Source organism: Acanthochromis polyacanthus, chromosome 1, assembly GCF_021347895.1.
Source record: "Acanthochromis polyacanthus isolate Apoly-LR-REF ecotype Palm Island chromosome 1, KAUST_Apoly_ChrSc, whole genome shotgun sequence".
Lineage (NCBI taxonomy): Eukaryota > Metazoa > Chordata > Actinopteri > Pomacentridae > Acanthochromis > Acanthochromis polyacanthus.
The window spans coordinates 2,711,711-2,783,799 of NC_067113.1; the positions used below are offsets into that span (position 1 = coordinate 2,711,711).

General features: G+C 40.2%; 1 protein-coding gene across 18 annotated transcripts; it reads right to left on the bottom strand.

Annotated features, from left to right (window-relative positions):
- Nucleotides 1-22,476: 22,476 nt before the first annotated feature.
- On the bottom strand, nt 22,477-37,726 carry LOC127533582 (uncharacterized). 18 transcript variants are annotated; one of them, XM_051946919.1, is made up of 13 exons: nt 37,605-37,726; nt 36,335-36,481; nt 36,040-36,199; nt 35,052-35,244; nt 33,654-33,764; nt 32,469-32,579; nt 31,179-31,289; nt 29,992-30,102; nt 28,132-28,218; nt 27,811-27,969; nt 24,812-27,410; nt 24,442-24,597; nt 22,477-23,801 (listed from the first exon to the last, which is right to left on the bottom strand). In XM_051946919.1, exons 2-13 carry the CDS (start codon nt 36,471-36,473, stop codon nt 23,581-23,583), a joined length of 4,158 nt encoding a protein of 1,385 aa, XP_051802879.1. In that variant the 5' UTR covers nt 36,474-36,481; nt 37,605-37,726; the 3' UTR covers nt 22,477-23,580. The 18 variants fall into 18 exon arrangements, with proteins under 18 accessions (XP_051802879.1, XP_051802891.1, XP_051802882.1 ...); XM_051946931.1 differs by lacking the exon at nt 33,654-33,764; XM_051946922.1 differs by lacking the exon at nt 32,469-32,579.
- Between the last annotated feature and the right edge of the window lie 34,363 nt (nt 37,727-72,089).

Consider the following 72,089-nt stretch of genomic DNA (forward strand, 5'->3'; position numbering starts at 1 on the left):
AAATGTAATTGTTTTAAAAAAAAAAAAAAAAAACACAATTTGGTTAGGCTCTTGTTCATCAGCATAAATATACTCGTAGGCTATAAAAAAAACACAATATAGTCATTTATAGCAAAGAGCACAGCAATAATGTAAAGTTAACGTAAGCTGACCTTCATCATAAGTTTAAAACCTCAGTTCTCAACAACGGAGTATGGCCGTAGATCTGCTGCTATGAAAACACCAATGGACTGTGTCATTGCTTTAGCCCGTTCTGAATTGCTAGGCAGGGTTTGATGAAATGATGCTGGGAGCATCGTTTGTACAGTTCACAGTTTTTTTCCTAGCAGGGGGATAGTTACGCTTGGATGGCGCTTTTTCAAACGTGTGCCTAAGTTTGACGTGTTGCTGGATGCATAGTTGAGGACCGCTTCAAAATCATCCCAAATGGGTGATTTTAATGACGCCGGAGCATCTTCCAGCTCTAGCTTCTTCTCGTTGTTGCTAGCATTAGCCATGAAGCATCGGCAGGAGAATAACGGTCCGTCACATCCTGTGGTTCACTGGTGTCATAACCCGGGAACCACCTGGTCAATGCAGTCATCCATCCTAGGCAATGGAAAACAATCAGCTTTGGTGACTGCATTAACCTTTCTGAGGTCAGTACAAAACCTGGGTGTTCTATCAGCTTTGGGCACTAGAATGCATGGAGATGCCCAACTTGAGTTTGAAGGCTCAGCGATGCCATTTTCAACCATGTACTCAATTTCAGAATCGAGATGTTTAAGTTTATCCGGTGACATACGATAAAACCTCTGATTGGCGGCGCATCACCAACATCAATGTCATGTTCGATCCAGATCACATCACCAAACAAACAGGGATACTTCTCGATCAGCTGTGACAACTCCAGATGCTTGGACTCAGACAGATGTGACAAAAGTTTATCCAAGTTTTGAAGCGATTCTGAATTTTTTAGACGACCATAGAGCAAACTGTCATCAGGCTCAGGAACAGCATTTCCCTCTGAATCCTCCACCACCAGCCCGATCTCACAAGGATTCGTGAAACTGTCACGTAAATTTTTGTTTCGGCTTCGTGCGCACCAACACGATTTCGTCATGTTTTTCGTGCCGCTCACCACGAAATGCACACCAATGTATTTTAAACGGCGGACTTTTCGTGCCACTCAGAACGTATTTCAAAAGAATGTGTATATTATATTTTTAATGTAAAACCGTGGCGAATCCAACGCTATATTTTGCATGACATCGTCCCTAAACATAACCCTAACCATAACCCTAACCATAACCTAACCATAAGCTAAGCATAAGCCGGTGGTACACTTACCAATTTGCATAGGAATTTCAAGAATGTCCGGCGGCCGGTGGCCGGCGGCCGCAAACGCAATCACACAAGCAGTATACACCGATGGACAGCTTGGATCGTCATGAATCCGCCGGTATAAACCACTTTCAGATGTGATTACCACAGTGAAAAACATTTCGTGGTGAGCGGCATGAAAAACATGACGAAATCGTGCAGGTGCGCACGAAACCGAAACTAAAACTTACGTGACAGTTTCACGAATCCCCGTGAGACCGGGTTGCCACCACAGAGCTCACAGCCAGCACAGGACGTATGGGCTCAGAAGCATCACCCACCACAGGAACAAACTTACGCTTATAATAAGGTTTAAGCAAATTAATGTGACATAGTTTCTTTGATTGCTTACGACCCGGTGTTGAAATCACATAATTAAGATCGGACATTTTTTTATAACACTGTAAGGGCCTGTAAACTTAGCCTCAAAAGGTGACCCCACAATAGGCATAAGAGCCAAAACTTGGTCTCCTGGACTGAACTCTCGGTGTACAGAGCGTCGATCATATAGTTCTTTCATTTTAGTCTGAGCTATCTCCAACCTTTCTCTCGCTAAAGCGCCAGCGACAAACAAACGATGACGGAAACCATTAACATAGTCAATCAAATTTTTGGGAGGTTCTGTTTCAACCAAGTCATCTTTTAAAACAGACAACGAACCATGCACAGTGTGTCCGAAAACCAATTCATTTGGGCTAAACCCTGTACTCTACTGAACTGCCTCTCTTGCAGTCAACATCAACCAGGGGAGACCCTCTTCCCAGTCCTTGTCCAACGAAGTGCAGTATGTTCGGAGCAGAGATTTCAAGGTCTGATGAAACCTCTCAAGTGCACCCTGACTTTGTGCGTGATAAGCTGAAGATTTATTATGTTTTATTTTTAATGTCTTCAGCACTTGTCCAAACATGTGTGACGTGAAACTGGAACCTCTGCCAGTCTGCACAATTTTGGGGATGCCAAACACTGAAATAAACTAAGTGCCTTTACCACAGATTTAGCTGTAATGGACCTCAGCGGATACGCAGCAGGATAACGCCTGCTTTTGCGAGGGGTCCTGGGTTCAACTCCCGGACGAGCCCCCATTTTGTCATAACCTGGCTCCAAGGCCATGACAAAAGGACCAGAGGAGTGCTTTTTCCAAAATAATCAAGTAATTTATTATAAAGTAAAGTAAAATAAACAGAGGATAAATGCAAGCATGAGGTGTGTCTCGTCTGTACTATCAGTAGTGTGTAAGTGGCTGTGTGGAAATGATGTGGTGCCAGGTGTTGTAAAGTGCACTAACAAAAGAAGCTAACATGAACGGTGTGTGTGGCGTTGGCGGCTGGAACCAGGAGCAGAAAGAGCCTAGCCCCCAGCAGATCACAGGAAGCAAGTATATATAGTAGAAGTGGAGCAGTGGGCCCAGGTGCTCCACATCCCCATGATTACTCCTGGCCAATCCCAGCACCTTAAAGAGAACAGCTGTCATTAATTCCCCTAATAGGCGGACACACAAGGGCCGTCACACTGGAAACTCTTCCTTGTTTTTAGTTCCGCAATACTGCGCGACTGCCAGAGAAGGTCCACTGCAACTGTGGGCACTACGAAGTTTTAGGATTCGCAATGAAAACAATTCTGTAGATTCCTAAGAGTCCTAAAATTTTCGTTCTGCAGTACACCTCTGTACCGTGCTGAACGGAACGGGCCTGTACCGAACAGTTCGGTATGAATACGTGTACTGTTACACCCCTACTAATCAGATATTATTAAGAAAGCACTAAATATGCAAAGTGTCATGCCTGGAAAATACTCTCAAATCTGTCTGTCTGCTTGGAAGCTTGTTTTACTTGTTTTCTGCTGCACTGCTGTCAGCACATAACATGGGTGTGCATTGTTGGTAATGAAATAATAACCCAGAGCAGGGGCTTTCAAGAAAAGATGTCCATGATGGAACAACATTGTTAAAGCAGCTGCCTTTTTGACCATTTTGCTCTAATTTTACACATCAAAGTTACAGATCTTGAAATGGACAACTACATACAGAAAAATAGGCTGCATAAAGCCTTTTGCGGCTCCACAGGGAGCTGCAGGCATCTAATGAAGTGCTTCAAGGGATGTCATTTGAGTCACTTTTGATAGAAGCTGAAAAGTACAACAAACCCCAGCCAGACAAGTCGAGTTCAGCCATCAGCCTTATTTTGAACACAAATTCACCTTTCTGTCTTTCAGTACTTTCTTCACCATAAGAGCTTGTCCCCATTCCAGCTAGGGGCTGACAAGTTTAGACACATCCTTTTCTGGACAGCAACAGTGTGGAACCATTTTCTTTTATCTTCATGTGAATTTTCGGACTTTTCGGCAGCGTCTTCGTCATGTCAAGAAACCTCTTCTTAGAGAAACATTTCCTGTGCCGCTGGAATGGTTACAAAATAAAAGCCAGTAGCATTAAAAATATGCCTTCAAAATAAAACCCTATAGGGAACTGTTATTTTAACACTAGCAAAACAAAGGCTGGCCAAAACTGATGAACTGATCAACACACCTTTTAAAGAGTAATTTACATGCAATTCGGTATAAATACATAACATGCACATGCATAACACATGCCAGTGCTCAGCACAAGGTCATTTTTATTGAAGATTTCAACTGTCGGAAATGATACATCAACTGAGCGGCCTTGCCGGAGCACTGAGGTCTCTGAGTGCTTTTCTTGTTTAAGTAATTGAGCCACCTTTGATGCACATGCAGAGTTAAGTTGTAGCTCGTATCTGAGGGTATGTAACTACTGTTACTGCAGTGGAGAGTTAACATCCGTTAGTCTCATACAACTGACCACATGGTCAAATGTAAGACTGACTTAATGAATTGTTCATAAAATCACCACGTTGTTATTCATTTATATACAAAAAGAACAGTTTAATATTTGCATGTAAATGATTTTTTTTCATATTGTCTCCGTTCCCTGTTATCAATCAAATAACTGGTATATAGTTGACTGTGAGTGAACAGCCTAAAGAAGGATTTTTGTTTTCAAAATAAAAATATGACTTTAGACTCCAACACTATGGGCTTTAGCATTCCTCGGGATGAATGACATACACAGGCATGAATAAAGGCCTCAACTGGGTTTGAAGTTGCTTCCATTGCCAGTGTGCGCCAATGACGTCGGACCATCGGTCAAATCCGATTTGTGTACCAAAAGTCCGGTAAAACTTACTACATTACCGGTCTCATGTCCGGTGTCATTTTTTTCCTGTAACCCCGAAGTTCCACATAATGCGATCGCGCCGCGCATCGGAACGAAGCGCCGCTGTCTTGCTCCGAAAGTCAAAGCACACAGCAAGTGCAGCACAGCGGCGCGCCGTCCGGATGGGGAGGGCTGCTCCTCAGAGAGGCTCTCGTGTGAACAGCGATATCACGCGATAAAAACGCATGATATAAACAGAAAATAAATAAACCACACCTCATTTCGCTTCTACAAGGTCGCTCTGCTTGACCCAGCCACATTGCTCTGTGATTTATACTTCTAGCATGGTTGAGCACATGATTTATGTTTTGATCTCAAATGAGTGCTTTTCTTTATCCAATAGTTAATTTTGTATGGTTTATTCTATATAAAAACGGTAATTTCTCTTCACCCATGGTTTCATACATACCCGCAAACATAATTAATAAATTAGTAAATTTGTATAACAATTATTAAAATTAAATTATACATCAACTTTTGGTACATTTGTGCATAAAATATTCGGTCCAGTAAAAACTATTTTGGTCCAGTAAAAAATTACTGTTTACTGGTCCACAGTCCAGTAATAAATTGTGCCCATTCGCGCAGACTGCATTGCAATATCATTATTAGTGTTTTTAGCTGCTCTAAAACAAGAAAGCATGTTTTTGTACTTTTTGATCAAATAATTTTAATTGACTACATGACTCAAAAGCAGGTTTTAAGACAGAATGTTATGAATCAATCAAAACAAGTTAAAAGTTTACAGTCTACAGACTGTGTATAGAAGATACAGTCTGTGTGCTTGACATATGCAATTGTGAAAAATGGATTGCTTTAAAGAAAAACCTTGCTGCACTGTACCTATGCTAACATACCAGAATCCCCACCTGAACTATTATAGTTACATGTCCATTCTCAGTCAGTGGATTACTCTTTTTAAAGACATGTCATGAACTGCTGGACTGGAGAGAGACTGTAACTAAATGCTTTAATATGTCAAAGCTCATATTTACTGTGTCATACTCTCTATTATGTACATGCACTCCAAGCACAGAATTGTGGTGATATGCTCCAAATTTCAAATAACTGTAAAGGTCAGTATTCACATCTACAAATTTGCATCATCAAAGGCAGCCATGCACCGAGACAATGTTTTATTGCATCGTAAAGGCATTTAACATAGTTATAAGACTTCTAAGCATGGGTAAAGTGGGTCTCAGGAAGGAATCTGTTGTGTACTTGTCCTGAAGTCTCCTTACTATTTCTGTGAGGCTTGTAAAAGTGTCACAAATCAGAGGCAAAAAATTGTATTAACTGTACAAACCTGTGAGACATTTCAGCCTGAAGAGCACCACCTCCTTTATAGGAGATTCATGACATTTGATAATCATCATCAATGTCAGTCAATGACAGAAGTAAAAAGGGAATTATTCAGGTTACATGGAGAAAGAAACTCAGAAAATGTATTTCTAAAACAAGTGATACATTTTCCACATCTGCAAGTACACAAGGGTAGATGTGACATAAATCATCTGCTACAGTCACTGACATGCAGCCCTGCATTTGTAGAGCTGACTAAGGTACAAGGGCAGTTATTGTGGAATGTATAGATACTGTATTTCACGCAATTCTCTAAGTATAATTCCAAGCAGAATAGTGAATATTATGAAAAAAAATAACTGTTTATCCTTGATATCTGCAGCTGTCCATGCGAACATTCAAAAGAGAGTATGATCAAGGTTTAAAAGAAAGCTGTCAGTGACAAATATGTCAGGCATCAAGGGGACAATTACAACGGTATCAGACAGGAGATTACTACAGTGTAAAGTCAGTGATGATATGCATGAGAGGATGATATTTGACAGATACCTGCAGAAAGGCATTGTGTCTCTTACCTCCCTACTCAATTAATCAATCCCTGGAATGTAGGAGTTGCTGTGAACAATATGCCAATAAATAATAATGGATTAGATTTATATAGCGCTTTTCTGGGCACTCAAAGCGCTTCACAATGGAGCCATTATTCATTCACTCACACATTCTCACTCTGGTGGTGGTAAGCTACTACTTGTAGCCACAGCTGCCCTGGGGCAGACTGACGGAATCGTGGCTGCCAATCCACGCCTACGGCCCCTCTGACCACCACCAACCTTCACACGCATCCATACACCAGTGTGAGAGCAGCACTGGAGACAAGGCGGGTAAAGTGTCTTGCCCAAGGACATAACAGCACATGACTAGGCGAGAGCGGGAATCGACCTGCCGACCCTTCAATCATTGGACGACCCGCTCTACCACCTGAGCCACAGCCGTCCCAACTGATGGAGGGGAACTGGATCTCCCCCACCGACAAGCTTAGAGATCCAATCCACCTGCCTTCTTATTTCCGTTATTCAGTCTTACCCTGCACTTTAACTTTATACTCCTTTAGTTGGTTTAGGACTTCCTTGCTTTTAAATTGGCTGTAAAAAGCATTATTATGCATTCTGCTAATAACACCGCAGAGAATGTCATAGAGTGTTGTCAGTTCCTTCATTTTGATGCAGGAAGTGGTATCATAAACAGTTTTTTCATCAAATATCCTTTTATTTTTGCTAAATGAAGTTGTCACTGGGTCGCAGTGTCATGTCTTTCCCGTTAAGTCATTTGATTTGAATGGTAAAGTGATACAAAATAGTGCAAAGAAAAGAAACCCACAAATGTCATCCTTCCGTATAGCTGCAGGAGACTTGGCTCGTGCAGTGATCCACGATGTTAAAGAAATCCCCTTCGTGTAATTCTTGATTAGGGGCCACATCGTCTGCTTGAACGTGGATATAAAATGTATGTATGTATGAATGTATGTGTGTATAAGAATACACAGTGATAATAAAATTATTCTTATCCGAACTGTTTTTAATTTGCATTCTGACAATTTTTAATCCACCTATATTGTGATTTTGGAGTTTTTCCCTTTTTTCAGTGTGTTATATAAGCTGATTTGATCAAATCTTAAATTCCACACAAAATGGGGGTTATTCTGTTCCACAGAAAGAAAGAAAAAAGGTCTTTACCTTGTTTGAAGGCTTTTCGACTGTTACATCTGTATATCACCATGTAACAGATTTGCATAATGCCTAGTTCCACACACCATCAGGAAAAAAAAGGATGAGCAGTTGCCTCACAGTCTGCTCGGACTACGTCTTTCTGCTTATTCTCTGAGATGTGAGGTTACAGTATGCAACTAATATTTAAGTGGGGAAGCTGACTAATCAGAGCAGACTGGACTTTTCAGGAAGGAGAACTTACAGAGAAAGGCGCTACCAGGGAGCAAATCAGACAGAGATTGAGAAAAGACAATGCACAGTCTAAAAAAAACAATTATGTAAATCAGGATTCTCTAAATTAATTTCTCTTAAAATTAACTTCATATTTAAACTCTGAATTCCCTCAGATTGAGGCTATAATTGTTAAGTCATACAAGTGTGTTTTACCCTGTAGAAACAGAACTTGAACAACATCTGTGGCCTTCTATGGTAGACAACTAAAATATTAAGTACAAGAAAATTGTACTTAAAGTGCTCATATTTGCCTAAATCTGTTCCAGTGACTACAGTCTACAGGGGGCCCATTGTGTTTCATGAGTAAACATGTAAATGTTTATAGCCACTTCACAGGATATCTTTTAGGTGAAAAACTAATTAAGTCAATGGATTATTATTATTATTATTATTATTATTATTATTATTATGCAAACAGTATGAAATGTTTGAAAATAGTTAAATATGACACAAAGCAGTTCTGGTGGTTATAATGTGTGAATGGCCAAGAGACCTGAGTGTTTATCTGTCTAATGGTGTAACAGATGGACAATAGCTGGAATAGTTTCTATGTGAGCTGCATACCATGTCAGAGGAAGCCACAGTGAAGCTACAGCACTGCTGCAGGGTGAGTTACTGTATATTGCTCAGGCAACTCCACCATAACAGAACCCTGCAGGGCAGAATCAGGAGAGAGGTCCAACAAAGAAGTGCAGTGATACTAAAACCCTGACTGGTCATGCTGTGTGATGAAAGCTGAATCTTTTATGTAGTAAGTGGCTGGAGGGACACCAAACTTGTATTCTCGTAGCTTAAAACAGTCTCACTTTGGTACCTACAGATGTTATCATTGTTTAAAGCAGAGTACATCCAGGAGTTGCATTTGAATGATGTGAGTGGACACTGCTGGAGACTAGTGTCTCTTGAAGCATCCAGCTTTACGGTAACCTGGTGGTTTTGGAAGGAACATTTTTAAAGGAGCATCACCGCACTGATCTCCTGTGGACTGTAGTCACAAAATTAAACAGGCATCTCAAGGGTGTTTACTGTATTTTTATGTCTCTGTCTCTTTTTTTGTATTTCTATATCTCTAGGTGGGATAATGGCTCTTCTTCAAACAAGCCTATAAAATGGCCAAGCACCAGGGACAATAGCATAGGTCTTAATGCTATCGTAACAAAATCACTTTGCTATTACACCCGCATTTTTTGTCCTCTCTATAAAATGAAATGTGTGCATAATAAACAGTTTGCCTTTGAAATTTCCCAAGAAAACTAGTAATATTGTTAAAGACAGTTGATCAGTAAGGATCAAAAGGCGAGTTATGAGTAAGGACTAGCTTCAACCCATTATAAGTTAGCATAGTCCAAAATTATGTGTTACTTTTTTTTGTCTTCTGCTGATACAACAGAGCAAAATTAGAACCAGACTGGACAAATGATAGATATTCAGCATTCCAGTCTCAGCGTTCATTCCCGCTGATGGGGAGTGACAATAAAATCCCCTTTCTTCTAAATACATAGGTTATGTCTAATCTTCTGTAAATGATTATTTTTATTTCTGGAATATTAGACCCTTCACTGTAAAAAAACAGATAGACAGAGTGCCATGCAACACACACTTCAGGCTGAATTCAGACCGGTAATATGACAGTAACTGAGCCCAAAGGTCACCTTGGAAGAGATTTGTGCTCGTTCATTTTCAGCTTGTCACATGCCACTGGCCTTGAATGAAACCCTGCATACTCCTGGGCTTTGATGGTACATAGTTCGACACCACTGCAGCATACAAAATGCAGTTTTTCAACGAAACAATGTTACAAATAATGATGACCAAAAGTCCATTCTACCAGCTGTCACCACTTAACGACAAGCGATCCATTTCACTGCAGCCATGAGGACAAGTTTGAGTAATTTAAAACAAGAACAAATAGATGCAAACTAAAGGAGACACACCTTCTACTTACTCAAGTAAAAAAAGAAAAAAGAAAGAAGCAAGAGCTTTTTCTCTCTCTGATCTCTTCATGCCCTTTGGCTTTGACTTCTTTTGATTTTCGATTCAGCAGAAAACTTTTACACACCGGTTTCAAGTTCTGTCATTTTGTCTTGAGATTAGACAGAATAGTACTCTAAAGAAAAATGTACATTTTTATCTATGTATTTTTCTGACTACTCTGTCATGAAAGAAATCACACAGTGCAGCAGTACCTTAACCCCCTGAGTCCTCACCTATTTTAAGTAACCATATACACACGTGGACAAAATTGTTGGTACCCCTCAGTTAAAGAAGGAAAAACCCACAATTCTCACTGAAATCACTTGAAACTCACAAAAGTAACAATAAATAAAAAAATTATTGAAAATTAAATAATCAAAATCAGCCATCACTTTTGAATTGTTGATTAACATAATTATTTTAAAAAACAAACTAATGAAATAGGGCTGGACAAAAATGATGGTACCCATAACTTAATATTTTGTTGCACAACCTTTTGAGGCAATCACTGCAATTAAACGATTTCTGTATTTGTCAATGAGCGTTCTGCAGCTGTCAACAGGTATTTTGGCCCACTCCTCATGAGCAAACAGCTCCAGTTGTCTCAGGTTTGATGGGTGTCTTCTCCAAATGGCATGTTTCAGCTCCTTCCACATATGTTCAATGGGATTCAGATCTGGGCTCATAGAAGGCCACTTTAGAATAGTCCAACGCTTTTCTCTCAGCCATTCTTGGGTGTTTTTGGCTGTGTGTTTTGGATCGTTGTCCTGTTGGAAGACCCATGACCTGCGACTGAGACCAAGCTTTCTGACACTAGGCAGCACATTTCTCTCCAGAATGCCTTGATAGTCTTCAGATTTCATCGTACCTTGCACACTTTCAAGACACCCTGTGCCAGATGCAGCAAAGCAGCCCCAAAACATTACTGAGCCTCCTCCATGTTTCACCGTAGGGACAGTGTTCTTTTCTTCGTATGCTTGGTTTTTGAGTCTATGAACATAGAGTTGATGTGCCTTACCAAAAAGCTCCAGTTTGGTCTCATCTGTCCAAAGGACATTCTCCCAGAAGCTTTGTGGCTTGTCAACATGCATTTTTTGCAAATTCCAGTCTCACTTTTTTATGAGTTTTTTTCAGCAGTGGTGTCCTCCTTGGTCGTCTCCCATGAAGTCCACTTTGGCTCAAACAACGACGAATGGTGCGATCTGACACTGATGTACCTTGGCCTTGGAGTTCACCTTTAATTTCTTTGGAGGTTGCTCTGGGCTCTTTGGATACAATTCCAACGATCCGTCTCTTCAATTTGTCATCAATTTTCCTCTTGCGGCCACGTCCAGGGAGGTTGGCTACTGTCCCGTGGGTCTTGAACTTCTGAATAATATGAGCCACTGTTGTCACAGGAACTTCAAGCTGTTTAGAGATGGTCTTATAGCCTTTACCTTTAAGATGTTTGTCTATAATTTTTTTTCGGATGTCCTGGGACAATTCTCTCCATCGCTTTCTGTTGTCCATGTTCAGTGTGGTACACACCTTTTCACCAAACAGCAGGGTGACTACTTGTCTCCCTTTAAATAGGCAGACTGACTGATTATGAGTTTGGAAACACCTGTGATGTCAATTAAATGACACACCTGAGTTAATCATGTCACTCTGGTCAAATAGTTTTCAATCTTTTATAGAGGTACCATCATTTTTGTCCAGGCCTGTTTCATTAGTTTGTTTTTTTAAATAATTATGTTAATCAACAATTCAAAAGTAATGGCTGTTTTTGATTATTTAATTTTCAATAAATTTTTATTTATTGTTACTTTTGTGAGTTTCAAGTGATTTCAGTGAGAATTGTGGGTTTTTCCTTCTTTAACTGAGGGGTACCAACAATTTTGTCCACGTGTGTAGCTGTAGTTTTTTCCAGAACAGTCTTCATGACCCATCCATCATCTGATGTGATATTTGCAGATTTTCTACATTGCCCTTTATATCACCATTGTTTTTTCTTGTTTTTACACATATCTCATATCCCGGAAAACCCTGCAGGTCTTTTTATGACTATGTAGAGGGAATTGTCCGACAACATCAGAGTTATGACAGTGGAATACAGAAATTGGGAAATGAACTATTTAGTGCCGAAAGGAAATATTCAAAAATATTTAAAAGTACTATTTTTTTAACCCCAGAAGCAGAACAGTGAAAAAGGATGAAGAAATCAGCAAAGGTGCTACTCTGCATAAGTGTGATTGGTCTTTATATCATCAAAGTCTTTGGTTTTTAAATATGTAGGCTTGTAAGCATAATTACAGGACTTTAGTCTCACTCTTTTCTGTGACGTTAAATTCACATACAACATTGTGTAAATATAAACATATCATATCATACTCATGGGAAGTTTATGAGTAACTTTAAGAGTAATGTTTGAAGAGATAAGACAAAGCTGCGTTCAGGTTGTGACTCGGATGTACAGTAAATTCACACTTTTCTTTTTCTATCTGACACATCATGAGATATGTGCTACATCTCTCTGTAATGAATATTCTGGAGTAGTTAATCAAGTAGAAGGGGTATACATTTGGACATAAAGTATGTCTAGCTCTACAGGTTAAGCTGAAGGCTGATTTCTACATGTTATTGCGCTAACAAGACAATATTGACATATTAGCAGTCATAATGTACACCATGTGCATCATTTTTTACATGTTTGCATGTTTGGTTTTTGTTTTGGCAAAATAGAAAAAAATAAAAATAATAAAATTGCTCCAATTTTCAAAGTTCCACTTAATAAATAATAATAATAATACCTTTCATTTATGATCCACTTTACATACAAAATCATTTAAAGAACATATCAGAGACACAAATTAAATAAGAACATCTTTAGCCCTTTCTTGAATACTTCCAGGGACTGTGGGGCCCTCAGAACAATGGGCGACACAGCGTTCAAGATAGCTGCTCCTAAACTCTGGAATGCATTACCACTACCCCTAAGGTTGGATTTAGAAGTGAACAGAAGGTTGGTACTGGCAGAGCGGAGTTGTCTGGAGATGGAGCAGAGGATTAACACTTGGTTTGTGTACTATACTATACTATACTATACTATACAGTCCATCCAGGATTTCGCAGGCATTTTTCGAGATTGTTGCGGCCAAAAATGCCTGAATTCGAGGCAGCTTTTCTAAAAAATAAAAAAAAAAAGCGATATAAGTTGCAGTGTTTTAAGCTTATTTGTTGTGATCAAATTGCCGGAGACAGAGAGAATTGCAAAAAACTTGCATTTTTTTCAGCTTTCAGAACATGTTTCAGCATTGTAATTGACAATGTTTATTCCAAAATTAATTATTTAACACTACAACCCATTTATACAAAAGCTGACATACCATGGTGGGAAATTAGCAGTAGCCAGATACTGGTTTAACATGAAGTGGTTGGTAGATTTAAGTCACAAAATAATCATTTACTATTGAATGAATTACATTTGGACATATCTGTCAGTGGCTTTAAAAGTTAATTTCATTTCCTGGCACACATGTATTCACACACACACGCGCTCACAACTTGTCATGTCAATTAACCAGAAAAGCGAGAGCGCAGTACTCCACTAAGACTGTTCACTACCTGACCTTGCACTGAACACAGGCATGTGTTATGCATGTGTACATACCGAATCATGTGATGTAAATATGTAGCGGGTGTCAGGAACTGATGGAACTCAGAAACAACCCATAATTTAACCAATTGTTCCTTGTATCTCGTCTGCGGTCCGCTCGTTTCAGATATTCTCCTAATATGTTTCTGTAGTAGAAAACTGTTTATCAATCGATGATTTTTTGTATTTTTGTATTCCACCACAATATTGCACAGGTGTAACACGGTTTACTTCCGCTTTGGTGAAGAACATCAGACAATTGTTTTTCACCGTCTTTAGCAGCAATTCTTGTTGGTAAAAGAGAAGCATTAGCATCGTACACGTCTGCATCTTCAAACCAAAAAAAGGAAGTGAATTCAGTGACGTACATGCATTACGTTTGCACTGGAAACTGCTGTGATTGGTGGAACTCACAGGAGGCAGGCCAAAATTGCGGTAATTGGAGAAAATTGCAAGGTCGCGCAGCATTCGCAGACATTGGTTGAATTCGCATTAATTTGCGCCATCGCAACATCGCAAATTCCTGGAGAGACTGACTACAATATACGATACTATACTATATACTACCATGACCTTTGGCAAGTATATTGTATTCACAATATACTATATCCTGCCATCTACTGACAACACCAAGCAGCGTACACTATTCACTTCAGGGCAAGCTATTGAAACAAAAAGAAACATGCCCAATTCGCTTTTTCTTACCACATTTTAAAAGTTTTCTGCAAATTTGCTGAAAATGAAATGGAAATGAGTGACTCTTCAGCAGCTGTTTGGCAACCAGTGTCCAACATCCAGTCGTACAGTGTACATTCAGGTACACAACTGTAGTCTGTGTAAGAACACAGCCTGGCCTTTGGAATGCCATGGGAGATGACAAACTCAGATAAGAACAGTACTCTCTTCTCTCCAGCACAGAACAACCCCCATTTCTGGAGATATGGGGATACGTGCATTTTTTTGTGTTTTCATTTACAGGAAAAGACATTCAGATCTCTGCCTGCCTCCTGGATGAGTTAAGGGTCATAAAATTTTATGACCTGTCTTAAGAGAACTGCTGGAGCACATAGAGACTAGTACCAACTTAAGGAACTGAACATCTTCAAAACTCATATTTCTGAGATGCATTTTGTGTTTTCAGGTTTACCAAAGTTAGAGAAAGAACTTCATCTATAACATATCCAAAAATGACACTTCTACCTTTTACAGATCTAAAGATATCAAAATGCCTGTTTAATTCAATTTCTTCCACAGTATTCCATTATTAACCTCTGAATTTATTTCCTATTCAGGTTGAAAAGGTGAAAACTGCGTTATCTATTACCATATGTATGACATGTTATCATATCTTCACTGTGACATATATTTTTAATATTCAGAGCACATTCATATAATTTTATTGAATTCAATAATTCAATATATTTGTTAACCTGTATATTTAGGAACATGTTCACTTTTGCTTAACTGGATTATGGTGAGGAATAGACAGATTGCGTTTGCGTGTTAATATCACACATTTTAATCCACTCCTGATCATTTTTCCTCTCTGCCTCTTCTCTTGAAACAAAGAGAGTCAGATTACGATTGAAAATCGCACCGAAAAGCATCATCTCCGCCCAGGGTCCTCCCCTGAGCTGGGCCAACAGATAAATTCAGCCGAGCCCTCTCCTCACTCTCTTCTTCCTCGGTCTCCCTCTGGGATGCTTCATGCCAGAGCATCTCCCTATTCTTATCTAAGATGTTTTTTTTTCCTATCTTCTGAAGTTTCTTTGTTCCAGGGCTTGGTCTCTGGTAACTATTTATCCTTTAACTTTTTGTAACTTAAGTTAGACATTTTTGCTCACGTTCAATGCCGAATTTATTCTTTTTTTATCCGTGATTTTTGACAAGAACTGATTAAGAACCCGTTTACTGATTTTTCTAATTCTTACGGCTCTCCATCACAATCCATTCCTTTTACTCGGCTAAAGCCTGAGAGCCATCATTTTTTTATCAAGTGGCTTCCATACACAGGACACTGGCCCCTCAGCTGACAACACCAGAGATCTGCTGGTCCAGAGACCCATTTGCTCCGAACCGATCGCCCATGCAGGACGGCCATTGCTGCCATAGTGACGGACAACAGCACTTGGGGAAACAAAGACGTCCCGTCGCGCTGTGAGGCCTCATCCAATGGTGACTTCTGCGTCCCAGCATATAGATGGTTCGACTCACAGTAAGATACCAGCTGAGCTGCTCTGATTCTGAGTTTCCAAGTTGATATTTACTAACCACTTGATTACAGTGTTGCCAACTTCGCGACTTTCTCGCTAAATCTAGCGACTTTTCAAAGCTCATAGCGACTTTTTTTGGTCAAAAGCGACTAGCGACAAATCTAGCGATTGTTCGTGAGATTTTGTAGCCTACTTCACTTTGTCTAACAGATTCTTATTTAAGTGATTTCTTGATTCAACAAAGGTGGTGGCAATCAGGTTTGGGTATGGCCTGTGGAATTAAACTCAGCTTTCCCAAAACTGTGGTTAGTCACAGTTACTTTGTGATTTAACAACCAGAAGATCCTGAAGGAAAATGTCCGGCCATCAGTTTGTGCCCTCAAACTCAATTGCTCTTGGCTCATGCAACAGGACAACGATCCGTTACACACCAGCAAGTCCACCTCTGAATGGCTAAAAAAATAAAAATAAAAAATAAGGTTTTAGAGTGGCCAAGTCAAAGTCCAGATTTAAATTCAATTGAGATGCTGTGGTGTGACCTTAAATGGGCAGTTCATGCTAGAAAAAACCCTCCAATATGGCAGAGTTGAAACAATTCTGCAAAGAAGAGTGGGCCAAAATTCCTCCACAGTGGTGTGAAAGACTCATCACCAATTATAACAAACACTTGATTTCAGTTATTGCTGCCAAAGGTGGCACAACTCGCTATTAGGTTCAGGGGGCAATTACTGTTTCACATAGGGCCAGATAGGTTTGGAATTTTTGTTGTGCCTTAATAAATTGAATCATCATTTAGAAACTGCATTTTGTATTTCTTTGGATTGTCTCTGTGTGATATTAAAATTGGTTTGATGATCTGTAACCTTTGTGAGTGATAAATATGCAAAAAACACAGAAATCAGGAAGAGGGCAAATACTTTTAACGGCACTGTAGTTTCTGCATTATTGTTCAAATTTTTTTTTACCTTTATTTAGACATCCAGGCATACACAAAACAATAATCAGTTATGTTTTTGTACAAATATAAATGAAAATATATTGGTACCGTTGTAGAAAAAAGAATGTACATATATCTATATATATATATATATATATACATACACTGCTCAAAAAAAATTAAAGGAACACTGAAAATACATCATATTTCAATACAGTGAAAAAACAAACTGGATCTTAGCATTGATATGGACTGGTTAATGTGTTAGGAATGAAAAGTGCCACACTGTTTGATGGGAATGAAAATTATCAACCTTCCAGGAGGGCTAAATTCAAGACACCCCAAAATCAAAGTGAAAACCTGATGTGGCAGGCTAGTCCATCTTGGTGAAATTCCTTGGCAGCAACTCAAAATGGTATTCAGTAGTTTGTATGGCCTCCATGTGCTTGTATGATGACTGACGATGCCGGGACAAGCTCTGAATGAGACGACAGATGGTGTCCTGGAGTATCTCCTCCGAGAACTGGACCAGAGCATCGCTGAGCTCCTGGACAGTCTGAGGAACAACCTGATGGTGTCGGATGGAACAAAACATAATGTTCCAAAGGTGTTCTATTGGATTCAGGTCAGGTGAGCATGGGGGCCAGCTAATGGTATCAGTTCCTTCATCCTCCAGGAACTGCATGAGTTCTCTTACCACATAAGAATGGGCATTGTCGTGCACCAGAAGGAATCCAGGACCACTGCACCAATGTAGGGTCTGACAATGGGTCAAAGGAAAGGGTCATCCTGTTCCTCCTTGCACAAAGGAGCAGATACCTGTCCTACTGATCGGTTGAGGACCTTCGGCAGCCCTGTCAAGCTCTCCCAGACTAACTAAATGTCTCCTGGAATCCTCCATGCACTTGAGAATGTGCTGGGAGACACAGAAAACCTTCTGGCAATGGCACGCATTGATGTGCCATCCTGGAGGAGTTGGACTGTCTGTGGAACCTCTGTAGGGTCCAGGTATTGCTTCATGCTACCAGAAGTGACACTTACCCTAGCCAACGCTCGCTTTTTATCCGCTTTCTTCTTCCCCGCTATGTTGCTGTTGCTACTGCTGCTGCTGTTGCTGCAGGTGGTGCTAGCTCCGTTAGCGCCGTTGTGTTAATTTTATGAACACCAAAGCAGCTGAAACTGACTAAAAAGCCCCTCAGTTACTTACTTGACCAGATCAGTATCCCACATTTCACTGATTTGATGCAATACTTAGATTAAAAAGTGTTCCTTTTAATTTTTTGAGCAGTCTATATATATATATATATATATATATATATATATACACACACACAAATATACATATACAGGGTGTCCCAAAAAATTGTATATATCTTTTAGCAGCTGATAACTAACTAACCTCACACCACAATACTTATTTTTATGGGGATACCTAAAAGACAAAGTCTATGCAATGAGACCTGCAACAGTCACTGACTTGAGAGCAACCACTGAATGTGAATGCACGCAAATACCAAGGGAATTGTTTCATGATGTGTGCTATTCCATCGCTACGCGTTGTCAGCAGTGTCTGGACCAGAATGAACATCAGTTTGAGAACAGGCGGTGACAAATCAATAGAATGATGTTTGTAAATTCTTTTAGATGTTGAAAATTAAACGAATTATAATAAACACCGAGTTTACAATTATTTAAAGTGTGTATACATTTTTTGGGACACCCTCTATATACATACACATACATGCACAGACATATACCAGTGCACATTCATTAATCTGAAATGGGCATTACTTTAAATATATATTTGCCTGTAGTGATGAATTGTATTTCAAAACAAACAGAAATAGCACCATATAATCTCAAGCCTAAAGATGGTACGTCATAAGCCCTTGAAGCGCCCACCTAAATTCAAACCCCAAACAGACATACGCACGCACGCACACACACACACACACACACACACACACACACACACACACACACACACACACACACACACACACACACACACACACACACACACACACACACACACACACACACACACACACTCTGTGCCTCACTGTGAAGGGGCAGATGCCATTAGGTATAGGATGAAACCCAAACTGTCTACTCTCTTAGTGCTCTGATTAGTCGGAGGGTAAGCGGTGCATGGCATTAAAATGAGGTATAAAGGGTTGCCATGTATGAAAAATTCCCCCCTGGAGCCCCTGTTAGTGTACTATATTTTCTCCAATTTAAGAAAAAAAACATGACCTCCCTAAGCCACTGGGAGAAGGATGGACTCTTAGGAGAGTTCCGATGTAACAGTATTGTAGTCGAGCTATAACGGATGCAAATGCAATTATTTGTTTCTGCTAAGCAGTTAGAGCATTTAGAACTGTTTCAGTGGGGACACCAAAGATGACAACATGAGAACATAGTTGCACATTGAAACCAAGAACTGTGGACAGGGTTTTAAATAGCCATGCAACTCTGGACATAGGAAGAACATATGGCTGAGATTGCAGGGAGTATTATGGCATTTGTCACAGATGTCTGAAACATGTGAATATATAACTGAAAGCCTAGATTTGGAGAGATGAGCCCTGTGCAGTACTTTGTTGCATCAGGCTAAGCCCAGCACACGTAGTGGTAGTCTGGATTCTATCAATGGCTGCCTCCCAACACTCCACACTTATCTTTGTTCCTGGCTCCTGTTCCCACTTAGCTTTGGCTTTTTGAATGAGACTAGATTGTTACAAATTTTGGAAATTAATGTCTTTTAATGTTTAATGTCTTTTAATGTGGATTCAAAGAAAGCATATCAGTCCATGGAGGTTTAGAGGGAAGTGAAGGGAAACTAGGAAATGTGGTGGAAATATAATGCCTAATTTGAAAATATCTGAAGAGATGTGATTGAGGTAGCTCATATAAGGATGATAAAGAAGAAAAAGTAGAGAATACTCCATCTACATATAAATCTTGAAAATTTTTGATACCTGTTCTGTACCACTGCAGGAAAGTAGAGTTTAACAATGAAGGGGGAAATAAATGATTATTGTATATTGGGGCTAAAATTGATGCAGATAACAACTTAAAGTGACATCTACATTGCTGCCAATTTTTAGCATGTTAAAGACAACAGGATTATCTGTATAGTAGCTAATTTTTAGTGGTATGGAGGATAAAAAAGTAGAGCAGAGAGGGAGGATGAAATACAGGAAAGCACCTCTAGTTTATGCCAAGCCAGTAAAGAGCCTTGTAAATATGAGCGGCCCAATAATAAAACCGAAAGTCAGGCAGTGCAATACCACCGCTAATTTTGCACCTTTGAAGCAGAGTTTTAGAAATTCTTGGAGCTTTCCCTTCCCATATAAAGGAGTTTATTAACTGGTCAAGAGTTTTGAAAAACTTTTGAGAGAATAAAAGTGGATGATTTCAAAACAACCAAAAAAATTGGGGTAAAACATTCATTTTTACTGTACTTAATCTGCCAATCAATGAGAGTGACAAACTGCTCCATCTTTCAAAGTCATTCTTGGTCTTGGAGATAAGGGGCTCAAAATTAGCTGTAAGAAGGCTGGGTAGTGTGTGGGTGACATTAATGCCAAGGTATTTAAAAATGGCTCTACTGCATTTAAAGGGCATATCTGTGTATCGAAGGTGGAGAACAGGAGTATTAATAGGGTAACATGTATTTTTTTGAAGATTTAGTTTGTAACCTGAAAAGGAACTAAAATTGTCCAAAACAGATGAAATAGATGGCATACAGGATGCAGGATCGGTTATAAATAATTACATATCATCTGCATATAAAGGAAGTTTATGTTCAACACCCTTACGCACAACCCCAGTGAACAGAGGAGAAGTCCTCAACTTAATAGAAAGTTGTTCCATCGCTAGGGCAAATAAGAGGGGAGAGAGTTGACATCCTTGACGGGTTCCACGTGCTAGAGGGAAATAGATAGACCGATTAACATTTGTGTGTATGCTGGCTTGTGGGGCTGTATATAAAAGGCGAAGCCATGACACAAAATTATTCCCAAACCCAAATTTTCTTAACACGGCGAAAAGGTAATCCCATTCCAGCCTGTCAAATGCTTTCTCAGCATCAAGAGAGAGCAATCTCAGGAAGTTTAGCATGATTTTTTAAGTAAATCAAATCAAAGAGCGTACGAGTGTTGAAGAAAAGATGCCTTCCCTTTATAAATCCTTTCAGCAGTCTCCGCCGCCGCTGGCCTCCAGAGTGTGTTCGCCGCCGGCCTCCGGCCTCCAGAGTGTTTGCCACCGGCCTCCAGAGTGTGTTCGCCGCCACCCCAGCTGGCCTCCAGAGTGTGTCAGCCACCCCAGACGGCCTTCAGAGTGTGTTCACTGACACTGACAATCCTCCAGCGGCTTCCCTGGATCCTGAGTCTACAGAGGGGCCCTGTCGCTGCCGGCCTCCAGCCCGGCCGCCAGAGGGTCCTCGTCTCGTCTGCCCCAGCTGGCCTCCAGAGCGTGTTCGCCGCCGTCCCAGCCGGCCTCCAGAGTGTGTTCGCCGCCGCCCCAGCCGGCCTCCAGAGTGTGTTCGCCGCCGCCCCAGCCGGCCTCCAGAGTGTGTTCGCCGCCGCCCCAGCCGGCCTCCAGAGTGTGTTCGCCGCCGCCCCAGCCAGCCTCCAGAGTGTGTTTGCCGCCGCCCCAGCTGGCCTCCAGAGTGTGTTCGCCGCCCCAGACGGCCTTCAGAGTGTGTCAGCCACGATGTAAAGTGACTTAGAGAATAATGTATAATTAAGTATGGTACATTGTGCTAATACTCATAATAAAGTCTTTTTCAAGCATTACCAGCATTTGCTCCAATGTTTATCTTCTTGATGAAGACTTGTGCCTCATCAGGGGTGTAGAACACCTTCTCCACTCCGTCATATGATATGCGCAGATGAGCCGAGTGTATCAGTCCATATCTCACGCCTTCCATCCCTCGTAGCTGACATTGTATATCATTGAACATGGCGCGTGCCGGTGCTATCTTTGCACTGTGGTCTGGGAAGATGGAGATAGCCAAATTCCTGATGTTGATCTTGCCGGGTTCTCTTGCTCGCCATAGAATGTCAATATAGTCAGAAGTTTCAGGTCCGAGATATCAGCAGGTGCATAAGGCCGGGTGGAGGTGCACTCTGAGGGAGAAGGAGCGTCACATGGGGACAAGGTCGCAGACTGGGGACAAGGCCGGAGTAGAGTTTGGATTCATTAAGAGGCATTAAAAAAGAGGTAGCAGTTCCTGTAAAGGGTCAATTGCTTGATGGACATGGCTCTGACTGAACTAATTCCAAGGTCAATATCACCCCCTAATATATTTTATTATTTCTCTTTTGGTTGCCTTATCACAGAAAATTATGCCATATTTATAGTACCTACATTTTGCAACAGAGAGTAAAAAACAACCACACACACACACACACACACACACACACACACATACGTACTTAGGCCACGTTTGGGGTCATATGACAAAACACCCCACTTTAGGGGGCACCACTTTCTGAATGGTTTAGAGAGAAACCGGGGGGATTTTCAGATGCGGGGGGATGCCCTCATCACCAAGATCACTTGATATTTTTGATTTAAGCATCTTTTGCCCAGTCTGATTTTTACCAGCAGTTTGGGGACATAAGATGTTTAAGCAACCTTTGAGGACTTAGGATATACACAAACTCTGATTGAAGTCTTCTTTGGGGACTAATTTCTTAAAAGTACCTTAATACTAACTGAATCAACAGAAAACAAGTGAAAACAGCTGAATCCAAGACAAAAACTGTTAAAATCAATGAGAGGGGATCCACACACAGGAGAGAACACAGGAAATGTGGTTTTAAGAGAGGGATATTTGATGAAGCCTCACAGAACTTTTATTGACATGAATGACAAATATTATAACATGAGAGAGAGACTCTCCAGCTCTCAAACTTGAACCAGTGTCTGAGGACTCGTACCATATACTTTATTATAGATACAGAAATGTTTATGTATGTGTACGATATTATTTATTATATACTTTTAAACCTTGTTTCTGTTTAAACACTTTGAATTTCTTAATAATCATAAAATTATTTTCTGTTTGTCCACTTTTAAAATTGTTTCTGTGCAACTACTTCTAAATCTTGTTTCTATTTAACCAATTTAAATATTTCCTAAACATCTTGAAACCTTGTTGCCATTTAACCACAGATAAACCTTGTTATTGTTTAACCACTTTTAACATCCGTTTCTATTAAACCACTTATTTCTTAAGAACTATTAAACTTGCTTCTGCTTTACCTCTTTTAAACCTTGCATTTTAACCACTCTTAAACCTTGTTCCTGTTTAAACACTTCTTTACCTCTTTTTAACCACTCTTAAACGTTGTTCATGTTTAACCACTCTTAAACCTTGTTCTGTTTAAACACTTCCTAACCTGTTTGACCACTTCTAAATCTCTTTAACTATTTTCAAACTTAGTTTAACCACTTTTTTACCTTTTTTGCTTTACCTCTTTTAAACCTTATCTCTATGAAACCACTTCTAAACATTTGCTTTTATCCTCTTCAAAACCTTGTTTCTGTTTAATCACTCTTAAACCTTGTTCTGTTTAGCCACTTTTAAACCTTGTTTCTTTTTAACCTCTTTCAAACCTTGTTTCTGTAAACCACTTTCAAATCCTGTTTCTCATTAGCTATATTTAAACCTTCAGTCTGTTCAGCCATTTTCTTCTTGTTTCTTTTAGCCAGTTCTTAACCTCTTTTGGTTTTCACCACTTTTAAATCTTGTTCTTTTTAACTGCTTTTTAACCCTGTTTTTAACCTTAACTGCTGGATGTAAAATGGAACATTACTCATCTTACCTTTATGATGCCCTCTTGGATTGGCCTACCTTGAACTGTATCTCTGTATGGGCAACAGTATGGGCAAGGCACAGAAGAGATACATATTTTTTAAGTGCTCGTCTGTCTCTTTAGGGCAGTGATTCTGTTTCTTACATAGTTTTTCACATCAGTCCACGTGCGGTCCTTCAGTGTCTGTGTTTCACTTTGAAGACAAACCATGCAGTCGTGCTTGCCAGGAACAGTGAAAGTTCTTATGAATTTCATCAGGTGTTTCTCAACAGCATTTACTTCTCCTGCATCCCATTTGCGTCTCCGTTTTTCAGCTTGTTCTGTGAAGAGATGAATAAATGCAACTTGATATGGTTATAATTGTATGTCACATGCAGATAAAGCCATCAACATCCACATCATTAACCTGTTTCAGTACCAGAATTTTCATGACATTCTACCAGGTTTCTATCACTTTTGTCTGAGTTTTTCAAACCTATGACCAAAACTTTTTGTGTGATTGCTTTTTTTGGGAGAAATTTAACCAATGTTTTCCTGATATTTTCCTGAGCTTTCATGAGTTTTCTGCATGGGTGGCTCTCATGTGTAACTGGTCAAGACTCAATACTGCTTGATGTCAAAAGTGAACCTTTAAAAGAAAAAAACTGTCTTGTGCAAAATAAACCCTGACTACAGGGGGCTTTATGACACAATGGGTTGTGATTTGCAAATACTGTAACTGGAAGAAGGTTAAAACCATCATAATGCTGTTATGAGCTTTATAATATTTCGAAGTCTGGGATATAATTTTTTTATTCTCGCCTCCAGTTTGATTGCATGCACACATTTAATGGGAACTACTGTATGGAGATTAGCTTTATAGCATTGTTTGTGACCTTGTCTTTTATGTCTAAGGGGGTAAGGGTATAGGATCCTTGATAATCATCATTTTTTTGAGGGCTACATAGTGCAAGTTTCAACCTTGTACTGGAGGAGTAGCAGCAGGAGGTGGTTCTGAAGATGCAGTCCTGTCTGTGCTGGGAGGTGTGTGGTCCATGTCAGTGCTGGTACACTCCTCTTCCTCACTTGAAGCGTCACTTGAAGCATCCCCCTCTTCAATGGAGTGTGGTACTTTCTCTGGGAAAGCAAAAGACAAGCAGAACATTAGCTAATTAAAATGATCATAAGAACTCTGAGCCTGAAATGCAGGACCCACTAAAGCTCTTGTAAATATGAGTCTTAGTTTTCATAAGCGTTTTACTTTTCAGAGATCAAGTATCTTTAATCAGACTGCAGTAAACTTCTGTTGTGCTTATTGCACACAGACTAAAATATCAAAACGTGCCCAAACCTTCAGGGTCGACTTCAATGTCATCCAGTGTCATCCCTTTGTATTGTGACACAGTCCCCCTCTCCATAGCAAGAAGAACTTTGCTCATTCTAGCTAGTTGCAGAGTTCCTTGGGGCAGTCGGTAGTACTGTCTGTGGACTCGAATATCGTGGCCTAAGAAGTCAGCGAGTTGGTCAGACTCATTTTCCTCCAGGTTCAAGACCTGTGACATTGTTGCAATATGTTTCCGCAGCTTTGTTGAGGTCAATGCTTCCGGATGTTTAGCACCACAGAGTTTGGCATATTTCTGGAGGCACTCCCCCCCTCTGTAGGATGACAAAGCCTCTGGTCTGGCAAACATGAATAAATTTTCACTGGGTACACCACAGCTCTCACGTGTGTCAGCCAGCAGCTCCATAGCAGTCACCATGGATGGTTTTAACAGGACAGGGACCATTCTCCCACGTTTCCCTCGGATCTCCACTCTTGTGAAAAACTCACACATCTTCCTCTCAAATGGAGTCAGGCAGATAGCCAAGTCTTCATGCAACATCGACTTGTTCCGGGACCTAAAGGCGGTAAGTAACATCCGTGAAACCTCTCCTGCTCTTCTCCTGTTGAATGTAATGGCTAAAGCAAGCGTCACCTTAGCCAGGGCAGCATAGTTTTCTGGAGTTGGAGAAATTCTTAGCATTCTCTCCAGCACAGTTTGTTGGTTCTCCATATGAAAGTTCAACAGCTTCACATCTTGGGTAAATGGTAACACCTGTGGCATATTCCATTTGGCCTCCTTCAGAGTGTTTAATGCCCCTGAGGAGATGAACTCTTCCCATCTGCTGTCATGTATAGCCCTGTACCTTTTGGCATATTCTGCTGTGACATGATCTCCAAACATCATAGCATTGCTCTCGACAATACTGGACATTTTCTTAAGGCTGTGGCCAAGCTTGAGTGCTAAAGATGGGGTTTGATATGTGTTGGTATTGGGGTCATATCCTGCAGCTCTCTTCACTGCAGATATAACATGTGGGAAGTTTTTAGGAATAAAGAATTCCTCCACCTTCTTCAGCGATGTAACCTTTTGAGCTTCAAGGACCATTCTTCCCACCTCTCTCATCTTTTGCCGTATGTAGTCGTCATTATTGTTCCCTTTGCTTTTCAGTTTGTTGAACATATATTGTCCAAGTTGCAGAATGCATTTGTCACTCTGAACGACACGCGAGACTTCATCATAGTTTGCGTGGGTAAGAATCTTCTGTAGGCCCTCACTAATCTCGAGACCAACTGGTGTGGTAAGAGCACACAGGGATCGAACTCTTTTTCGTCCAGCTTGAGGTGTGTCCTCTCTTGTATTCTCTGGACAGATTTTGATATGTTTCCACAAAGTTTTTTTAGAGTAAAGACCCTGACAGTGAACACAGTGAATAAAATCTTGACCGTGTCTGCTCTCTCTTGTTCGGTAACGTGCAACAAGATGTCCAGTTCCATTTCTAGCCACATCTGTATTGTGGGCAAAGTTGCCTCTGTTCCTTAGAATGGCCAGCCGAACTCGACGCTCTTTGGAATCTTTCGGATAGTAGAATGCTTTTGCAACCTCTGCTTTGTTACGATGAACAGTCTGAAGATGTCGTGCGAGTTTTGATGTTGGCTTTGAACAATAAATGCAATAGTTCCTCTTGTCATACACTCGACGTACTTGAGTATTTGCAGTACACAGCACTTGAATCAATTTTTCTTCTTTCTCTGGGCTGACTGTGGAGCTGCTTTCATTCACTGGGTGCAGTGGTCTTCTCTGACTTTTCCCTGGGCTGAATGGCAGTCTCCTCTTTGCCCTCACTGCACTGTCTTCTTCTCTGCTGTTCTTTGTCCGTGGGCTGACTGTGGAGCTGCTTTCATTCACCGGGTAGAGTGGTCTTCTCTGACTTTTCCCTGGGCTGAATGGCAGTCTCCTCTTTGCCCTCACTGCACTGTCTTCTTCTCTGCTGTTCTTTGTCTGTGGGCTGACTGTGGAGCTGCTTTCGTTCACCGGGTAGAGTGGTCTTCTCTGACTTTTCCCTGGGCTGAATGGCAGTCTCCTCTTTGCCCTCACTGCACTGTCTTCTTCTCTGCTGTTCTTTGTCTGTGGGCTGACTGTGGAGCTGCTTTCGTTCACTGGGTAGAGTGGTCTTCTCTGACTTTTCCCTGGGCTGAATGGCAGTCTCCTCTTTGCCCTCACTGCACTGTCTTCTTCTCTGCTGTTCTTTGTCTGTGGGCTGACTGTGGAGCTGTTTTCATTCACTGGGCTGAATGGTCTTCTCTGTCTGTTACCTGGGCTAAATGGGAGTCTCCTCTTTTTCCCTGGTCTGACTTTCCATCCTTTCTTTTTTCTAGGGCTAAATGGCAGTCTCTTCTTCCTCACTGGATAGTCTTCTTCTGTGCTGCTTTCTTCCTCTGAGCTGACTTGGCATTGTTTATTGGCTGGACTTAATTTGGGAAATCTTGCCCTCTGTAGTGTGTTGTTAGGAGATAAAGAGATGCTGTCATCAGAGTCACTTCCCTGAGTGTCAGGTATGTATTCAACATCACTGTAGTTTGTATGAATGCTCTCATCTGTTGAGTGAGTTGAGGTATCTTCTTTGTTCTAAAGACAGAACAAAATAATGGTGTTAATCAATTATTTGAAACCCTTGATTGTCCTATAGAGTAAAAGATACCCTTCTGAAATGCCATGTCCAAATGCTATCAAATGAATATTAGCATGACTCAAGCACTGAAGTCACATTAAGGTTCAAACAAAATGAACATAGAGAAAGAGTTCTTACACAAAACAGGATCAAGAATAAAAGAAGGATCAAATCCAAAATTTCAAACCTGTATATCTCTATTTCATAACACTTACTGGAGCCAATTAAACAACAACAGTAAATGTGCATATGCATACGATGTCAACAGTTTTGGATACATTTTTATCAAAAAAATAAAACCTATAATTATGATGTAAAAGTCAACCAATAAAGACCTGCCTGCAAAGTTTTACTCACATTATCCTGCTGTGCTAACTGTTGATCAAGAAGCACACGCTGATGCAACATGAGAGTCTGCTGTCTGTCAGCTGCATTGCGGTCATCCTCTGAGGCCTCAAAACGTTCAGAGCATCTGTCATGGTGCTGTTTCAGCTTAGCAATCCTGGATTGAAATGACTAATGAACCCAATGGACAGACAAAAAAGAAATTTTAAAAAAGATACTTCCATCGTATTACAAGAGCGAGCTTAAAATCATGTGAGCCTACATTAATATTATTGTACCACACTGTAAAATCAGAGAAATTTTGTTAGTATTTGTTGTTGATCAGTCACATACCTTATTTAAATCAGAGTAAAATGTTTTCACATCTTCCTCAGGACCCTGAAATTGGTGTCTTCTGTTTGGGTCGCCATCCACTGATGTCTATCAACATCACACATCAGGATGAGAATAATCCATTAAAGGCTGAACACTGTAAGACCTTCTGAGCCAAACATTATAAATGGATGACATGTTCATCAAAAGTAAAACCTGGTGAGATGCATATAAATAAGCCTATCAAATGAACTGGGAATAATTAACACACACAATGTTATCCTAACCAAACGAAGGATATCTTGGAATTATAAACTATTTGCCACAAATCTATAAGCCTATCTAAACAACAGGGGACATTTAACACACTCACACATGTTCTGTTACACCAAATTGCAGGGTTCTCGCCAGCTCATTTCAGCGTAACGGCCCATTACACTGTCGAACAGACAGTTACGCAGTCATAATGGCCCGTTACGCTATCAGTTTAAAATATTGTTATGAGAGTGTGTGGCTCTGTCATGAGAGAGGGAGAGAGAGCAGCGTGTGTGAGTGTGAGAGAGGAGAGCAAGATGTGCGAGCGAGAGAGACGGCAGTTCTGCAGAGGAGGAGAGAAGGTGTGTAGTTGCTGGGTTGGCGGGACTGTGCGGTTCAGCCACTGTTGATAGAGAATAAAGGCTGCAGTGTTCTTCGATACGACTGGGCTCCTGTGTCTTTGCCTATACGGCCACTGATGAAGTGAAGGGGGTTAACCCCGAGCTTCCTGACCACGGTCAGGGGCCGACCAGGAAGGGTTAACACTGTGATTAGGGTCGCTGCGTTGTTATTTTGACAGATAACGCCATGTGCGTTTGTTTTTATCGACTGAGTGCCTATCTAGGTTAATTTATGTCTCCCCACCTCAGCCGTACTTTCCTGTCGATTGACCTGTTCCCGTCTATTGCGCGCAAGCGTGCGGGAGGACCTGCCGTTACGCTGAAAAAAAATTCTGGCGAGAACCCTGAACTGGGGACATCTATTCACTTAATACTATTTACCCCTGATCTATTGGCCTATCTAAACAATGGAGACATTTAACACACTCACACATGTCCTGTTACACCAAAATGGGGACATCTACTCACTGACAACTGTTGACCCCTGATCTATTGGCCTATCTAAACAACTGGGGACATGTAACACACTCACACATGTTCTGTTACACCAAATTGGGGACATTTGTGCACTATTGGCCTAGCCAAACAACTGGGGACATTTAACACACTCACACATATTCTTTTTACACCAAATTGGGGACATCTATTCACTTAAAACTATAAACCCCTGATGAACTGGACTGTCTGAACAACTGGGGACATATAACACACTCACACTTATTCTGTTTACACCCAATTGGGGACATTTATGTATTTAAAACTATTGAGCCCTGTATATTGGCATATCCAAACAACTGGGGACATTTAACACACTCACACTTATTCTGTTTACACCAAATTGGGGACATATATTCACTTAAAACTATAAACCCCTGATGTATTGGACTGTCTGAACAACTGGGGACATTAAACACACTCACACTTATTCTGTTTACACCAAATTGGGGACATCTATGCATTTCAACACAGTTTCCACAATATATAAAATATATTTATAATATATATATAATAAAAAAGTCTAACTTAACAATTATCACATCAATCACACAAGCTGTTTGAACCACTGTGACAAGCCATCCCGAATATTTTGTTTTTTAGGCAGCAGAGACATACTTGCTACAATGTGGACTCACACAGCTGATCACAGATCAGGTGGTGACCTCAGAATAAACCAAGGAACAAAACTGATTGATCTCTAGCCATCAACAGAGAAACAGTCACATACCTTATTTATATCAGAGGACAGTGGCTCCACATGTTCCTCAGGACCCGGCACCTGATGGCTGCTGTTTGGATCCTCATCCACTGATGTGGCCACAGGAGAAGTGGAAATGTGCTGTTCAATAAATGGAGAGAAAAGACATATTCTTGTCACAAAGCAGCATGGATATTCCATTATTCAGCGAACATGGTATGAGTTTCTGAGACATACATCAGTGATGGATGATATGTTCACAATAGTAAAGCCTGGTGAGATGCAGTTATACAAGCTAATGATTTGAGCTGAGAATAATTAACATACAAAAATGTTATCCTAACCAACCTGAGAAATATCTATGTATTTAAAACTTTTCACCACCAATCTATAGGTCTATCCAAACAACAGGGGACATTAAACACACTCACACATATTCTTTTTACACCAAATTGGGGACATTTATGTATTTAAAAATATTTAAACCCTGTATATTGGCATATCCAAACAACAGGGGACATTAAACACACTCACACATATTCTTTTTACACCAAATTGGGGACATCTATTCACTTAAAACTATAAACCCCTGATGTATTGGACTGTCTGAACAACTGGGGACATATAACACACTCACACTTATTCTGTTTACACCAAATTGGGGACATTTATGTATTTAAAACTATTGAGCCCTGTATATTGGCATATCCAAACAACTGGGGACATTTAACACACTCACACATGATCTGTTACACCAAATTGGGGACATTTGTGCACTATTGGCCTAGCCAAACAACTGGGGACATTTAACACACTCACACATATTCTGTTTACACCAAATTGGGGACATATATTCACTTAAAACTATAAACCCCTGATGTATTGGACTGTCTGAACAACTGGGGACATTAAACACACTCACACTTATTCTGTTTACACCAAATTGGGGACATCCATGCATTTCAACACTGTTTCCACAATATATAAAATATATCTATTTAATAAAAAGTCTAACTTAACAATTATCACATCAATCACACAAGCTGTTTGAACCACTGTGACAAGCCATCCCGAATATTTTGTTTTTTAGGCAGCAGAGACATACTTGCTACAATGTGGACTCACACAGCTGATCACAGATCAGGTGGTGACCTCAGAATAAACCAAGGAACAAAACTGATTGATCTCTAGCCATCAACAGAGAAACAGTCACATACCTTATTTATATCAGAGGACAGTGGCTCCACATGTTCCTCAGGACCCGGCACCTGATGGCTGCTGTTTGGATCCTCATCCACTGATGTGGCCACAGGAGAAGTGGAAATGTGCTGTTCAATAAATGGAGAGAAAAGACATATTCTTGTCACAAAGCAGCATGGATATTCCATTATTCAGCGAACATGGTATGAGTTTCTGAGACATACATCAGTGATGGATGATGTGTTCACAATAGTAAAGCCTGGTGAGATGCAGTTATACAAGCTAATGATTTGAGCTGAGAATAATTAACATACAAAAATGTTATCCTAACCAACCTGAGAAATATCTATGTATTTAAAACTTTTCACCACCAATCTATAGGTCTATCCAAACAACAGGGGACATTAAACACACTCACACATATTCTTTTTACACCAAATTGGGGACATTTATGTATTTAAAAATATTTAAACCCTGTATATTGGCATATCCAAACAACAGGGGACATTAAACACACTCACACATATTCTTTTTACACCAAATTGGGGACATCTATTCACTTAAAACTATAAACCCCTGATGTATTGGACTGTCTGAACAACTGGGGACATATAACACACTCACACTTATTCTGTTTACACCCAATTGGGGACATTTATGTATTTAAAACTATTGAGCCCTGTATATTGGCATATCCAAACAACTGGGGACATTTAACACACTCACACATGATCTGTTACACCAAATTGGGGACATTTGTGCACTATTGGCCTAGCCAAACAACTGGGGACATTTAACACACTCACACATATTCTGTTTACACCAAATTGGGGACATATATTCACTTAAAACTATAAACCCCTGATGTATTGGACTGTCTGAACAACTGGGGACATTAAACACACTCACACTTATTCTGTTTACACCAAATTGGGGACATATATTCACTTAAAACTATAAACCCCTGATGTATTGGACTGTCTGAACAACTGGGGACATTAAACACACTCACACTTATTCTGTTTACACCAAATTGGGGACATCTATGCATTTCAACACTGTTTCCACAATATATAAAATATATCTATTTAATAAAAAGTCTAACTTAACAATTATCACATCAATCACACAAGCTGTTTGAACCACTGTGACAAGCCATCCCGAATACTTTTTTTTTTAGGCAGCAGAGACATACTTGCTACAATGTGGACTCACACAGCTGATCACAGATCAGGTGGTGACCTCAGAATAAACCAAGGAACAAAACTGATTGATCTCTAGCCATCAAAAGAGAAACAGTCACATACCTTATTTATATCAGAGGACAGTGGCTCCACATGTTCCTCAGGACCCGGCACCTGATGGCTGCTGTTTGGATCCTCATCCACTGATGTGGCCACAGGAGAAGTGGAAATGTGCTGTTCGATAAATGGAGAGAAAAGACATATTCTTGTCACAAAGCAGCATGGATATTCCATTATTCAGCGAACATGGTATGAGTTTCTGAGACATACATCAGTGATGGATGATATGTTCACAATAGTAAAGCCTGGTGAGATGCAGTTATACAAGCTAATGATTTGAGCTGAGAATAATTAACATACAAAAATGTTATCCTAACCAACCTGAGAAATATCTATGTATTTAAAACTTTTCACCACCAATCTATAGGTCTATCCAAACAACAGGGGACATTAAACACACACACTTATTTTGTTTACACCCAATTGGGGACATTTATGTATTTAAAACTATTGAGCCCTGTATATTGGCATATCCAAACAACTGGGGACATTTAACACACTCACACATATTCTTTTTACACCAAATTGGGGACATCTATTCACTTAAAACTATAAACCCCTGATGTATTGGACTGTCTGAACAACTGGGGACATATAACACACTCACACTTATTCTGTTTACACCCAATTGGGGACATTTATGTATTTAAAACTATTGAGCCCTGTATATTGGCATATCCAAACAACTGGGGACATGTAACACACTCACACATGATCTGTTACACCAAATTGGGGACATTTGTGCACTATTGGCCTAGCCAAACAACTGGGGACATTTAACACACTCACACATATTCTGTTTACACCAAATTGGGGACATATATTCACTTAAAACTATAAACCCCTGATGTATTGGACTGTCTGAACAACTGGGGACATTAAACACACTCACACTTATTCTGTTTACACCAAATTGGGGACATCTATGCATTTCAACACTGTTTCCACAATATATAAAATATATCTATTTAATAAAAAGTCTAACTTAACAATTATCACATCAATCACACAAGCTGTTTGAACCACTGTGACAAGCCATCCCGAATACTTTTTTTTTTTAGGCAGCAGAGACATACTTGCTACAATGTGGACTCACACAGCTGATCACAGATCAGGTGGTGACCTCAGAATAAACCAAGGAACAAAACTGATTGATCTCTAGCCATCAACAGAGAAACAGTCACATACCTTATTTATATCAGAGGACAGTGGCTCCACATGTTCCTCAGGACCCGGCACCTGATGGCTGCTGTTTGGATCCTCATCCACTGATGTGGCCACAGGAGAAGTGGAAATGTGCTGTTCAATAAATGGAGAGAAAAGACATATTCTTGTCACAAAGCAGCATGGATATTCCATTATTCAGCGAACATGGTATGAGTTTCTGAGACATACATCAGTGATGGATGATGTGTTCACAATAGTAAAGCCTGGTGAGATGCAGTTATAAAAGCTAATGATTTGAGCTGAGAATAATTAACATACAAAAATGTTATCCTAACCAACCTGAGAAATATCTATGTATTTAAAACTTTTCACCACCAATCTATAGGTCTATCCAAACAACAGGGGACATTAAACACACACACTTATTTTGTTTACACCCAATTGGGGACATTTATGTATTTAAAAATATTTAAACCCTGTATATTGGCATATCCAAACAACTGGGGACATTTGACACACTCACACATATTCTTTTTACACCAAATTGGGGACATCTATTCACTTAAAACTATAAACCCCTGATGTATTGGACTGTCTGAACAACTGGGGACATATAACACACTCACACTTATTCTGTTTACACCCAATTGGGGACATTTATGTATTTAAAACTATTGAGCCCTGTATATTGGCATATCCAAACAACTGGGGACATGTAACACACTCACACTTATTCTGTTTACACCAAATTGGGGACATATATTCACTTAAAACTATAAACCCCTGATGTATTGGACTGTCTGAACAACTGGGGACATTAAACACACTCACACTTATTCTGTTTACACCAAATTGGGGACATCCATGCATTTCAACACTGTTTCCACAATATATAAAATATATCTATTTAATAAAAAGTCTAACTTAACAATTATCACATCAATCACACAAGCTGTTTGAACCACTGTGACAAGCCATCCCGAATATTTTGTTTTTTAGGCAGCAGAGACATACTTGCTACAATGTGGACTCACACAGCTGATCACAGATCAGGTGGTGACCTCAGAATAAACCAAGGAACAAAACTGATTGATCTCTAGCCATCAACAGAGAAACAGTCACATACCTTATTTATATCAGAGGACAGTGGCTCCACATGTTCCTCAGGACCCGGCATCTGATGGCTGCTGTTTGGATCCTCATCCACTGATGTGGCCACAGGAGAAGTGGAAATGTGCTGTTCAATAAATGGAGCAAAAAGACATATTCTTGTCACAAAGCAGCATGGATAAACAGATCACTAAGTCACACTGATCATTTTTCTCTGGATGTGACGTTAGGTATCTGAAGTGAAGTCATCACAGCCTATCATCCTATCTACAATTTACATTGGAACAGATGCGTCATGAGTTGTCATACCTGTTTGCGCCAAGGCCAATCACAATGCCCATAATCGTATGTGACTTCATCTCCTGGGACAATATCTTGAACTGCAAAGAGACAGAGGTGTGGCATCCCGTCCAGTTGAACTGTTCGCATTTTGCAGTTTGGGTTTTTGTGCTCATCATTGACCAGTCTTCCAAGTGACTGGTCCTCCAGAGATGCATCAAGGCTAGTAAGGAAGAAACAGTATTATTGGCCAGGAGAAGGTTCTCCTGCCTAACTTACGAGCACATTTGTGTAGGGGATGCCTGCGAACAATGACACTCCTATGCTTTTCCTTTGCTTTTAAAAGTGACAATGTCAGCGGTAAAAGAATCAAAGTAATGACAGAGAAAAAAGGGAAAAAGTAAGCAGATAAAGCAATGACAATGTGGCGTTTAATGTGGGCGGTAAAAGCAACAATAAAGTGCATCTCAAAAGCAATGGCAATGCACTAATCATAACAAATTAATGTGCTTTATGAAAGCAACAGTATTCGATTATTTTTTTCATTTGTCTTAATATCCCTGCTTTGATTAGCCTTTTCTTTTAGATTTTTTTTATTAATATTGCTTTATATAGCTACATAATTTAGTTTTAATATTATTTTTAACCACAAGTAATGCTATTGTTAAAATTAATTTGTATTTCTACATTAATTAACCTGGTCTTTTTGTTATCATTTTTAAGTAATATTGCATTATATAGCCACAATATTTAACTAATTTGTTTATAAGCACTTTTCCTCTTATTTTTTAATTAATTATTTTGTATATATATTCTCTGCTTTTATTATCATTTTTTTATGGATTAATTTTCTGATTAATATTGCTGTATGTGGCAGCATTATTTTTTATTTATATAATAATCTTTATATTTCCAGTTTTATTTGTTTTTTTTCCTTTATAAATTTGTTTTTGTAATTATACACTCTCAATACTCCATAGCTAACAGCAGAGAAAAAGGCATATCTAGTATTACTTACCACCAAGATTTCCCTTTCCATTGAAAATCAAAGAGATATGCTGCAGCACGTTCACTGTAGGTCTCGGCAACAGGACGACTGTCTGGAGTAAAAAGTTTCCCCCTGTACTCTACAACAAAATCTCCTTTGCTGAAAGGTATGGAAGCGAAAACACCTCGTCCTGTAAGAGAAAATGAAAAACAGCTATGTTCACAGAATCAATCAGACTAATGTTATATCTTTAACACTGAAGCTCATATTAATGAATTATGAATGAATACATGTTTAATAACCCATTAGGCAGATAAAGACTGACCTTTAAAAGAGTTCACAAACACCTCTCTAAGACCCTCCTTGTCAGTTTTAAGTCTTATGTGCTTTTCTGCATCCTGTTGTGGTGAGATCCGCAGCCTCCTTCTGGAGGGATTCTTCAGGCTGCTGCCACCATCAGCCATCGCCTAACCTGTTTGGACAAATGAAGTCTGAATTTTCAGAAACTTTAATAAATCACCTAAAAGATGTGATATTAGGAATATTGAATACAAATTATATCTCTTTTTAAAAAGTTTTTTATCAATTCAGAATTACAATAACTCACTGCAAAACTACTAAACTACACAAAGCACACAAAGGTTTCTTACATTTAAGTTTTGCATAATTTATTAAAATGCAATGGCAAAAGACATTTTATTCTTAAATGTTGAATTATTTCAAGCTAAAATAGCATTAATTTTGCTCCAAAACTGTCCCTACAATGTGAGGCAAATTATCTAAATGTGTATATTAGATTTTTTTTTTTTTTTGCTTTCCTTTTATTATCTTATTAAAAATAAACCACCAGCTTCTATGGCTGGAGGTTTAAGTTTTTACCAAAAGAGGAACAAAATGTCCCTCTGCATCTAAAACTGAAATTGTATTTCAAAAATGTAGTCTTTGCTATTCTCTCCTCTGATATATTGCTAAAGATTACCTGTCTGTTATTCAGACGCACACAGCTCTGTCCTCATGGCAGCATTGATCAAGATGGCCCATATTTAATTACTCATGACTGGCCTTTGGACGCAGAGGGCTAAATCATCTACATAAGAATAATTATGGTCTTTAGTACGTTTATAATGAACTGTATTTCATGTTAAAGCCTTTACAAAAGCTCTGGTGCTCTACAGGTACCTGGGTCCCCGACAGTTACCTGTCAAGAGTTTTCCCACGAGTGCGCAGCTATGAGCCAACAGTGACTCGTGACTAGCCTTAGCTAGGACACGGAGGGCTAAACCATTCAAATACCACGTAATTAATGTCTTCAGCAGGTTTATATAGACTGTATTTCATGTAAACACGTTAACAAATGCTCTACTGCTCTACAGTCACCAGAGACCCCGATAGTTAGCTGTCAGAGTTTTTCCACGTGTGCGCAGCTATTAGCCAAGGTGACTCATGACGAGCATTAGCTTCCATGCAGAGGGCTAAACCATTCAAATAACACATAATTCATGTCTTCAGCAGGTTTATAATTACTGTATTTCATTTTTACACCTTTAAAAAAAAAGCTCTGGTGCACTACAATCACCTGGGTCCCCGATAGTTACCTGTCAGTCTCCCCTCGTGTGCTCAGCGAGAGCGGACTCCATCGGCGGCACTTTTGGACCGCACCAACTATCCCGGCCGAGGCGGGGGCGGGGGGGGTCGAGGTATGATGTTATAATAGAAGAACAAACATCGACCTATAATATTATTAATAATCACCACATGTGGAAATCTGATTCATTTAAAACGACTAAAGGAGGACCATTAAAAATTATCTTGGTAAAAAAAATCTAGAGGGACACCAGACTTTTATCATTGACTTTGAAGTCCCCCCTGTGTGGAGCATACCAACCACGGGCGCGCTTTGTGGCCAGATCAGTTCATTTTTTTCCCCCAGGATTGTAATTTGCTTGGATTCACTGTTAATGAACTTGGCAGTTCTTCTGTAAATAAAGACCTGCACCTTAAGGGCTAATATCTTTCCTTGGAGCAGAAAAAGAGACTATTTTGATCCAGCAATAACATGAGATACCGATGCTGTACTTTTCAAGTTTGCCAGACCTGATATCATCCAAAAATAAGTTGATATAAATGTACTTATCATTTTATATTTATTTTTAACTAAATGTAAAATGATGAGGCCGCTGTGCCCAGTTAGCCCATGTTATGTCTGCTGCTGTCAGTGTTTTTTTAAAGCTTTTTTTTCTGGTAAATTGTCATTATTTAGAGCTGCTGCTCTGCAAATGTACTAAGTTATTGAATCAGAATCACTTTATTCATCCCCGAAGGGAAATTCAGTATTCATATATATATGTATATATATATATATATATATATATATATATATATATATATATATATATATATATATATATATATATATATATATATATATGTATATAAATTCAGAACTAAGCATTATGGCTGTTTTTACACATAAAGCTGAATACATATTTAAAAACTGGCCGCTGTGCCAGTCTGTTAATCTTATTTATGAACAATGTGGCTCATTATTGCTGCTAAGCTTGAAAAAGTCCTGATTGCTGCTGATGGTCCTGCAGTGTGTGTTGTGCTCCTGGCTGATAAGATGTGGGTTTCCTCAGATATAATGGTTGTTGTTGTTGATCTTGTGGTGGTGGTGGTGGGCTTTCTCTAGCATGTTGTCACTGTATCCTGATGAAGTGAAGGCAGTTTGTGAGATGATGTGTTTGATCTGACGGAGGATTCACATTTTTCTTATGAAATTAGTTCTTCTTCATTCATACCATGTTTTTACAAAACATGACTTTTTTATCAGCACCAATGCTTGCCCACCTTTGATGTTGTACATGCAAAAGCAAAATATGTCTTCACTAAGATTTTGACAAAATTTTGTTAAATTTAAACTAAATTTAGCTCATAGAATTAGCAAGTTATGAGCACAGCTAAGCTTAATGCCAATAGTCTTCAAACAAAAGTTGCTGTAGATAAAATATTCTGATGTTCAATGTGATCAGAGAACCATAGAGGTCAATGTTTAGTTTAAATAATGTATTCAGTAAGCCCAGCCAAAATTATTTGGCCTCTCAATTTAATCTAATCCTTAGCTTATTAAACCAATGTTTTGAACTCGTGGCTGAAGAACTTTATCAATCTAATTCAGAAGTTATATTTCAAACTCACCTTTGGGAGTTAGCTGTCCCACATCGAAGGAGATCAGATTCTGGTGGAGGAACAGCGGCGTATGTCTGAGCTCCAGAAAAATTCAGAATTCAGGATTTTCCAACGTCAAGTAAATCCTTAATCAGTTACTTGGAGAAAAAAAGTCTTTGAAATTTGTTGAGAATCAGTCGTCTGACGTCTCACACTGACAGCCTGTGTTGCTTTTGAATTACTTTTTCACATTAGTGAGACATGTTCTTTATGATAAACTGATATGCAACTAAAGTGACTATAAATGGGGCTGAATTGTTTTCTCTGTTGTACTTTAAACTTAATAGTGCAGGGGGTATGATTTATAATGTTAATGATAGCATACTGTTTATGTACAGTTAGAGAATGAAATAAGTTTGCAAAAAAAGTATCATAAATGAAAATGTGTTATGGCAACTATTGGCCTATATGTAGCTTTCCCTCCTTTCATTTAAAATATGCTAACTTAAATAATAAACAAATTAACCAAATAAGTAAATAAATAAATAAAGATTACATTTCTTAATTTAAAAACACCTGCACAGTCTTATGAATAGGCTTCGCCATAAATTTTTCAATTGTGAAATATTAAAAAAAAACGTACAATTTTTATGATAGACAAAATGATAAAGAAAACCAGAATACCATTAAAAACACTACTGCCTCATTGCTGACAGTGCCAACCTTAGCTGACAGTACAAGCTAACTTTAAAGTTTGTACTGATATTCCTCATGAATAAAGAAGGTCCTGTGGCAAAAATTTAAAGGAGTATGGATACATAAAAATTAACAAGTAAAGAGTTTAATAACATTATAAAAATATAAACACAGATTGAGTTACATTTTCCTCGGCTAACCCCTTAAAGGCATTAGAGGAGATTTAATTTCCTACGACTTTGAACGTAGCATGCGCATGCACACATACAACCTCTCCCTAAACCCCCTCTAACCTCTCCCCTCTTAACATTTACGAAGAAACGCCCCCCTCCAGAAACTTGCGTAGGACTCATGAAGTTGTCTTTTACGGCTGGGTCCCCCTGGATCTTTATCTGCCATTATGTAAAAAAAGATGAGCAAAACAAGTCGCCAGCTAACTACGAAGCTATACCAAAGCAACACATACAGAAAACACGTAAGTCCAAGGCGTACGTAATCTGAGCCGGAAGATTTTTGATTGACAGGAAAGGGAGCAAACCAAACGCCTCGGTCCGAGCGCATTGATTGGCTGATGTTTTTCAGGTCCTGCCATGTCCACAGATTTTTTTTTAATTTTTTTTAGAAACCATACATACAAGTCCACTAAAGGTCAGTATATTCATTTTATGTGAATCAGACAAATTCAACAAAAAAAAAAAACATCCTCCATAATGCCTTTAAAAAGCAAAAGACTTGTTATATTTAACCAGGAGTGATGACACACTTTTATCAGAAAAGTTATAGTCAAACTGGGGACACATGCACAATGTAGTGACACACACTTCCACTAGGGGCAGTGTGCAAAAATTACACACAGATTGGTGGGGGGGTTGGGGGGGGTGAGTGGGACAGACACACACACACACAAAAATCCAAAAAACCTCATTTTTGGGGACTTCAGTGATTTTTAGACAGAAACGCACATTGGAGCATGTAGAATAAGATTCTAATGAAATCTAATTGGGGACGGTGATTTTTGTCCCCAATTGGAAAGCCGTCCCCAATCAACTGGTGTGTATTCTGAAAAATGTCCCCGATGTTGACCTAAGTACACACACACACACACACACACACACACACACACACACACACACACACACACACACACACACACACACACACACACACACAAAAAAAAAAAAACTGGAGATGAAGTTTCAAAAAAGTTAACTTCAGTCCAGCTATGAACTTTGGCTCCAGTGCCTTTATACACCATGTACTGAACAGTATGAGAACAATAATGTCATCAGAATACAAGACATTAATGGAGACAACTGTCCGGACCTGTCTTTCCACATCCACAAAAAGAATGAGAATGTGACTTCACAGTCTATGCTAATGCAAAATTCAGTCAGTAGAATGTGCCTGCTGTCATGACTGTACTCAGCTGAATGACTGGTACAGCTGACTGAATAACTACCATGTGTGCACGTGTCACTGTATATGCAGTGTGTGTTGTTTCACTGAGTCTGTGAGTGGACCAGGCTGAAGATGAAGTATACATTTCCATCTGAGTGAAGTGTGTGTGTGTGTGTGTGTGTGTGTGTGTGTGTGTGTGTGTGTGTGTGTGTGTGTGTGTGTGTGTGTGTGTGTGTGTGTGTGTGTGTGTGTGTGTTTGTGTTCTTGTGTTCGTTTCGTCTGTGTGACTCTGCAGTATTGGAGGATGATGGATGTGTATGACAGGTGTCTTGTAGATGATGGATGGCTGGTATTTCACTGGTACGGATACAGCATTCAGCCAGAGTTTCAGTGGCTTGCCACAGCAAAAAAATATATTGCTGGGGTTTATCAGTATTCCACTCATGCAAATGCAATTTGAATAAACATACAGTTAAAGTTTTAATGACGCTTGTGGGAAAACTGGGTCACGGTACTGCAAATAGTAACAGGATACAGCAAAAGAAAAGTGAGAATTTAAAGACAGAAATGCAACTGCAATTTGTACATCGAAACTCATAAAGAGGAAATACACTGCTCAAAGAAATTAAAGGAACACTTTTTAATCTAAGTATTGCATCAAATCAGTGAAACGTGTGGGATACTGATCTGGTCAAGTAAGTAACTGAGGGGCTTTAGTCAGTTTCAGCTGCTTTGGTGTTCATAAAATTAACAACAGATGCACTAGAGAGTTTACAGATGAAGGCCACTGACATTTTTTTCCTTCCTAATATTGTCCGACTGTTTTTCACTAGTTTTGCATTTGGCTTGGGTAAGTGTCACTTCTGGTAGCATGAGGCGATACCTGGACCCTACAGAGGTTCCACACACAGTCCAACTCCTCCAGGATGGCACATCAATGCGTGCCATTGCCAGAAGGTTTGCTGTGTCTCCCAGCACATTCTCAAGAGCATGGAGGAGATTCCAGGAGACAGGCAGTTAGTCTGGGAGAGCTTGACAGGGCTGTCAAAGGTCCTCAACCCATCAGCAGGACAGGTATCTGCTCCTTTGTGCAAGGAGGAACAGGATGAGCACTGCAATAGCTCTACAAAATGACCTCCAGCAGACCACTGGTGTGAATGTCTCTGATCAAACAATCAGAAAGAGATTTAATGAGAGTGGTCTGAGGGCCCAGCGTCCTCTAGTGCCCACTGTGCTTACTGACTGGCACTGTGGAGCTCGGCTGGCATTTGCCATAGAACACAGGAATTTGGAAGTCCACCACTGGTGCCCTGTGCTTTTCACAGATGAGAGCAGGTTCACCCTGAGTGCATGTGACAGGCATGAAAGGGTCTGGAGAAGCCGTGGAGAACGTTATGCTGCCTGTAACATTGTTCAGCATGACCGGTTTAGTGGTGGGTCAGTGATGGTGTGGGGAGGCATATCCATGGAGGGACACACAGACCTCTACAGGCTAGACAATGGCATTCTGACTACCATTAGGTATCAGGATGAAATCCTTTGACCCATTGTCAGACCCTACATTGGTGCAGTGGTCCTGGATTCCTTCTGGTGCACGACAATGCCCAGTCTTATGTGGTAAGAGAAGTCATGCAGTTCCTGGAGGATGAAGGAACTGATACCATTAGCTGGCCCCCACCATTAGCTGGCATGCTCACCTGACCTGAATCCAATAGAACACCTTTGGAACATTATGTTTTGTTCCATCCGACACTATCAGGTTGCTCCTCAGACTGTCCACGGAGCTCAGCGATGCCCTGGTCCAGTTCTAGGAGGAGATACCCCAGCACACCATCCATCGTCTCATTCAGAGCTTGTTCCGACATCATCAGTCATGCATACAAGCACATGGAGGCCATACAAACTACTGAATACCATTTTGAGTTGCTGCCAAGGAATTTCACCAAGATGGACTAGCCTGCCACATCAGTTTTTCACTTTGATTTTGGGGTGTCTTGAATTTAGCCCTCCTGGGGGGTTGATAATTTTCATTCCCATCAAACAATGTGGCACTTTTCATTCCTAACACATTATCCAGTCCATATCAATGCTGAGATCCAGTTTGTTTTTTCCCCGTATTGAAATATGATGTATTTTCAAAGTGTTCCTTTAATTTTTTTTAGCAGTATATATGAATAATATTTGAACTTAGAGCACAGGTATCAAAACAAAGATGTATTTAAAATCAATCTTCCTAGTGTACACTACATAAGTCTGAGTTTTCATAGGTAAAAGATGGAGGACTCATTCATCTAAAATAATACATAAGAACTTTACTAAGTTGATATGTTTTTTTTTAATCGTTGTTTGAAATACTGAGTTTCAATGCAATATATGTGACATTTTCTTCACTAAAAGCTGTTTGGATTTCTCTAAATTTATCTTCCATCACTGCTTCGATTCTATCCTGTCCTCCACAAAGCTGTTTTGGTAGCTAATTACAGTCACACCCACACCTACTCATTCAACGTGTTTCTTGTTCATTTTTGCTTTTTTCAGTGACTTTTTTGAAAAACAATGGCCGAGACATTGAAACTATGAAAAGACAGATATTAAATCATAGAGTAAGCAAAAAAATGTAAATATTATTTAAAACTTAAATTCTTCAAGTAACAACATTTTGCTGTGCACACTCTAGGAAATTTCTTGTCCAGCAATAAATGTATTAAGGAAAAGACACAAAAACAGAGTATATTGTAGAATTGTCATTGACATTTTACATTAAAAATGTTATCCTTTGCAGACGGATACATTTTTTTTTTACAAGAAACAGTCATGATCAAGGAAATATTAGAACTTTAGAAAATAGGAAATTGGGAAATGGGAATTAGGCTTCTTTCCTTTCAGTCTCGTCATAATGTTAGTATAGGCTACATTACACATGGCTATAAAAAATTGCAACAAAAAATGTTGTTTTGTGTGTTCATTAAATCGGAAAAAAAACTTTTAGTCATATTGGAAAAGTTTGTTCAGATTTGTACTTTATATAATACTTCAAAAATGTGCATTGAATATACATTATGGACAGAACTACTAAGTGTACTTTTGTAAAGTGATACAGAATTTTTTTAGTTTGAGCTGCAATATGATTCTTTTTTAACTATGTAATTAAGTAAGCCAAATTAGCTTTTTCAGATCATTTTGCTGTAAACTATACATATATAAGATAAGAACTATAAATGGATTATGTTGCTACTCAAGAAACATTAAAAACCTGACGATTCTCAGGGAAGTGTTTCAGCCTTCTAATTATTGCCTCAGTAGTCCGTCGCACATTATCTCATAACTGTTTAGTTTTCTTTTAATTTTGTCAAAACATCTCCATTTTTAGAAAGTCTTTTGTAAATGGAGATGTGTGTCTAAAATTTAGATTTTTTTGAGAAGAAAACTTTTTTTTGTTCTTTTTTAAATTCTGGCAAATATGTGAACACAAGAAACAGCACAACGGAGTGTAAGAGCTGGGAAGTAGCAGGCAAACGTGAGGGAATGATTGGAGTTGGTGAAGAGGGGACTGGGCACTGAGGGAAGAGGAAGTAGCAGGCTGAGCTTCAGGGAGAAAAAGAAAAGAGCAGTGAAAGAGAAACAAAATGAATATAAAGACAGAGACAAAGAGCAGCCAGTCAGGGAGAAAAAGAAAAGAACAAACAGAGAGTGAATCAACCTGCCATTGCAGGCTGCGACAGACTGATTACAGCTCCCTGCAAAACACTCTGTGTGTGTGTGTGTGTGTGTGTGTGTGTGTGTGTGTGTGTGTGTGTGTGTGTGTGTGTGTGTGTGTGTGTGTGTGTGTGTGTGTAAAACGATTAGATTCAACCCTTTGACTGTTACAGTCTGAGGTGTCCATGACTTACCCAATCAGTGATGAGAGGGACCCTGCTCACTTCCGAGTGCCCTCCTACACACACACACACACACACACACACACACACACACACACACACACACACACACACACACACACACACACACCTGCATTTCTCTTTCTTGCTTACCAAAGCATCAAATTACATCCGTCTGCAGGCACATAGCATGCAGTGACGTGTACGCACACACTGTGAGCATGCACACACCTAGAAAGACAAACACGAGGGTCTTTCATGCCACCGCTCTGCTCGATTGCTGCCAATTGCTTCACTCAATCGTCGTCAAGAGAACCCAGGAGGCTGAGCGAAACCGTGCTGCAGAGTAATACAAGGGTGGCATCCAGGGAGATTGAGCCATAGACTGTTTCTCTTGCATTCACGCGGACCATATGCTGGGCTTTTTGGGAAGTCGACGGCGAGTGTAAAAAGCTATGAAATGACTTGCTAAGTACAGCAATTCCAAAGCACTTTTTTGCACAAAGTAGCCGATGATATGTCCCAGTGCTGATCAGTGACAACAGCTGTGTGGCCCTATGAAGCATGCTTCGCAGTACATCCACGAAGTATAGGTTCTTTGTTCCCAGTTGGTTATGTGGCCTTTTATGGACTTGTGTTCCTTTATTGGATGTTTCACAGTGATTTATTTATTTATTTGAAACCTGGTTACTTTCTGAAACAGGTGCAGTAGTTTTCATATGTGTTGCTACAACAGGAATAAATAGCATTTTAGTCAGGAACTGTTTTCAGCTGTGGATGAATGCAAATTAAGTGCTAGCAGTTTGGGCCATACAATTGAGTGAATATACAAAATATATTGTATGTGCACAGATGATCAATAAATGACAATAAATAATATTTTTAGGCTCTTAGTGATATATCACTTTAACAAAAATGTAAATTACTTTTTCATCTCCCGATTAGTGAGCTTAGCTTTCTTGATAGTGGGTTAGCATTAATCATATATAACACTACACAGACAAATATACCTAAGTCAGATGTCCCATTATGTGTATGCTTGACAGATGAATTATTTAATGACGTATCACCACTAAAATATTGTAAGATACCTGTCAATCTCTCCAATCACATTTGAAATGATACTGGTATTCCCTGTCACATTTTTCCACCAGCTGGTTTAATTTGATCACTGGCCTGGATCTGGTTTCTTTTTATGGTTTACAGGACTTGCTTTCCTTACTCACAAATAAATGAGGGCATCCTTATAACACTATTTTAATTTCTAAATGTTTCTTTTTTTCTCAGTTTTCCCATTGATTCCAAAATAAACCGCACTCTTCTCCTTCCAAAATTGAGTTGCTCTATCAGTACCTCCATAGTTAGACCCTCCAGAAAAATGCGGGCAAAAATCCTTGATTCCGCGGGCTAAAATCCTTAATTATGGAAATAAATATGCGGGGTTTTTATGTCATTTTTTTGCAGGGAAATTGCTGAAAGTTGCAAAGTATGCGAATAGTTGTGAAATATGCAAAAAGATGCGAAACATGTAAGAACTGGGAAAAAAAGTGATTCTTCTCCTACATCCTGTTACGAGGCTACCCTTTTCCCTTCCGTTTTTCCTCGCTTCTGAAGTGCTGCAACATGGTTGATTTTCTTCAGTGCTCCAGAACAATGTCGCACGGGGTGCAAAAAAGTTTCCCTCCACTTTCGTGCAGTAAATCTGGGTACTGTTTTGCCCGGTCTCTGGCTGAAATAGGTAAATGTGATCTTTGAGCATTCGCCATTCTTGTTTTTCATCTCTGAGCGCCACACTCTGCATCAGCTTGAACTGATGACGTCAGGCCGGGCGTCACATAAAAACTCACTCACAACTCCATTTATATTGGCTATAGTTTTCTCATTTTATGCAGAAATTGTGAAATCAAGCGGGACCCGCATATTTCTCTTATTTTTCGTGGAAATGTGAGATTCTTGCGGGAATTATGTGCTATTTTGCGGGGATTATGCGGCCTTTTTGGAAATAATTGACCCCCGCATAATCAGCGGCATTTTGGTGATTAATGCGGGAATTCATGCGATTGCATAATTGCGTTTTTCTGGAGGGTCTACATAGTATGTAAATCTGAAAAAGCATAAATATATAACTCTGCTGTGATACGACACAACAGTTGTCATTAATCTGATTTTATATTGATTTTTTCTGATGAGATCTACATCATAACAGACATGGTAACCCGAGCTTCCCAAGCAGATGTTAGCTTTAATTCAGTTTTGTTTATCTTTCAGATAAAATGGGGTGTAGAGAAGGAGATTTAGTCTTTTTCACGTTTTTCAGGTGTTTCTTTGGGGACAGAGTTCTCTGCAAAAATGACCTGTCAGAGCTAATGTGGATGCTGGAGGTACACAGGTGTAACTAGTAATGATCACGGAATTCCATCTATTAACACAGAATGTCATAGAGTTTATTTACACAGCAGCCCTTTTCCTACTGTTACCCTTCATGTGCACAGGATCCGACTGTGTCACGACACAGCTCATTTACAGTTCTTTGTTTCGCAGCTTTTTCAGGAGCCTTGAAAGACATTAAACCAAATACATGTGTGCAGCCCAGTCAACTGTGTTGCAGCTACATTAAATATGACATCTTTCCATGCATCTAACTTTCTCTGTCGCCGCTCACTTTAAAATGTCAATATAGTCAATGTCACTGAACAGCTGCATTCATTTACCTGCATTTCAGTTCATTTTGCCAGTCAGTGTAGTGGCAATAATGCAATCGCTTTATTTCCACCACAGCCATGGTCATATTTCACATAAACAAGACAAAACAATGTAAATTACAGCAACTATGTCATAAATTCCACTGTATTAATGCACTTCTATCTAATATACGAAACAATGATGCACTAGAGCCTTTTTAATGTCATTATTACGACAAATTGTATTCCTGAAATTTGGAAGATTGCTTAAGTTCTATCCCTTTTTAATAGGGGACCCTACCTGCTTGCATACTTATCGACCCATTTCCAAGTTGTCCATTTTGTCAAAGGTCCTTGAACTTCTAGTTAATGATCAGTTGCAGGTTTTTCTCAAGACTAACAATGTTCTCTCCTCATATCAATCCGATTTCAGGAAACAACACAGCATTATCACAGCCTCCCTCAAATTCACCAATGACAATAGACTCGCTCGATCACAAAAAAAGTTTGTACAGCCCTCTTTGTTGACTTTTCTAAGGGACAGTGGACCACTCCATTTTGAAGCAGCGGTTGGTTGATATTGGTTTGCCTGAGCAAGTCGTTGCCTGGTTTGATAATTATCTGACAGAAAACAATGTGTTTATTTTGAAGGCAACTCATCCACATTGCTAAATGCTTCTACTGGCGTGCCCCAGGGCTCAGTTCCGGGGCCACTTGTGTTTATTTATATGGACACTTTAGGCAGATGTGTCCCTAATGCCAAACTTCATTTTTATGCTGATGATATTGTCATATACTGCTGTGGTTCTACCCTTGTTGAGGCCTTTGACAAGTTACAGATCACTTTTAACCTTGAAGAAGTCAGCTAATGGAGCCAAAAATTGTTATAAATGCTGACAAAACTAAATTGATCATTTTCTCCAATGACAGGAAAGTGCCTAAGCCTCCTCCCAGCATTTTATCAGTGTAAGGTTGTGAGATTGAACTTGTGAACTATTACAAATATCTTGGTGTTTTAATTGATGAACGACTTTCTTTTAAGTCCCACGAAAGAAAACCTAGTAAAAAAAGATTTGGTTTGAAACTGGGATTCTTCTTTCATCATAGGTGTTGTTTTTCTTTTGCTGCCAGGAAAAAGTTGATTTCTGCCACCTTTCTCTCTGTGCTTGACTACGGCAACCTTTTGTAAATGAATGCCTCAGCGAATTGCTTACAATCCCTGGATTCTGTTTGTCACTGAGACCTAAGGTTCATCACGGGTTGTAGAGCCCTCACTCACCACTGCACATTATATGATCGAGTTGAATGGCCCTCTTTGACAACGCATCATATTATGCACTGGTACACTTAAATTTACAAACCAATACACCTTCCACATTACTTATGTAACTACATTCCCAAAACCCATAGCAATTGCTGTTCAATGATTTATACTTATTAAATGTGCCAAAGGTTCATTCTGAGTTTGGGAAACATCATTTAAAGTACTCTGCACCTGCTGCTTGGAACTCATTGCAGAAGACACTGAATATGAAGGAACTGATCACCATTGGAACTTTTAAAAACTGTATGAAAGATCTTGCAGCGGCGACTTATCACACTTGTTTTAATGGAAATTCTTGTGCTTTTATCTAGCATTTATTTTATTTATATTATTGTGTGAGGTGGTGATGTTGTCTGTTTTTAATTGTTGCAATTTTAATGTTTCTCAGGCTGCTGTCTTGGCCAGGCTTCCCTTGAAAAAGAGGTCATTGTATCTGAACAGGACCAACCTGGTTAAATAAAAGCTACATTTAAAAATGTAACAATAAAAAAGCCATATTGCCTCACTCCTCTTAATTTTCTCTCTTCTTTATGTTTCTTTCTAAATAATCCCAAGTCTTTAAAGTACTGTCTTATATGCTGCATCAAAATTATATTTTATTTCAGCCAGGTGCATTTTAATTAAAACTATTGTGGCTCTATAATTCAAGATAACTAAGTGTTACATGTTTATATTAGGGATGGAAATTTAACACGTTAATTATGTTTAATCAATTACAGAAAAAATAACATGTTTAGTCGCACCTTTCTCAATTCCGTATTTTCTGGCACAGTGGTAACACTATATGCACACATTTCAGTCCAGTAGGTGGCAATAACGCACCTTAGGTCTGTTTGCCAGCCACTAAAAAAGAAAAAGTTTGGTGAACAGTCAGAGCTCTAGAGATAGTAAGAGTTGCGACACTCATGCTCTCGCAGCGGGGCGGTCACGTGGTTCATGTAAGCCTGAGTAGTTCCAAACAGGCAGTGCTGTCATTTTCTTCTATGGGACTGAGAGCGGCGATTTCATGGTAAAAAGGAATAAAATCACACCTCCAAGTACTTGTTTGATTATTAATTCATTGGAGTATGTATGTAAATGTCAGTTTTACATTTTGAGCCGTAAGGTGACATATTAAAGACACTTTGGGGGTTTTGGAGGGAATGTTTCACATTCGTGTTAGCATGGAAAATCGACTTTTACACAGAAATGTAAGATGATTGAAGATGTTAATTTTTGCCCAGCTGGATTATTGTATTTCCAGACAATGTCTATATTTCTCTGATTCACTTACCCGTAGTCTGGGAGTTATTGAAAAGCAGAGTAACAACAGTCCATTCAGCAGATAGTGTCCAGCCACTTCTGATGAGGCAGGGGTTGACTCACTATAACCATTTTAAGACATACACAAAATATATATTCAAGAATAACAACTCATTATGCTTTGATGAATGAAATAGTATGTTTTATTGACAATGGGAGAAACAATGAGGGTCTTCGTGTCTTCAGTGAGGGCTCTCGGGATACTGGCGGATAGATAGATACGATAGATATTAATAAATATATTTGTTAAATACTTACAAGTATAAGTTTATGCATTATAAAGGGTCTCATATAAAGGACGTAGTCTTGACAATTAAAAAGAGGTAGCGATGTAGCTAGGTAGCTTTCAAAGAAGAGCTAACAAGCACATGGCAATGCCTGAAAGTCGGTCATCTGCCAATATTCACAAATACAGATAAATGTATGCACCACAAAGGGCTTCTGATATAATATAAAGACGTTAAAATTAAAAAGAGGTAGCGACTCATCAACAATGAATCCGTCAATATATCCCTGGTGATAACTTCACAGCTAACGGCAGAGTCGAGCTAAAAAAAATAGCAGAAATTCGGTTGTCTACCAAGATAAAAAATATATATAATTACACTGCGCAAATACAAATAAAGCTCAGCATGTGCATCATAAAGAGCCTCTGATAAAATATAGGCAGTTGACAATTCAAAAGAGGTAGGCATTTCATCAACTTACCTCCACATATACTCAACAACTTGCAGTGCAAATGAACGGTGGCTATCACTGTCGAAGCGGTGCTAGGAACTAAACAAGCCTCCACAATCTGGAAGTAGACTGGAAGAAAGCGTAGAACGGCACCCTATGGGAGTGTCGCAACTCTTACTATCTCTAGGGCTCTGTGAACAGTGAAGGAAAATGAGACCGCATTGAGCTTGTTGGGCTGAAAGTTTTCTTTTAAAAATCTTCCTGATGTCAACTTGGATAAAGGCATGGTTGTGTGCAAATTGTGTAACAAAGAGTTTACTCATCACTACAGCACTTCCAAATCAATGGTATCACCTCAATGCAAAACATGTTGCTGCGAGCATTGACAGACCTTCAGTCGGATGAAAACCGACATTTTTATTACGGAAACCTTTTCAGCAAAAAATATTTGTGTTTGCAATTCAGGCGAGAAATAAGCTCCTGAATCTGTTCTCATTTGAGTTCAATGATGGCAGATTTAAATGTTTCATTTTTTTTTCATTTTTAGGATGCGTCGGACCTCAGCTCCCCGTGCCATCCATCCATCCATCCATCCATTCATTGTTTTCTGCTTATCCAGGGCCAGGTCGCAGAGGCAGCAGGCGAAGTAGGTCATTCCAGACATCCCTCCCCCCAGCGACACTTTCCAGCTCTTCCAGGGTGATCTCGAGGCGTTCCCAGGCCAGATGAGATATATAATCCCTGCAGCGAGTTCTGGGTCCGCCCCAGCATCTCCTCCCAGGCGGACGTGTTCGGAAAAGCTCCGGAGATGGCCAAACCACTTCAACTGGCTCCTTCTGATGCCTCCAAGCTCCCTCCGGATTATCTGAGCTTCTCACCCTATCTCTAAGGCTGTGCCCAGCCACCCTGCACAGGAAGCTCATTTCAGCCGCTCATATCTGTGATCTTGTTCTTTTGGTCACTACCCAGAGCTCATGACAATAGGTGAGGGTTAGGGCGTAGATGGACTGGTAAATTGAGAGCTTTGCCTTGCAGCTCAGCTCCCTCTTCACCGTGACAATTTGATACAATGCCCGCATTAATGCTGATGCTGCACCAATACACCTGTCCATTTCACGCTCCTTTTTCCCATCACTCGTGAACAAGATCTCGAGATACTTTAACTCCCTCGCTTGGGGAAGCAACTACCCCTCAACCCAGAGGGAGCAATCCACCGGTTTCCTGCAGAGAGCCATGACCTTAGACTTGGAGGTGCTGATCTGCATCCCTGCTGCTTTACACTCGGCTGCAAACCGCTTCAGTGCATCCTGAAGGTCATAATGTGAGGAAGCCAACAGAACCACATCATCTTCAAAAAGTGGAGGTGCGATCCTTCGGTCCCCAAACCGGACACCCTCCAAACCCCGGCTGCACCTTGAGATCCCATCATGAACACCACAAACAGGATCAGAGACAAGGGACAGCCCTGGCGGAGTCCAACACCCACTGGAAACATGTCTGAATTTGTGCTGAGTATGTGGACACAGCTCTCACTTTGGTTGTACAGGAACCGAATGGCTCGTTTCAGTGCGCCTAGTGCCTCATACTCCCGCAGTGCATCCTACAGAGCCCCTCGGGGGACACGGTCATAGGCCTTCTCCAGATCCACAAAACGCATGTGGACTGGCAGGTTGAACTCCTATGTCCCACTCAGCAGCTTCACAAGAGTAAACAGCTGATCCACCCTTCCACAACCAGGACAGAATCCGCATTGCTCCTCCTGAATCCAAGGTTTGACAATTGGTCAGAGCCTCCCTTCCAGCGAGTAGAGATTAAACTTTCCCCTTGAGGCTGACAAGTGCCACATTTGTATGAAGTAGAAATTAAACTACTTTATGCAAATGAGCTCCAGGCAAGGCACCGGAACGCATCTCAAGATGCACTACAATGCAACCAGCATGCAATGTGGTGCATTTCATATACAATGAATGGGAGGTGAGAAGTTAGAAGGCTCCTGTGGACAAGTACCTATGGTTACAACAGTCCTGGTACTGGCAAACAGTGTAGTCATCCCACAATAGACCACTTTTCAAGACACTGAAAGTGCTTATGTTAACAAAAAGTCTTAAAATGTTGAATATAATAGCTATGATTGCACTTTGAGCTTGCAGTAATTGGTGAATATAGCAGACAGATGAAAATTGCTCAGATAAATATAAATGAAACATAAACATTTTTTGTTGTTTAAGTTCACGTGTATGTCTATTTATTGATTCAGTTAACCAAAATTTATTTGAATGGAAAAACTTTGCTTATTGTCTTTTGTTTACTAACACGGGCGAAGGGGTGGGCAATTTCCGCCCGAAATTTCTACTGAGATTTACAGAAAGTAAATTGAATGCTGTTCTTGAACTGTTTGGAGTACATGCATGGTTGGGGTCTCATTTGAAAGCTGACAACCTGAATTTTCACCCAGTGCAGTCAGAATTACTCTAGGTGCTACTGGCACAGAGTATTTCATGTTGGCACACACTGAATTAGGATGAATTGTTTTCTCGCCTACATTTTTTCCCTAATAAAACACCTGAAAATCAGTGTGGCAGCACTGTAAGAGCTTGAAAACACAATATTGCAAAAGCCTGGGGTCTTACATAGTTCAGGTCAAAATTTCAGAGCAATACTACAAGAAATGAGTGTTTCACACATGTATTTGTACTGATATGCTCCGCCCCTGTCAATGTTGGATACAATCTTTATACACTGTGCACACTCTCTACAGAATGGTATAAATTAATTTTCACTCAATTTTCACTTCATTTTCATTCCAAAAACTCATAAAGAACTCAAAAAATCACTTCAGATAGGCTTCAGTGTCGATCACACACACAGATTGAGAGGAATACAGAGAAACAGCAGGTGGAGCCCGGAGCTCACGAATGAAATATCATATAAAGCCGCTGGCAGAGGCGGGATTTATATTCAAGCCATTCAGCAAGCTCATTGGCTACCAGGCCTGTCAATCTAACGTTTCCTCCGGCGTGATTTGCTGAGAAACAAGTCAATCAAGTGATGTAATCGATATCTGTCAGACTGGGCCATGGTTGGCTATATCGCCGAAGTAGGCGGAAACGAGTGACCTGATTGGTTGAAGTCCGGTTTGAGGCGGAAGAGAAGCTTCCAGTATCCATTTTGAATCGCGAACAAAGGGAATAGGACCGTGTATGATAAAGTTATAATAGAAAGATGCAGTGAATATGAAACGCACAGCGCCACCACGCGCCGCGTGCACGCGCACGGAGCCTATCGTTTTCTGGATTTTTTACCTATTTCGAGACATGTTTTGGCCAAAGTATTATACTGGATTGTTTCCTCTGGATGGCTAAGCTTGGGTTCTGGCCGGTTTTTGTGGATTATCTTCTTTTATGACCAGAAACGAGCGTCCAAACTGCGTCGACAGGTGAGCTGTGCACGTTTACATGACTTGTTGTTTGTTGGATAAATGTGTTTATATTACCCGCTGTGGTAATCACATCTGAAAGTGGTTTATACCGGCGGATTCATGAGAATCTCAGCTTTCTATGTGTGTATAGTGTTTGTATAATCGTGTTTGCAGTGTCCTTCTATTTTAAAAAAAGCGTATACCGATAAAAAAACGGCCCGCCCGCGGGCCGCCGTACTTTAACGTGTTAAAGTCACGCTTGACAGGTCCGCGTGATACAGGGGGATACAGCATTCACATGCAGTCTGTCATAGACTATGAGCATGCTATTTATCTTGTCACTGGAAGTAGTTTGCACTGTTCAAACATACAAATGTTGCCTTACTACAGGTATTTGTTTCAAAAGTTTTATGTTGTGAAAAACTGAAATTTGGAAATTTGTATTTTTTATGCCTTACCTTGTCATTTTGTAAAAATGTTTGTTTTTACTTTTTTTGTTTTATTATTTGGAAATGCCCAAATTTGCACATTATTTTACATTTTTCTCTGTCTGATCTCATCATTTCTAAAAAATAAATATTTTAAAACAGCTTACCTGGATGCGCCTGTATGAAGCAACTACAGGTCCATATCAAACCTGCCATTCAGTAAGGTTTTGGCAGTAAATAGCTACTTTGCAACCTTCCAATCTGGATTTAATGTGACACGGCAGTAGTTAGACTGGTCCTATCAACATTCTGAATTAACCAATGAAGGCTTAAGGCACCTTTTTTAATTCATACACAGATACATATATTGTATCAGATAATAATGGGTTAATCCCAGAATTACTGGACCTTATAGTTGCCATGATATGGTTCATCATGTTATATTGATACACTGACTTGATCATTGCCTTGGTCTGTCTTAAGCTTGCTTTATGTTTGCCGAATCCGCGAGGTCTGTGCGACTCCATGCGGACAAATTCCATCATTTTAGTACCCACGCCCCTTCGAGCAGCCGTTCTCATGTGGAAAATTTCTGCACATGTGGAAAATCTCCACATTTTTAGACGTGTGTTTGCGATACATTGCCCCCTGCAGTTTGTGACGTCGCACGAGTATAAAGTCACACACGGTCTCTCGCGTGGATTTCCGTGCGGCTGATTTTTGCATGGCTCATTCGTGTAGAAAGCATAACCCAGCCTTCACATGTCTTAAAATGAAAGTCCTACCCTTAAGATGGACTCTATCTTCTATCAGTCAAAACAACGTGTGCAGTTCCTCAAGGGCTAATACTTTGACCTTTGTTATTCATTGTGCATATATTCTTGTTAGGTTAAACTAACCAGATCACGTGTATCGAGGTGACATTAAAAGATAAAAACAAATAAAAAATAGACGCATGCCCAAACAAACATCGACAAGTACAGTGGTGTTCATTGTTCTCCTTTCTACACCCACCCATATCATCACCTTCCTCACCCCAACCAGTTGAGGCAGATGACTGCCCTCCCTAAGCCTGGTTCTATTAGAGTTTTTTTTTTCCTAGGAAAATTCAAAGGGAGCTTTGGATTTGTTAGGTTTCTCTGTTTAAAATTTGAAAGGTCTTCACACTACTGTCTGAAGCAGTTTGAGATGACATATGTTGTGAATTGATGCTATATAAATAAAACTGAATTGAACTGAAATGGAATTGGGACAGTCCAATAGACAAATTTATAGTTGGATAAATTCCAGTCAGGTGAGAGCAAACCTGAATAATAGTTGCAGGGTACAGTAACGAAAGACTTTAAATCTGTGTACAAACTGGTAATTTTTATTTGAAGAGTACAAATCAATCAGTCTTCTACAGTAGTTCCTTAAAACTCGTGCAAAAATCAGAGCCTGGACTACTGTAATGGACTGTTCACAGATCTGTCTGCCAGCAATCAGACAGCTTAAACTGATCCAGAATGCTGCTGGCAGGATCATAAAGGGGGCAAAAAAAAGCTCAGCATATAACTCCAGCTCTCCGATCGATACATTAGCTACCAGTTTCTTATGGAATGGTACTTTAAAACTCTATAGCTTGTCCATAAATCACTGACTAGTTAAGGTCCAAAATGCTTGTCAGATCACACAAACTTTGCAGACCTCACAGGCTGATTAATTATGGATGACTGACAGTTCTCAGAGCCATAAACTAAACATGGGGAGACTGTCTTTAGCATTAAATCTGCTCAAATTTGGACTGTGGACCAACTGCCAGAAGAACAATGACTTAAGATAATGCTAACTACTTTCAAATCCAATCTAAATACCTACCTGTTTACTATTGCTTTAATTAATTCTTGATTTTTGTGCTTGTGCCTATTTGCTCTTATTGTTTATTCCATGTGTTTCTTGTGCTTTTGTCTGTGTACTCTGTAAAGTCCTATGAGTTTATACCTTTGGGTATGAAATGTGCTGTATGAATAAATTTGCCTTGCTTTGCCTTCCAGTATTCAGCCAGCAATCAAATGTGGCTAGATAATGTTTGTACTGATGTACCTTGGTTCACCTTAGTGAAATATAATACTTTCAATGTTTGGAGATTGTCCTTAAGATTATTCTTTCATAATCTGCTGTGTTCCTGCCTGCTGCCATCCTCCGATCACGGATAACAGGACAGTCTCAGACGTGAACAGACATAAGCCTCTTTAAACAACACACAGAGGAATCATGAGAAAAAGAACAATCAGCCTTTTCTTTCTTTTACATACACACATGCACAGTGGAGAAACATGAGTTATGGTGGAAAAAAGGATGTTTAAACAAACTGAGAAAGATAAGAAAAGGCAAAGACAATACATGTCAGACATGATAAATGACACACACATACTAAGTGTCCCCTCTTGTTGTATTTCAGTGTAAAGTACACTCTGTAAGCTACACCACCCACTCCTCATAAAACACTTGCTTTGTATATATATGTGCATGTTTACCACGATCTGTCACTTTTCTTTCACTGCACATGTAACTACGTATGTCTTGAATGACATTGGACGAAATCAAAAGCCATGAAGGATGGTGCATTCAACTACAATTAAAATAAATCTAATGTAATCTAATCTCTGTAATTGTGCTCCACTTGTTAGGTCTATTCATTCCTCAATTTCCCTAGCCTAGCCATGCTACACCCATGTTTCTGACGGCACAAGGGTTGGGAAGCTCGACAGGGAGGGAGGCGGGCTAAAAGGTTGTCTATCAAATCCCTCTGCAACAATTGGGTAGGTATACAACCAATCAACGCAACGAATAGGCTGACGTAGTTCCGAGAGCACTGGTGGATTGTGGCTAAGTCCCATTAGCTTCCCAACCAGCAGAGCTGCGGAGCTAACTGGTATATTAAGGATTTGCCATATCCCGTCGGCATAAGTCCAAATACGTCTTTCTTCTCAATGAAACACTTCAGTGCCGTCCTTTGTTTATCTTTCAAGTTGAATTTTAGCTTCAAATCTTTAAGGGCTGTGGCCAAAGCCGAGTCGAAAGATAACTGTTTATTGTGCGCCGGTTGTTTCTGTCAGAATCGTCACGCCTCTGTCGTCACTTCGTCACGCCCGCCTTCTGACTCTACACTTCATGGTGATTGGTCCGGCCAGTTTTAGGAGAATCCAGCCTCGAGCCTTATGGAGGGTAACTAGACCCTCCATGGCAGAGAATTAAATTCGTTGCCGTGGGTTGTCTAGCGCGGCTAGGCTACAGTTTCCCTGCTTTTACTTTAAAATAGTGCATTCCTGTCTATTATACATATGTCCTTAATCCATTTAAGGGTCATGAGGATGGAGAGTACTAAGGACCAGAGCAGTACACAAGGATCCAAAGACCCTTTCTCGAAGCAGTAAATTTCAGAAGACAGCTAACCCAAAATTCCCCTCCAAATGGAACATCTGCTGATCGGATGTTTACTACTTAAAGCTGCTGTCCGGAGTTTGAATCGCAGCGTCTCCCAAAACACTGTTTGTCCCACCGTCCCTCCCTCTGATTTCGCACCTTTATTTGTGCACGCGCGCAGTACATGAGAGAAGTGCCCGGAGTGCTGCAGCATCTTGCCTGTTTTGCTGTTTTCCACTCTTCTACATTTAGTACATTTAGTAAATAATAAAGGAATTACGTTAGAATGCTGTATTGAGTCTAACTTGTCCTAATACCAAAATAACATGAATCTGCTAGGACTAACGATTAAAGTTTCAATATGTGATTACACTCATGTATCCCTCTCGATGACGTTGTTTATCAAACTTAGTGCATTTACGTGTGTATATGTGTTACATTGTTTATTTATTTCTATCTAGAGTTCAGAATTGCATGACTCCTCTGACGAAGAGTATGTCCCAGACGCCCCAACATCTTCCTCCAGAGGTCGGGCATCTAAACGAAGCCGCCAGGCGGGCTATGGAAGCCATGGTCGGGGAGCGACGCGAGCACCCCGACCACGGCATCTAAACGAAGCCGTCAGGCGGGCTATGGAGGCCGTGGTCGGGGAGCGACGCGAGCACCCCGAGCCAAAAAACGTCCTGCAGTCTCTTGGCCTGACAAGCCGTGGGATTGGTAACTTTTCTGGAAGTTGCTGAGCCCTGATGCTCTCTCCTCCACAAGCAAAACAAATGTGCGCACGGTTGCGTAGTGCGTAGCTCGCCCACCTCTGCATGGGCTTGCTTGCTGTGCACGTAACCGCTGATTGACAGCATGACAAAGCTGAAGCTCGAACTTGATTGGTCGGCAGCGACCGGCGCTTTTTGGAATAACATGGGAGTCTATGAGAGGAAGGCGGAGCTCAGGAATAAATTTTCATATCGCGTTATACTAACTTTATATTATAGTATCGAACTAGACTAACACATTTAAGCTTTGTTAAAAATGATACATAAATTGAAAACAAACGGAAATTCCGGACAGCAGCTTTAAGGATTACGCACGGCACTGTTGGAGACAACAGGATGCCTCCTACCTCCGCTAGGATCCGATAAGGGTCATAAAGTGTCAACTGTGAGGAAAACCACACCGAAGTGGACTGGCATTCTGACCTTCTGATCTCCCTACCTAACACACAGAACTTTCTACACAGGAATGAATTGAACAGTTTTTAAATCTGAACATCAAGGAAATGCAGCATCAGCGGATGGAAGTAGAACACACCATATCTGAAGATGTACACACATGACCAATCCCCACTCCACCCCCTTCTCTGTCACAGACCACAGTCATTAAAGACAGAGGCTTTTCACTAAAAGCATATATTCCCTCTATGTCTTACTTTTTCTTATTAGTGAATGTATATGCTTGTATGCTTCACTATGTTGTAAGTTTGCTTTAATGTAGCCTAAAGTCTACAATCTAAAAGTTCATTCATATGTTTACAAATTTTATTATTATCTCAGGAACTATATGCGATTAACATATTGTGTTTGGTGTCATTTTAATAATTTATTCAGTGTTATTTCAGATCTGTGATCACCATAAATATTGAACAACTGGAATTCTACATTTAAGAAATGAACTAAGAGTAATAATATCAAATATTAGTTGTTGCATCTAAGCAGAAAAACTGGAAACTTCCCATAAAATTCCCTGTAATAATCTATCCATCCATCATCTATATACTGCTTAATTCTCAATAGGGTTGCGGGGTGCTGGAGCCTAACCCAGCTGACTTAGGCTGAAGGCAGAGGACACCCTAGAGAGGTCACGAGGGTATCGCAGGGAGGCAAACAATCACACTCACATTCACACCTATGGACAATTTAGAATTATCAATTAGCCTCAGCCAGAGTACCCAAAGAAACCCCATGCATGCACAGAGAGAACGTGCAAACTCCATGCAGAAAAATCCCAGGGCCAGGCCAGGATGTGAACTGGGGATCTTCTAGCTGCAAGGCGACAGTGCTAACCACTGTGTAGGCCTGGATGAATCCATTTGTCAAATAATATATATATTGGGATTCTCCAGAGGAAACTATATGTGGACTCTTGCTCAAAATAAAAATGCTGGATTCATCCAGAGCATGTTCGCTCTAAATTATTTCATCATAGAAACTGAATCTTTGCACAACAGCACAACTGCTCGCCATGCAGAACGCCGTTTAGGTTGGCTACAATTACAGTGACACGTCAGAAAATTCAATTATTAATGACACTACTGCTGCTGTGCCACCTGCGTAAACTTTGCACAGCCCCTTTCTCAGTTTGGAGATTATACGAATCCTGCTACTGTGTGATGCTACAGTAGGAAGTCAGAGAAAACAAGGAAACATTCTACATTTGTTTGTCCACCAGATGGATTTGTTTGAAAGCAAATTTTCAAAGTTGTAAGCAATTTGATAATCCTGTGATGCTAAAGGAGATGGAGGACAGCTCCAGCTGGGCACAATTTGTATATCACCAAGTGGAGTCCAGCTCTGGTGGTCTCAACCCAGTTTAAACCGATGCATGTTTTGTACCTTTATGCTGACACCTTCAGAAATCCCATTCTCTCATATATTAGTTACAGCTAACTGATTTTCTGCTGGATGGCTCTTTGTTCAATATAACTTGACTTATTTAGTGTCTGTGCATGTTTGTTTTCAGATACTCAACTTCACCTCTGGAGTTTAATCTGAAAAAATTGTGGGGTTGAAGGAACTACAAAAGTGGATGTGTTACAACATTTACATCCCAAGTTCAAACGCCTAGTATTGTATGGTTCTGATGACAACAGCACAATGTACCTGAGGTTGCTGATGATGAGGAGGAATTATTAGAAAGTATTTTTTCCTATTCATAAATCATATTATTTAAAATCAGAACCAGAACATGAAAATGCACCCTGAATGGCACATTGGAAACATTCCAAGACAAGCTAGGACTAATGAATCAATTCCAAAAGCTGCCTTAGCTGCCGCAACCATGGTGATGAAAATGCAAAGTAGTTTCCTAAGACAAATTCCCAACAAAGGAAACTAAAACATTTCATAGAAGCACAATCTTTTGGAAAACGTCTCCATTCACCTGCTGTTGCCTCAGTTGGTTTGATTCTGCTCCATGGTGCACACTAGACCTGTAAAGCCGTTTGTATCATGTATGATACATGAGTTTCTGAGACTTCTATCTCATCAACATGATAAGTAGTTTCTTTAAAAACCTTTTGTATATAACCTGATACATGTTTTCTGCCCCCTTGTGAATTTTCATTCCATTACTGGCAGCTGAAGTCATATTTTGCCCCTTTTTTAAAATGGCTACTTTCATGAAATCGTCCATGCACGTTTTTCAGGAAAATCATTGCTAATTTTCAAAAAGTGAAGGTAAGAGTAACATCTAAATTGTTACAAAATTTTTAAAATAAGCATTTTCTTCATTGAAAGAGGGCTGCACGTCTGCGTAGTGGTTAGCACTTTCGCCTTGCAGAAAGAAGATCCTCGGTTCAAATCCTGTCCTGGGATCTTTCTGCATGTTCTCAGTTTGCATGTTGTGCCCTGTGCATGTGTGGGTTTTCTCCGGGTACTCCTCCCACAGTCCAAAACTATGCTGAGGTTAATTGGTTACTCTAAATTGCCCGTAGGTGTGAACGTGAGTGTGATTGTTTGTCTGTATATGTAGAACTGCGACAGACTGGCGACCTGTCCAGGGTGTCCCCTGCCTTCGCCTGAGTGAGCTGAGATAGACTCCAGCACCCCCACGACCCTAGTGTGGATAAAGCAGTGTATAGAGAATGGATGGATGCATTGAAAGAATGCATATTTACTAAGTAATCCATTGTTTAGATTTCAGTTAAACCATGTCAAAATGTCTGTATCATATATGATACAACAGGATTAAAAAGAACTTTTTCCCCCTGAATTGTCATGTACCATTTTTGTCATGTAATCTACATTATACCTGTAAAAATACAAACACATACTATTTTAATTATTTAATTAATTTAATAAAAGAATGAAATGTCATCTTCAAATGCATTTTGAGTATTTTTACAATAACAGTTCCTCTGAAATCATAATTACTGTATTTTATTGACTTATTTTTATATAATAATAATAATAATAATAACAATACATTTTATTTGGCAGCACCTTTCACAACACCCAAGGTCACTTTACAGAGGATAAAAACACAGTAAAATAAATAAATCAAAACAGACAGAAGTTACAAAACAGTTAAAAAAAACAATGAGATTACAATAAATATGCAGATTTAAACAGATGAGTTTTGAGTCTTGACTTGAACTGGGGTAAAGAGACAATGTTGAGGATGTCTGGTGGGAGAGAATTCCAGAGTTGGGGAGCAGAGGAGCTGAAAGTTTTGCTCCCCATGGTGCTGAGGTGGGCAGAAGGTACAGAGAGGTGAAGGGAGGAGGAGGACCTGAGGGAACAAGATGGAGTGGCAATGTGGAGGAGATCAGACAGATGGGGGGGCGAGGTTGTAGATGGCTTTTAATGTATACAGAAGAATTTTGAACATGATGCGGAAATGGACCGGGAGCCAGTGAAGCTGCTGGAGGACGGGGGTGATGTAGTGAAAGGAGGGAGTACAGGTGATGATACGAGCTGCAGAGTTTTGGACCGGTTGAAGTTTATGGAGGGATTTGTGGGGGACACCAAAGAGGAGGGAATTTCAATAATCAATACGGGAGGTGACGAGGCTGTGAACTGGAATGGCTATGGTATGAGGGGTGAGGGAGGGGCGGAGACGATTAATGTTGCATAAATGGAAATAAGCACACCGAGTGATGTTATGAATGTGGGAGTGAAAAGAAAGTGAGCTGTCGAGGATGACACCCAGACTCTTTACCTGAGGGGAGGGGGACACTGTGGAGCTGTCTATGGTGAGAAAGAAACAGCTTTGGATAGGGTGGATTTAGTGCCAACTAGAAGTAGTTCAGTTTTATCACTATTTAATTTGGGGAAGTTTGCAGTGAGCCAGGATTTGATCTCAGAAAGGCAGTGGGTGAGGGAGGATGGAGGGAGGGTGGAGTTAGGTTTATTGGAGAGATAGACCTGGGTGTCATCCACAAAGCAGTGAAAGTGGATACCATATTTAAGGAAGATATTGCCAAGTGAGAGGAGTTATATGATGAAGAGGAGGGGCTCCAGGACGGAGCCCTGGGGCACACCAGAAGTGACGGGGGAGGGCTGTGAGGTGAAGGACTTGAGCTGAATTAACTGAGTGCGGCCAGTCAGGTAGGAGTAAAACCAGTGGAGGGGGGTGTGAGTGATGCCGATGGAGGAAAGCCTACTAAGAAGGCTGGGATGAGAAACAGTGTCGAAGGCTGCAGTCAGATCAAGGAGGATGAGTATGGAGAGTAAACCGGAGTCAGATGCCATAAGGAGGTCATCTGTGATCTTAATCAGGGCTGTTTCAGTGCTGTGGCGGGGATGGGAGCCGGACTGGAATTGTTCATAGAGGCAGTTTTGTGTGAGATGGGTGTAAAATTGAAGGCGACAATTTTCTCAAGGATTTTGGAGATGAAAGGAAGGTGAGAAATGGGGCAGAGGTTATTAAAAGTATTGGGATCTGAACCAGGCTTCTTAAGGATGGGGCTTACAGCTGCAGATTTGAAGGGAGTGGAAACAATACCAGAGGACAGTGAGGAATGGATGATGGCTGAAATGAGGGGAAGCAGAGAGGGGAAGCAGGATTTGACCAGGGCGGTGGGGAGGGGATCCAATTGGCATGTGGAAGGCTTGGACTTGATGATAAACTCAGAAATTACTGAGGGATCAGGGAGTTCAAAAGTGGAAAGTGGCAGGGGGGAGAAAGTTCAGAGGAGGGGAGGGGTGAGGTAGTGGAGCCAAGATGTTGGTGGATTTTTATGACCTTTTCATTGAAGAACTGGAGGAGAGAATTACAGGTGTTGTGGGAGTAGAGGTGTGTGTGTGTGTGTGTGTGTGTGTGGGGGGGGGGGGGGGGGGGGGCTAGGCCATGTCCTTGTGTTGCCTGCATTTGAGCAGATGAGTCCAGAGTAGTATTGTGATTTAGCTAGAGAGATGGAGTTCTTGTAATGAGATAGCTGAGCAGTATACATGTCTTTGTGGATGGTGAGACCAGATTTCCTGTAAAGTCTTTCAAGTTGTCGATTTTTGGATTGGAGGCACGGAGATTGGGAGTGAACCAGGTAGTAAACAGAGTGGGTTTTAACAGGAGCAAGCGAGTTGAGAATGTTCGTGAGGCTGTTATTGTAAAGGTTGACCAGATCGTCGGGGGTGGAGGAAGAGTCTGGTGTCAAGGTGGCGATGGAGGAGGAGAGGGGGTCAATGTTAATGTCCTTGATGTTGAGGAATGCGATGGTACGGGGGGTCTTAGAGATGGAGATAGACTGTGGCGATGATTGTGGGAGTGGGTCCAGAGATTTGACAAGCGAGGCATTCTATTGATGAGAGAGGAGGCAGAGAAACTGGAACGACCTTCCACTTTTCGCGAGACCCCCTCCGCGACTGGAGCCGCAAGGTTTGCAAATGTAAACAAACCCCGGAGGAGTGGAGTTATTAAGTTGGGAGAAGTCACCAGGTATTTGCCAAGTCTCATTTAAACAGAGAAAAATAAGCTTACGGTCGGTAAGGAGATCCTGGACGAGATGGCCTTTGCCCGCGAGGGAGCGGATGTTCAGCAGACCGAAGCTAACGCCGGTGTTGTCGCTGGAGAGAGGAGCATTAACTGACCTAGCCAGCTAACACACTGTGGTTGACAGACAAGCCGGTGTTTCTGGGTGGTCGGCGAGTGGAGGACCAGAAGGAGGTAATTCCTTTGGAGTCAGTGAAGTGGAAACCCCATCAAGAACCACGGTGGATGTACCTTGGGCGTTGCTGGACGCCGATGTCCGGGTGGAGACACAGAGCTGCCAGAGGAGATCTGGACCGCTGGAAGCGGAGCCTGAGAAGCTCCGCCAGCGAAAATTGGAGCAGTCCCTCCACCAGTAGATGGAGGAGAACCAAGACAGTCCAGCCCAGTAGGGACGATACAAAAGCCCTGCTAGCCGACATAGCAAAACGGTGGAGAAAGTCAAAGACGTGGAGCCGGGTGGTGAGCCAAGCAGGTAGGCAATAGTTAGCCTGCTATCACAGCAGTATGGGGCTATGCCAGCAAAAATGAGGAACATCAGTCGGTAGAGGAGGGTTAAGATTCTCAGTCGAGTAGAGAAACGGTTGGAATGTGGCTGGAGAAACCGTAAAAAACTCTTAAAAGTTGCGGTGAGTAGCGGCAGCCAAACGCGCCAGCGTTCACTCAACTGGAAATCACTAGAAATGAATTTGAATTTTGAAAATGAATTTTTTAATATGTTAAAAAGACTAGAGGAAGAACAGAGAAAAAGAAATTACAGTGAAAATGTAATCAACACACTACTTTGCTTACTTAATTCACTTAATGAATAAAATGCCATCTTCAAATGCATTTTCAGTATTTTAACAGTAACAATTACTCTGAAATCATAATCGCTATACTATACTGTCCAATGTTTAGATGTCAAAATGACTAGACAAAGAAGAGAGAAAAATAAAGTACACTGAAAATGTCATCAAGGACATTTTCTGTGTATCAAGGAGATACTGGATGGAAACACAAGTGACATGGAGCAGTTAGTGGAAAATGAGGATGACGAGGGTCAAGAGCAGGTTCTAGGCATGTAAATACACATGGGATTAGTACATATGTTCAGTGTGAGAATCTACCGGGAGATGGAGAAAAAGCTTCCTGAAGTTTGTTGTTTTGTTCTCTTTTAATTTTATGTATTATATTATTTTTTGTTATAAAGTGTGTCAGCTCACTCAATGCTCATAGTAGGCTGGAGCAAGTGGAGTTTTACTGTATATTGTTGTTAGCGAAAAGTTACCCAAAACACCTAATGCAAGGGTCCCCAAACTTTTTCCTGTGAGGGCCACATAACTTTTCCCTTCTCTGGTGGGGGGCTGGGGTCAGTTTGTAACAGAAAAAGTGTGACGATAGCAGGGGTGCCTAAACGTAAACATTGTTCTCCAGAAAGCCACACATAACCAAATATTAATAACCCTTTCCGGGATCTTCACAGGAAAAAAAAGTCGGGAAATAAATAACACTATTAATGACATAAATAACACTATTTATGAAATAAATAATAACCAAATTACCCTCTCTGTCCATGTAACATTAATTTTCTGTTGTGCTGTGCACAAATAGGTAAAAGTTCAGCTTAGTTGTCAGAGCAAAATCTCTGACTTAAATGACTCATATGAGCAGTGTCTCAAAGGTCTTGTGTTCCTTCCTTTTAATCCCAGGGTTTCCGCTACATTCATTCTGCAGCAGCAGCCCGCTGCTACTAAAATTCCAGTGCTGCTCCTTTATTTTATTTTTTTTGTCGCAAAAACTAAGGTAAACTACAGATAACTGTGGTGCTCTCAGTATCTACCCTTTGTGCATGTGTGTGTGTGTGTGTGTGTGTGTGTGTGTGTGTGTGTTGGAGGGGGGGGGGGGGGGGGGGCTGCTGTCTACAGAAAAAGTCCTAGAGGAAACACTGAATCCTTTTGTAGGTTCCAGTAGAATGTCACGTTCTATGCGTGTATTAGTCTGGATCGCATGGCCAGACTGGAAAAAAAAAAATCATAATGCGTCTCTAGTGTTGTTCAGGGGGCTGGGCCAAATGTGGAGGCGGGCCGCATCTGGCCCGCGGGCCGTAGTTTGGGGACCACTGGCCTAATGTATCATATATGATACAAACCATATATCATAAACGAAATGATATGGAAAAATTTTGGGGGGGAGGGGGGATTTTGTTTAAAGGCATGATAAACATGTCAATTCCAAAAATTAGAATTTTCTGGGTATTTTTTCATGGGTCAGACTTTATAGGGCTAGTTTTGCGCAGTAACCACATCAATAACCACAAGCACAATATTATGAAAGAGGGTTGTTACACAAACTAATTCTGGTTTGGATACTAGCCAATGAGCTGTTAAAACACGCCTTGTGGGAAAAAAAGACAGTGTAAAGATGGGATGTTGAAGCTTGAATGATTGTAAAACAAATGAAAATTATAAATGACAAAGGTTTTTTGTGTGTTTGGTATTGCTAATGCTATCCTCTAAAAAGATTGCAAGTAAAACTATTTCTCTACGGCATAATCTGGCCTGGTCACTGCAATCCAAACTGTGTAATTGTTATCGTCAGCTCATACTTTGTTCATGCAACATTAGCCAAAGAGGGAAAAAAGTCAAACTGTTCCATGTTTCCTCCTTATGTGTTGACCTGTCATTCCAAAATGTCAAATGTTTTGTATTTGAAACAGTTTTCTAACAATCAATAAACCATTGGTTAACATCTAAACTGACTAACATTTAAGGTCAGTGTTATGCTTTCTGTGTCAAGAAACTGCAGACAGTTTTAATGATGACTACGCTACAAGGGCGACATTGCACATATCCAGCATTAGTTTGTACAAAATACATTAATTCCAAGCTAGTGGAGTCCAAGCAGACTAGAAAGGAGTATAAGAAACAGCTACAGGTCCATAGTGTGCACAACTGTTTGTGTTCACATCCATTAGAAAGGGTCATCAACTGTTAATATTGGATTTTAATTAGATGTGTCAGTCATCAATGCTTATCAATGACATGACATGAATGTGGCATTTCCCCAAAAATGTCCTAGTAAAGCGCTGGTTAGGCGACCTTCTTCAGGGTTAGAGAGAGATGAATGTTTGAATTTGTCATCGAGCATTCATGCGGTTATGAAGGTGCCATCGCTGCCGTTTGCTGTTCCTGTAACTGATTGCGTCCACCTTGTGTTGTAACAGCATGCAGGTCTGAGGTGAGTCTGGTTCAACACCACAGAAAAGAGGTGACAGAGAAGTTACAGCCAAAATAACCAGCTGTTCAGAGATGGATGGCTTGCTCTCAGGAACATTGGTTTCCTCAGTGCACTTTGGGATTCTCAGTGTGTGTGTTTGCTCTGTCTGCCTCTGTCATTCATATAGAAATCGGGTTAGCTCTTCATATACTGACAAAAGATCCTCAGCCATTATTTGTATCTTCAGTCAAAACTAATGGGCCATGTAAAAAACGATCATTTGAGTCACAGGGGAACACAAAGCTGCTTCCTCCGAACTACACATCCGCATCTGAAAATGGACTGACTTAGGTGGAGTTTACTCGATATGAAAATAGTTCGGCAACAACGTACAGACAGCTAATCAAATAAGCTAGCAGTGGAACAGATTCAAATAACTTCTCCACAGTGTCTGGGAGTATCATTAGAACAAATTGGTGAATCAGAAAACATGAAAACTGTTGCATAGGCCTCTGTTGGCAGTAAAACATGTTAGTTCTGCAAAAGATCAGTTTGTCTGAAGAAGGTAACAAACAAGCTAAAATCTCATTGCTTATACGTAATTATACATTTATTCAAGAACTACTGTTGTCTTTGGCCCTATTAAGGAAAGATTTAGCTTGAAGTGTAGTGTACCTGATAGTGTTTCCTCGCAAGGCTACCATACCATTATCCTGAGAGGCTGTTGAAAAGTTTAGGGACAATTTTCTGAAGTTTGAATTACAATGCAAAAAAAAATAAAAATAAATAAATAAAAATGGAGCAATACAAGGTATTCCTGCCTCACTTGTCACATTTATGTACAGTTCCTATTGCTCTGGATAAAGTATGATTTTATGTTCTTTCAAAGACAAAACTTAAAAATAAAACTGTACACTGCATCTGTGTGTTCTGAATACAATAATGCATGAAAAGCCAGATTATCGGCCCTGTGAATTGCTGAAAACCTCCAAAGTTCCCAGCGGTTATCGGCAGTTCACATGCTGTAAACTCCAAGTTTGCGGGTGCCGTTTGAGTTTGCGCGGGTCTCATCCCATTGGTCTCACCCCAAGCTGGTCTCAGGTATCAGTTCAGGCTTAAATTGTATCTTTCCTGCTGCTGTGTCATACTTATGTGGTTTCATTCTATCAGATGGCTGTCCACTGTGAAAATGCCTGTGATGTGCAGCATCTGACATCATGTCAGCTGTGATGCCCTTTCATAAGTTCTCTCCATCTGGAGCAAGGACCGTCTTCCTGACCTCCAGCAGCTGTGAACACAATCAGTACAGGAAATCAATACCATTCAATCAATTTACTAATATAACAGAAAAATGATGTCCTGGTGACCAACAATATTATTCTAACCATATTTTATATAAAACACACAATGTAATGAATCAAGCTAATATGTTTTACTCTCTTTCTTCTCTGGTGACTCTGAGCAGAAGTAAAGTAGTAAAGTTCCTCAAATTATGTTTTACAGGCGGCTGATAAACAGTTAAATGAAGATGTTATAACCTTTGTTATTTACTATTACCATTTCCTGCTATTTCCAGGTAATGTTAGCTTTTGTTACTGTTGATAAAGTCAGATAATTTAGAGCAATTTTAAACAGGATACTTACATAGAAGGACATCTGTCTCCACATCTGGATTTTTGCCCTGATTTTGTACAAAATATGTAGCGACTGCCCCATTGTGAGGCAAGCCCAGTCCAGTGTTGCCAACTCCTCAGTAAGGAAAGTAGCTGTTGGCTGTCCTAAAAATTGCTACAAGTCACTAAATGACATCATCGCCTAATTTGCATAGGTAGTGTCTACAGATACGGACCCATACCCATAGCCTGTGGCCTACGGATACGGCACTTTCCCTTACCATAAATATTAATGAGACGGACATGAATATTAATGAGTCGGCTGATGAACGCGCTTTGTGATTGGCTGGTAATCCGACGTACATAAATATTAATGAGCCGTCTTGGTAATCCGAGTGATGAAGGCGCTTCCGTGATTCGAGGTGAATCTGCGTGCCGAGCCTGTCATGTCAGTCATCTGTTGTTCTCTTTTCTATCATGCATAATGTCTTATAAATATCATTATCTGACTTTTTCACGGACAGCGATTTGGGGGTTGAAATCAGCACTACTATTAAAAATAGCAAAACTTTTTATTCACGTGACCCTGTTCTAATAAAGCACAAACAGCAAACAAAACAAATGGCGGAACTAACAGCCAGCAAACTACAAGTATTTTTTTACCTTCAAAAGTAGCGACAGACTATTACATATTAACAACCTAAACAAAAACCTGACGTATTTTCTACGTCTGTCAACACAGACACTGCACGTCAGTCACTTTAATGTTAGCGGACTCTGTTGAATGGCTAAGTTACAAAACCACAAACAAATCTCACAATATCACAGTAAATCGAGTTTGTGGTTTTTTTTAATTCATGCCGAATTAAAGAGCTGCTCCTCACCATTCACGAGTGTTTGTTTCATATTCGACATCCTTAACTTTATCTTGTAAATTAGCGTCCGAAATTAAATGGGAACATTTGCAATGGAGTTCGTCAGCCGCTTCCACCACTGAACGCGGTAAACTAATTATTAGGAACTGGACTTCAAACAATTTAGACACGGCGTCTAAAAGCGTAAAAACTGCAATGTCTAAAGTGTGAGAGGAGACGGTGTATTTTTGGTTAAATTATACAATGTTTGCCGTCAAAGTCATTCATATAAACTGCCTGTAATGTGCAGCAAATAGTAGTTAACCGGCGCCAGCTCTTCAGTGACCTTACCGGGTCCGTACCTCTGGTACAGATGCTACGGGTACGGGTCCGTACCTGTAGCATCAGCCATTTGCATATTTCCCAGTTTGCATGTAATTGCAATAAACGTTGTAGGACATAGGAATAACGTTGTGGGAGAGACAAGAAGTGAGTATAAAACACCCAAAATATGTTTTTGTACTAGATGCTAAATGCTGTGGTTTATTTTAGTATGACAGTGAAGAAACATTTTCATTTACACTCCACTCCATAAGTCTGGATGAGATCTGTAGTGACTTTGCACATGTGCGATTCATCTGCCATCTGGCCGCGGAGTGATGTGTCCTCTAATCAGAAAGTGGGACTGCTGCGGGGTTACTGGACTGACAGCCTGTGCTCTGGGAGGAGGAGAAGCTCACAGCAGCACCTGCTGCTCGCTGAAAACAGTAACTGCAGAATGTTTCAAGTTTTCCTGTCAGGGTCTCCAAAACGGCAGAAAAAGTTGCTACATTTGTTGCTAATCGCATTTGACAAAAAAAGTATCTCGGACGCTTTAGAAAGTCACTAGATTTAGCGAAAAAGTCGCCAAGTTGGCAACACTGGCCCAGTCTTGAAAATAAATCAGAACATTCTTTTATTACTCACAGCAGAATAAATGTAGAGTCAACTGTAAAGTCATTTTACACAGTTTTAAATTAGCAGACACAATTTGAATGAATGGTTTACAATCTGCAGTACAAAAATGTAATTGTGTGCATTCACCTGATAAAGGATTATTATATATGCTTGCAGTAAACATTTTTTCTCCCAAAAAGAAACATGAAAAAAGAAAATAGAATAAACAGTCTTCCCTTGTTCCTGAAACTACAAAAAAGCAAAAAACAAACAAAAAAACAAACAAACAGAGTCACATTTGTGAACATAAGTGAAGGACTACATGATATCACTTCTTAACGTTACCAATTCAAAGCATTGTGCTAGAACTCACTAAAAATATCGTACAAATAGAATATATTCTTACC

Excerpts from the sequence above, each read along its gene's own strand:
- LOC127533582 (XM_051946919.1), bottom strand. The coding sequence starts at position 36,473 with ATGGCTGATGGTGGCAGCAGCCTGAAGAATCCCTCCAGAAGGAGGCTG. Across the intron at positions 27,970-28,131 it reads TTTACTCTGATTTAAATAAG|TCATTTCAATCCAGGATTGC; the intron begins GTATGTGACTGA and ends TGGGTTCATTAG. Across the intron at positions 24,598-24,811 it reads CATTGAAGTCGACCCTGAAG|AGAAAGTACCACACTCCATT; the intron begins GTTTGGGCACGT and ends TTGCTTTCCCAG.